The following is a 60166-nucleotide window of genomic DNA, read 5'->3' as shown; positions in this document are numbered from 1 at the left end:
ATGCAATACCTTGGCTCTGTCTACCACTTCAATTTTTCTGTAAGTATGAGATATAATGGTGTGTGTAGTTTTACCATAGGCTTGGGTCCGAGGACCATGCAAGACCTTGATTCTGACTACCACTTCAATTTTTCTGTAAGTATCTAGTTTCCCCATAGGTTTGGGTCCGAGGACCATGCAATACCTTGGTTCTGTCTAGTACCTAGGTATAATGGTGTGTGTAGTTTTACCATAGGTTTGGGTCCGAGGACCATGCAATACCTTGGCTCTGTCTACCACTTCAATTTTTCTGTAAGTATGAGACATAATGGTGTGTGTAGTTTTACCATAGGCTTGGGTCTGAGGACCATGCAAGACCTTGATTCTGACTACCACTTCAATTTTTCTGTAAGCAGAGATTTGTCTTCAGATTGCTTTATTGGAGATGATTCCTCTTTGCGTCAGATTATGATCTTTACACGTGGCATTGATCTCGCCTCCAACTCGAGGCCCCATCTTTTCATTTATGAAACGCCTTTTGTCTGTTCGTGTTCCGTGCTTGACGCTTCGGTGCGCGAAACGCACCTTCATTACTGTCCTCGTAAATTAACACGGGTCCAACCGTCCGTGGCCTCCTTGGAAATTGGTGACTTCATTACTAACCTTGCTGATAATACTCTTTTCGAACTCTGCATGAATTAATTCTCACCAACCCCCACCCCCTATATAAATTGAGGAGATGGTTTCTTCACAACCCATGGACCTCTCAACACAAACAGAACAAAACATATTCTTCCAACCTCCCATGCCCTTTCAATAACCCCGCCGGAATTGTTACCGGGATTGACATAAACCGGTATGGCCGTAGCCCCCACTGGGCTTTCGGTGCGGCAGAATCTAGGCGTAACCCTGATGGCACCCTTCGAGGTGTCCCAGAGGGGTGTTGTTAGAGAACCTAACGTCTTTCCCTGGAGCACACCCCCGACGAGGAAGACGTGCGAATTCACCTCATGGGCGGTGCTCGAGTGTTGCCGTCTCCAACGGCCAACACTCGTGAGGGCCGGAGAGAATCGAGGGAACATCAAGGGGGAGGGTATCCCGGAGCCACTGCATCTGCTCCTCTCTTTGTTCCAGCTCCGCCTAGTCGAGGAGGGAGTTGTTGGGGGCCTGGGAGCATGGTTGCCCTTCACTTCCTCCACCGTGTGTCAAGCTCTCCCATTCTCTTGGTGCCAAATAAAAGCACGAGTTGACACTTCCCTCCGGCTAGCTCTTCCTTAGGGCGGCTCCACCTGGACCTCCGATTGTAGAAATAGCTGGTGGTATTAGCTTGTAAATTTGCTTGTAAAACAGGCCTACCTGAGCCTTTGATTGTAATCTGTAACCTTTCTTTTCATGAAATAATAATAATATCGAGATCTTTCGCTTCTTTTTTTTTTTTTTTTTTTTTTGGTCGAACCTTCTATATATATATTTTTTTTAACCTACTGTAAAACGAACACTTAGAACTTAGAACACTTGCCTGGTGCGCCGGCCAGCACCCTAATCCTTCCCACAGACGGCGCCAATTGTAAGGACTCAATTTGGATTGACCCTGAGTGATGGGTTTTCAGCCTAATAAGCCCAAACAATAAATTTATAGAGAGTGGGTTGAGAGGTTTAGGTGCTGGCCGTCGATCACCATGCATGAACTTTTCTTATAAAAAATACTAAGAGTTTCTTTACAAATGGGGGAACGCTCCTCGGCCTGTGGCCGAGGAGGCCTGATTGTTCTCTCCCTTTTTCTTTCCCCCCCCCCCACCCCATTTCTTACTTTAGTAGCTTCTCTTTTATAGTTTTCATCTTCCTATCTCTTTCTTCCATCTGTTGATCACCTATTTGCCTTTTTTCTGGCCGTCCATCCCATCAGAGGCCTTATCGGTACTCAAGTGGTTCACTCTGATCAACGTTATCCTGCCAAGGGGTTACCTCCCCATTAATGCGGTCAGGGGGGGTTAGTTTAGTGCATTAAATGTGAGAGCGGCAGCTTACTTTGGGGTTAGTCTTTCCCCAAAATCACCTTTGTCAGGCCGAGGATAAGGTGGTCCTCGACGTGGATTGGGAAAAGAGGCTTTCCCCCACCTTAGCCACAAATAACCTATGCTCCTCGGCCTGGACCTCGGGCCTGCTTCATGATGGGCCGAGGCTATCAGGCCCATGGGCCCCACAGTTATTATTTCATTAATATATATATATATATATATAGAAAATTTATGATTAAAGTTGCAATGCATGAGACTTTCACTAGTATAATTAAATTTTGACAACTACAAGCTATCTACCAAAAGTTGAAGACTTTATTTAAATAAAGTTTTGTAGGGTCTGTTTTTGTAGCCCTAGCCCAAAGGATATGGGTTAAAGGCCCAACGAACCCAGAACAATGAATTTGTAAAGAGTGGATCGAAGGTTTAGGCGCTAGCCGGCGTTCACGAAGCATGAACTCCTTTCTCTTTTATTAAAAAAATACTTAGAACAGTTTACAACTGGGAGATGCTCCTCGGCCTATGGCCGAGGAGGCTTTTCTCCCTCTCTCACCCCCCAAAAAGAACCTCTCCTTACATTTTGCTCACATTTCTTATATATGCTCATCTTCTTCCTCCTGTTGATCATCTATTGGCCTTCCTCCTGACGGCCTATCTCATCAAAGGTCCTATCTGTGCTCAAGTGGTTTACCCTGATCGATGTCGCCCTGGTAAGGGGTTACATCCCCATTAATGCGACCAGAGGGGTTAGGTGAACATATTCAATGCCGAGGTGACGGTTCACCCAGAGCTTACCCTTCTCCGTACCGAGGTCTCAGACGACCGAGGATAGGGTCATCCTCGGACCCATCGTGCGTCCTCAGCGTGGGCCATTTGGGCCTGGGTTGAAGTGGGCCTTGGCTACTCGATTTTCTGGCCCCACAAGTTTAATTATTGAAGTTTGGATTAGAATTAACGCTCTCAAAAACCAATTTTATAAATTTTTTATAAAGTAATAAAAGTCTTTTTCACATACTTAATTATTATTGGTTTATCTAGCATAACACTTTTATGTTCTTTCTCATGTACCTTTCACATATAGTACCTATGTCACACCCCGAACCTAACTATAAAGATAGGCACCCGACAATGACCGCACACTTATAAAGTAAGCACTCTACAAGTGTGCAATGTCTTCTTAGCAACTAAAATTTATTCTCAAAAATTACAACAAATAAGATCAAAATCCTTCAACAATTTCTTTATGAATAGATTTCCAACAATTCAAAAAGAACAAAATCCAAACCTCGTATACATAATGCCAATTGGCCAATAGATATAAGATTATTACAAGACCATCTAATCCCAAAGTTACTAAGTTTCTTTCCCTGCTCACAACACAGTAACAAAACTCTCAAAACTTGCTATTCTTCACAATCTGAAACTGGAGGGGAAATGGGGGTGAGTTGACAACTCAATAAGTAATCAAAGTCCTAATAAGTTCTATTAAGCAAATAGATCTATAAAATAATAAGTTGTGCATAGATCGAATATTTTAATTTTACAATTATATCATAAATGGATTAGAAAATAATCAGCTTTCCATATATCAAAAGTTGTAATATTACAATAGGTTCCAAAAGCACATAAGTTATTTCAAGAACTCAAAACAGTTTAAATACTCAAACATAATTCATATTCTTAACAATCTTTTATGTTTATGACTATGGTCACACTATATCTCTGTGACTAAGCATCAGATTCAAAATAAACTAGTTCCGTGCTAATGTATATCCCCCATTAGTTAGGTCCAAAAACATGATAGGCTCGTGATGCCCTAAATAGAACTAATTTTGGTATCAATGAATAACCCCCATTAACTGGGTATCAGAGTCAAAACATAGTCATATTGTCCAAAATCATATATATCATATCAGAGTTCAAACAAAAATATATCTCATTCAAATACATATATATATATATATAATCATATATTCAATAATCAGATATATTTGTAATAAATTCTTTATTCTTTACTTTAAATCAGTAATAAAATTGAAATAAAAAAATGTAACTGTCATGCCCTGAACCCAACTATAAAGATAGGCACGTGACAATGGTCACACGCATATAAAGTAAGCACCTTACAAGTGCGTGCGCAAGGCCTTCTTAATAACTAAAATTTATCCTAAAAAATTACATCAAATAAATCCAAAATACCTCAACAATTTCTTTATAAATAGATCTCCAATAATTTGTAAGGAACAAAATCCAAACCTCACGTACATAATGCCAATTGGCCAATAGATATAAGACTATTTCAAGACCATATATCTAATCCCAAAATCACTAAGCTTCTTTCCCTGTTCACAACACAACAACAAAACTCTCAAAACTTGTTATTCTTCACAATCTGAAACTGGAAGGGAAAATAGGGTGAGTTGACAACTCAATAAATAACCAAAGTCCTAATAAATTCTATCAAGCAAATAGATTTGTAAAATAATAAGTTGTACATAGATCGAATATTTTAACCTTACAAATATATCATACATATAAAAACCCACAAAGTGTTCGGTTTGCTCGTGTCACTCGTGGGCTCATGGGTGTTACATGTGCTCTACGCACACTCGCAATATTTTTCTTAAGCCCATGGGTAGACTAGGAAAAGCTCTCATTTTTCCTTCTAAACAACTACAAAGGTTAGGCCCTTTTGTAGTTATACTCTACTTATATAATGTATTATAAACTCGGTTTAAAACACTAATATTATTATTTTCGTGTATGTTCTAATAAGTATTATGGTTTACTAAAAAAAAAGGGATGTTTATCCTACATTGATTGTATGTGTCTAGTGTCCGCTGTTTATAACCCCAGTTTACAACTACAAAAGTTAGACCCTTTTGTAGTTGTACTCTGATTATGTAATGTATTATAAATCCAGTTTAAAACACTAATAGTATTATTTTCGTGTGTGTTCTAATAAGTATTACTGTTTACTCAAAAAAAAAAAAAAAAAAAAGATACTTATCCCACATTGGTTGTGTATGTCTAATGTCCACTGGTTATAACCACAATCTATAACTATAAAGGTTAAGCCCTTTTGTAGTTTTACTTTGGTTATGTAATGTATTATAAACTCAATTTAAAACATTAATATTATTATTTTCGTGTGTGTTCTAATAAGTATTACTGTTTAATAATTTTTTTTTTTAAAATCACATTTTCTTAAATTCCCCAAGGTTGAGTTTAAATTTTGGAGATTTCAGATCTAAGGGATTTGAAGAACAATTACTAATATAAATTGATTGATATGAGTTTAATAACACATGATGATAAGAACTTTGGAGATTTTACTACTAAAAAAAAAAAAGCCTATTGTGATATGATGGATATGAAATAACATCGTAAGGATAGTCATTTGAAATCAACGTCATACTAAAACTCAATTACCTTAATAAATTTCAAAATTTTGTGGTTTTATACCCTATTGAAGTCATTTAAATTAAAGATTGAAATCCAAATTCCTCTCTTTAAATTCATTTATCCAAACCAATCACAATGGGCTTGCTACTCTTTTGATTGATTGCTTATGGAATCAAGCTTTTTATTTCGCATGGGCCGCTTGCTTGGACTTATCAAAAGTGGGCCATAACGAAGTGGATTCACGCAATGTTCATATATAATTCACATGCAATGTTCAATTTTTTTATAAAAAACTTTATGCTCATTTAGATGAAATAAGTAACATACGTGGACGGTGTGTAATAAAAACGTGTGAGAGAATCAATGCCCTTTATAGTGTATGCTATGATTGATAGTGCTGTGTTAAAATTATGAGAGAGAGAGAGAGAGAGAGAGAGAGGAACTTCAAATTTGAAGGGGAGTGCATCATAAAAAAAGAAAGAGAAAAAAAATAAAAAATAAAAAAAGGGGAAGCGGTGAGAATCACAATAAATTTTAATCCTAGAGTAACCACTTTTTTTTTTCATGAATGAGCTAAAAATTTATTATATCAAACATCATTTACTATTACAAACAGGGTGCAAGCTGCAGACCAATTATCAATATGCAGAACAACACCTAGCAGCAACTAATACTCCCATCAAGCATTCGTTGATCAAATAATAAAAATTATATAATTAAAGCCAGCCCTATAATATTATTTGAAACTTAAGGCTAACTTAGCCAGAACACCAACTAGTGGTGCGGAAGTAACAGTGGTTGGTTCAGCCTGTTCGTAGTTAGATCTTAAGTCGGAGTAGTTATCATTCTCATCGGGGCCACTAACCACGGCACCATCCAACACGTTTGGGTTGGGTGCATCCTTGTTGAAATACAAGTCATAGCCTCCTTGGCATGACACAGGTGCAGGATTTACGTTGGTGGACACTATGGAAGCTCCTCTATGATGAACTTGATTCGGATAAGTTGACCCAAATCCTACCATGTAGCTCGTGCTTCTTGGGTTTGAACCCAAGATATAATCCACCTAGTTGTGACATAATCAATACACCAAAAGCCACAAATCAGTAAGGAGTACTACTATACATTCCCTCCAAAAAAAAAATAAAAGGTTTTTAAATTGTTGATATACATCATTTATTTCATGTCTCTATCAATAAAAATTGTGGACATTTCATGTAAATTTTGAGTATTGTGTGTACGGATAATAACCAGTGTGAAATAACATTTTCTGCATTGATCATGAGAAAACTATAAAGGAGAGGATTCCCTCCAATTGAATTCTCCTCTTCCGTTACATTTTTAATTGAATGTGTGACACGTGACATTTATTTAATTTTTGAATACTACATGTCATACATCTAACTAAAACTTATAAGAAATAGGAGGGAATCTTATCCGAAACTGTAATACCTGTGATTTGGCAAATGCAAGGAAGTCATTGGGTTGTATAGTGCCATCATGACAGTCAAATGTAGTTGAGAACGTGGTCAGATACTCAGAATATGTGGTGGCAATGAATGTGGCAGTGGTTACATATTGAAGGTTGTATGATAGAAACCATAGCAAGCCCCCAGGTGTCTTGATAACATTATTCTTTCCCTTTTGAAGGCAGTTGCATATGAACTGCTCTCCATCGATCTTGAAATGGCCATATATGTCTTGATCTAAGGCCCCCTCGAAAATAAGCTATAACACACAAATTAAATACATTTTCCATATTAAAACTTTCACATCAGTTCATGCAAAAAAAAAAAAAAAAAATTGTATTTTTTTAATATAATTTTAAAAAGAACTTATTTTTTCTATTTTATATACTCATTTTTCAAAATACCTCAAATCAAATTATTTATTTTACAGAACATTTCATTAAAATATCAATTTTTCTTTTTCTTTTTTTTTAATTGTTTCTATTTCTTCGCACACAACAACAACCATCCACTCTCTTTCTTCATCTTTGAGATATGTACAAAAAGAATAAAATAAATAAATGCAAAATAAATAGTCAATATAAATTTACATGGTTACTATAGCAACAATGTATTTTTACACAATTTTGTATGGTTTGATATTAGTAAATTTTGAAATTAATTGGCTAAAATGTGGAACATTTTCTATTATACAAGTATTGATGCAAATGCTCTTAACTCTGATATTCAAGTAACATGAGAATTAATATATGAGATATATGGTGGTTGTGAACAATATATATCATTAATATTTATATATATATATATTGTAAGGGACATATTTTTATGTAATTGGTATATCCTTTGACAAAACGTATTTTACTTGTATTTAGGTAAATCTAAGTATATAGGTTCAAGATGATCATTACAAGTGGTTACATTGTAGACATGAAGATTACTCAAGAACTGCTCAAGAAAAGTGTAATCTGTAGGTCTCGACACCTCCTCGACAGAAGCTCAATCTGTCGAGATTCATTAAAGCTCGACACATGTCTCAATCTATCGAGCTTACGGGATTCAAACTATATCCAGCAACGTTTTTATTCTAAAATGCTATTTGTTTATGAGTTTGTATAATCCTTATTGGAGTAGGAAAGCCCAAGGTTTGTGTATATATATTTGGAATAGAAGAGCCCATTGAGCTCCTATTTAAACAAGGAGGTGGAAAAAGAAAAACCTAACCCTTGAGAGCTTCATAAGATTTTCTTTTTGAAACTCTAGCCTTCTCCTACAAAAGAAAGAATTCTTGCTATATTTCTTGTACGCATTTGGGTTCTATAACAAAGTAAAGTCTCTCACACCATCATTGAAGATCTTATTGGTGTTTCTATGTGAAGTTGTTGCAAATCAACTACATCAATCAAAGGGTTGCAGTGGAGTTAGTCACGTACTGAGATCCGTGTATCATTAGTTAGTAACATACTGGAATTCATGCATTGAATGGAAAGATTGCCGCTACAATACAAGTCTAATTGGGTATTAAGGTAAGAGTTCAACTATAAGTTAGTATTTCGGGATAAGCCAAAGGGTTTAGTAAGATTCCTTATACTTGTAACTGCTTGTGATTGATAATAGTGAATTTTTGGGAGTGATGACCTTAAAATCACCTGATGGGGTTTTGCCTCGGTGGTTTTCTCCATTCGTAAATGAAAGCTCGAACTTGTGTGAAAACACAAGAGCTGTTTAAACCGCCAACTTAAAAATTACGGCTAAATTACTTTTACTCTAACTTATCAAAGTGCGGAACAAAAGTAAATGAAGCACAATAAACCGATAACTACGTTAGTGATAAACATGAATAACAAACAATAAAAGTAAAGCACAAAAGTAAGGAAAGAGATATGCAGCCACAAGATAACATCAAGACGTATTATTGAAGAGGAAACCAAAGAACTTGGCAAAAAACCTCTCCGCCACCCTCCAAGCGGTAAATCGATCCACTAGAGAATAAATTGGAGTACACGAATAACAAAAGACCCTCTAAGCCTAGTCTACCTCATGTATTTGAGCCCTCCAAGCTCCTACTACCAACTGACTGGACAAAACCTTGACTTCTCTAACCCTCTAGATCACACAATTCAGCCCGATTGCATCCACCAAACAAATGGCTTCTTTCAATGCTTCCCAAGCTTCAAAACACTCTTGACAATTTGAAAATGTGTAAGTTGTGTTTGGGTACAAATCACCTCTCAAGATATGATAATGGGAGAGGGAATGAGAAGAGATTAGAATGATTTCTCACTAAAGATGAGTAGCTCTCTCTCTAAAAGATGGATGTGTATGTTGTTGAAAATCTATCTAGGGTTTTTCTCTCTGAATGGCCTCCTTACAATTTTTGTGGGTAATGAGGGTATATATAGTATAGATAAAGGGTAAAAATGTCACACTAAACAATTTTTCAGGCAGAGAATTTCGCGAGTATCTCGTGAGAAGGCCTTACTTGCAAGACACTCGCGAAATTGACAGTCTGGCACGACTCTTCAGCTTCCAGTCATGTGCTTCCCACATGGCTCTTTCAAATGTTAGCTTCTCGCAAAATCCACTTGATCTTCAATTAAGCTTTAGTCTTCACCAACTTAATACTAAACCCGATATAATAAAATCCCACAAAATACAAGGACAAAATTAAAGCAACTACAACATTTTTTGTCATGGAATAAAGTCAACATAAAACATAGTTGTAAATCACAACTTTAAAGTAAATAAATCACCCTTGTCAAATTTATTTTCCGCTGCATTTAATATAATTTGTGATTTATTTGTACTACCACGCTATTACATGTAATTGAACCTAATTAATTAACTTGGGTAATTAATTAATTTGCAAAAGGTCCATTCATTTTTGCCCAAACATATATTGTCCTTTATCCAATCAAACATTGCACTGTCTTGCTGAATTGATATCATTTTGTGTATGCAATATTACTAAAGTATGTAAGTGCTTTTTGTTTATCTTTAGTTTCCCTTTCCATTTGTGAATAAGAAAGGAAATTATCTTTGAAGCTAGGACCCGTGCACCAAGGTACTTGTCATCCCAGGAAAACTTGGATCTCGCGCCACCAGAGGACCCTTCAAGGGCATCTAGGTAAGATTCCTCACCCTTCAAGGCCCGTGGATGGACTATGATAAACTCTCATATTTCCTTCTAAATCACATTTTCCTAAATTCCCCAAGATTGAGTTTGGATTTTGAGGATTTCAAATCAAAGGGATTTGAAGAACAATTACTAATATAAATTGCTTGATATAAGTTTGATAACAAATGACGATAAGAACTATGGAGATTTTACTAAAAAAACTATTATGATATGATTAGGGGTGTCCACGGGTCGGGTTTGTGCTTGACCCGGACCCAACCCGAATTTATCGGGTGGGTAAAAATCCAAACCGAAACCGACTCATTTTACTGGTCGGGTTTTCCGGTTCGGGTCCATCGGTTTTCAGGTTTGTGCCGGTCGGTTTCGAGTTTTGCCGCCGGTGCCGAAATTTCGCAGGATCTAGCAAGATCTGGCCGATATTCCGCCGGATCCGTCGAGATCTAGCTGATATTTTGCCGGATCCGTCAAATCTAAACTAGATCTCGACGAAATATCGCCGGATCTCGCCAGATCTGGTGGATTTCAAGTAGATCTTGGTCGTAAAAACAAAAATATCGCCGGTATTTGTCATTTTTTGTCAGAAAACCTGGAAATGTAGTAGAATGTTGTTGATTTGATGGTCGGGTCGGGTGGCTTGGGTTTTTGGGGAGGAATACCACCAACCGACCCGAAGGGTTCGGGTTCTGTGGGTGACGACCCGCTACCAACCATCGAATTGGTCCGTTCGGGTGGTGGCCGGTCGGTTTCGGGCGGGTCCGGCAGGTTGGTCGGGTGATGAGGACCCATGGACACCCCTAGATATGATGGATATATATAAAATAATATCTTATAGATAGTCATTTGAAATCAACATCATAATAAAACTCAATTAATTTCAAAATTTTGTTGTTTTATACCCTATTTAAGTCATATAAATTAAAATTTGAAATTTGAATTCCTCTCTTTAAATTCATTTATCCAAATGAATTACAATTGATTTTCCATGTACACTTGGCCCTCATGGAGGTATGGAAAAAAATAATGGGCTCAGTATCCTTCTGGTTGATTGCTTGCAGTTTTAGGCTTTTTATGTCACCTTCGCTTGTTTGAACTTATCAAAAGTGGGCCATAACAAAGTATATTATAGTGCTTAAATTATTTTTACTATTACCTAAAAGATAGGCTACCATTGAAAATTAAACCAAATCAAACCAAACCTTATGAAAAGCTCAAACTCACTTATTCCCTTATATATTATGACTCAAGCATGATCCTTTCCCAAGTGTAGATGAAAGCCAAGACCCTAACTCACTTATAAACTCTCTTTCTCCTCCCCCACATGTAGATGAAACTTGAAAGTCAAGACCGTGACTTACTTTGAAGTTCTCTTCCTTCGTACAAGCTTCCCTTCAAACTACACATACTCTTCAACTTCTTTACAAATAATAGTTTGCAGTCTGGATTCAGTGATCGCATTTGACCAAACCAATGTTCCTACTCATTTTTCAAGTCTTAATTTAGCCCTTTTGTGTAAACCAATAGAGATGTACAATCAAAAAATATACAATCACTCTAAAAATTTATAAATAAAGAAAAAAGGAAATGTACAATTTAACCTCAACAGTCCCACTGCTCTCTCTCTCTCTCTCTCTCTCTCTCTCTCTCTCTCTCTCTCTCTCTCTCTCTCTCTCTCTCTCATTATAGCCCTGATCACTATGTAAATTGTTAATTAACTTTTATTCTTCGATCTTTATCTTTTTTCTTTTCTTTTCTTTTCTTTTCTTCATTATAATTATAAAACATATAGGACCATAGGTACAAGTTAACCTTGGCTGGTATATATATATATATAATCTGGTTTTCTTCATGCTGTTATGTGTTAGTGAAATACAAAGGAGTACCATGTTGAAAAAATGGTCGTAACGAATTAACAATAAAGCTAAGCTACACATAATTCAATTAGGAATTTTTTATTTTAAAAATAAATAAATTTATTTCTTTCAAGTTTCGGAATTTGTACCCGAACTCTTATGCGATTCCTATCTTCTCTTTGGTTCTCTCTCTTTGGCTCTATCTCTAACCTTAAAATGCAGACGATTTCTTTGTTCATCAGTGTGCTGCGTGCAGTGGTATAGTAAATTCTTCTCTCTGTGTGTTTATATTTGAAATGTAAAAATAACTGAGTTTACTGATCAGGACTTTTGACAGTTGAGAAAATATTTTGTAGTTTACGGCTCACATGTAGTATTATTTTATTATTTTGAGAATACATTTTATTTTATATTTGATTATACGTCACCTTTAATGTTTTACTATATTATATTATTTTTAGTTTTGATAACAATGTATTGTTATTTGTATTTGTTTATTATCATACTTATATGTTTGATTATGTTATATTATATTTAATAATAGTAATATGTGTAATTATTATAATGAAGCATTGAGATAAATACAAACTCACTTTAATTGTTTGGCCTTATTTATAAATAGAATAGTGATAGTTACATAATGTGTGTATGGTTATGTGTAATATTGTGTGTTCAATAATAATTTTCCTTATAAATAATTTTTGTATTATTAAATAATGTATGATAAAATTTTGCTCAATTACAATTAATTTACGAAATAAAGCTTTTTTTTTTTTTTTTTTTTTACTTAAGTTTTTTATTGTATTTAACTTGGCTCCCATGAAAAAATTTATAGCTTCGCCATTGACCAAGGAGTAGTCGATTTGGGGTTGAGTTAACGGTGAGGTGGGAGGTAGTTGGAGGGTCAATGGTTTGAGAATGCTGGGAGTGAGTGATCCTGTTTGAATTGGCGAGAGGAGTGTGGGGGTGAAAATTGTGAAATGTAGTCTGTTATTGAATATGTGTTGTATTACTGTGGTAGACCCACCAGGCAACTTAAACTAGGTGTCATACTTGGGCTTAAGACATGTCATACATTTGTATACTTTCGTTTCATCAATAAAATTATAAAATTATAAAACTTGGATGTTTCAGTTGGAAACAACACATAGACAGACTAATAGAACTATAAAACTTTTGGCAAGTTGAATTATTTTTTAAAACTATGATTATGATCTATAGAAGTTACTCATTAAACCATTCAAATTCAATGTTCAAGTACTCAAATATTAGGGAATTTATCTTACAACTTCTATCAATCTATGGAAGATGTAAAAGAAAAAAATATGAAGTTGTTGAGCATTTTTCCACATTAAATTATAATATATATATATATATATTTAATTTGATTAGAACTCATTATTTTATTAAAATAAACCAAAAAATTGATTCAATTACGATCTGTTTTTCTAAACAAAATTTAATTTAATTATGTTACTCTTTTCTACAAATTCTATAATATGAATTTATCTATATCATTTCCAAATATTTTTGATGATTTTCTCATGTATTGCACGAGTTAGCGACTAGCAGTAATTATAATCGAATTGAGTTTTTAACCATGAAGGGGTGATACGGTTAATATGTAAATGTACATATTAACCATATTTGTTATATAATTACATTAACTGAATATTCTATATATGTTTCAATTGAGTACATGAATGGTTCTATATATTTTTTCACACACAATAGGTTGATCTTGAGGGAGGATATTACGATGCTGGGATAACGTAAAGTTTGGTTTCCCATTTGCATTCACAATAACAATGCTTTCATGGAGCACATTAGAGTTCCAAGCTCAACTGAAGGACAATAATCAGCTTCCATATGCACTGGAAGCAATCAATTGGGGCACAGATTACTTGATCAAAGCCCATCCTGAGCCACACGTTCTGTATGGTCAAGTTGGTGATGGTGATTCTGATCATGCATGTTCGCAAAGACCAGAAGACATGACCACTCCACGCCCAGCTTATAAGATCGATGAGAAAAATCCAGGAGCTGATCTTGCTGCTGAAACTGCTGCTGCTTTTGCCGCAGCTTCTTTGGCTTTCCTGCCAACAAACGAAACATACGCATCCATACTATTAACCCATGCAAAACAGGTTTACTTAGGGTATTGCATTTGATGCAATTAACCCACTTTTCTCTCACAATTTTTATTTAATTTTTTACATTTTTAAATTTTTTTACTTCCTTTTAATATATTTAATTTAATGGTTGAGATTAAAAGTTGAAATTGATTAAGTGTTTGTTTAGCATAAGTTTTTAGCTTTTAACTTTTAATGTACAGCTTTTTAAAATTTTACTTTTTTTTTTCTATTTTTTCTCACTTTTTTGAGGTATAATAAGTATAATTTAGCAAATTTTTAGCAAAAAATTAGATAAGTTGTTCCCAAACAAATACAATTGCCTTACTTGATCTCATCCTTTCCTCTCTTCATCGCCATCACTATTTATTATCATTATCATTATGATGAAGTGATTATAAATTCCCCTCTTTTCTTTTTTTAACCACTTAAAATTTGGGGATAATTGATAATTTAAATGTCTTAGTAAAGGGGTTTCTAGGTTAAACACTGGATCCACATGTGAAAACTATTAGAATAATAACTTTCATTTTAAAAAAATCTAGAATCCCATATGTTGAATCTGATTTATTAAGGATTAGTTTAAACTCAAATATGAGTAAAGAGATTGTTCAATTAAATTATTTTGGTGATTAAATTCACAATTTTCTAACAATTATTTTACTAGAGCAAGATCCAACGCACATTGCCTTCAAAAAAAAAAAATTGTCACAAACATGCTAACACATATATTTATCAAAATATAGGTAAATGATTAAATTCATTATTTTCAACTTNTCTTCGTCTCCCTCTTTAGCTTCCTCTCTCTTTCTCTGATCTCTCATCCCTTTATTTCTCTCTCACCTCTTTTTTTTTTTTTTTTTTTTTTTTTTTTTTTTTTTTTTTTTTTTTTTTCTCTCTATCTTCCCTTGAATCAACCCTCCATGGTGGAGATGTGGCGTGGAACTCATGGATCGGTGGCTGGGTTTCATCATCCCTGATGTGGGTTTCATTTTTGGAGGTATCAGTTTCATGGATCAATGGATGGATTTCATTTTTGGTGGTGTGAGTGGCCAGATTTCTTTGTTCCTTGGTTTGGTGGTTGTGGTTTTTGTGGGTTGGTGGTGGGTAATTTGATGGTGGTGTGGGTAGTGGGTTGATGGTGGTGATTGGATGAGAGTTTTAATTTGGTTGGGTTGATGGTGGTGGTGGCGGCGGCGGCTTGGTGGTGGTGGCAGTGGGCTGTGTGAGTAATTTATTTAGTAGTATAAATTATATTATTTTATTGTATAGAAATATTATTTGAATAAATACAATAGGAAAATAAAAGTTGGGATGCTAAAAGTGTTGTAAAATGGTATGGTATAAATGATAAAGTAGGTTTTGAGATGGTAAAATAGAATAGTTTGAAAATTTCGGATGTGAATGCTTTAAAGCAGCTCATAAATGACATTTGCCTATTTTAATTTGGCCAAGCAAAAGTAAAAAGTTTGGCTGAATGTATTGAAAAATGTAAAGTAATTGGTTTGGGTTATGGATTTTTTTTTTTCTTTTTTCTTTTTAAGAGTTTTGTTTTATTTAGCTTCACCGTCTTTGGAATTGTTTTTTTGGCTCTGTCACTTAAGAGAGTAAATGGTGATTGTTGTGTGCAAAAAACAAAGAAACAATTAAAAAATCAACTAAAATTGATATTTAATGAAATGTAGTGAGAAATAGATAATATAATGTGAGGTGTTTTGAAAAGTGAGTAAATAAATAGAAAAAGTTAAGTTTTATATATGCTAAAAAAGACAAAATTTTTGCATAAGCTAATGTGAATGCTCTAATATATGGAACATGAATTTAATTTGTGTTATAGCTTGTTTTGGAGGGGAACATAGATGATGAAGCATATGGCCAGTACAAGAGCCAGGCAGAGGAGTTCATATGCAATTGCCTTCAAGAAGGCAAGAATAATGTGAAACAGACACCCGGGGGTTAGCTTGCTTGCCAAATCACAGGTATTATAGTTTCATATTAGATTCCCTAAAATTTTCAATAGTTTTTATTTAGATGTATGACGTGTAGTATTTAAAAATTAAATAAATGTCACATGTCGCATATTCAACTAAAAATAGAAGGGAATTGGAAAATTCAATCAGAGGGTATCCTCTTCCTTACAGTTTTCTCATAATCAATATGAAAATGTTAGATTACACTTGTTTTACTTGTACACACAATATTCACAATTTACACAAAATGTCCACAATTTTTATTGATAAAAAAATGAAATAAAAGATGTGTATTGACAATGTACACTACTTAAAAATGTTTTTTATTTTTTTTATTCTTTTCATGTACTTCTACTTACTGATTAGTGGCTTTTGGTGTAATGTTTGTGTCACTACTTGGTGGATTATATCTTGGGTTCAAGCCCAAGCACGAGCTACATGGTAGGATTTGGGCCAAATTATCCGACACAAGTTCATCATAGAGGAGCTTCCATTTGTGTCCATCAAGGTAAATCCTGCACCTGTATCATGCAAAGGAGGCTATGACTTGTGTTATGGCGATGATGCACCCAACCCAAACTTGTTGGAAGGTGCAGTGGTTAATGGCCCCGATGAGAATGATATCTACTCCGACTTAAGATCTAATTACGAACAGGCTGCACCAGCCGCTGTTACTCCCGCACCACTAGTTGGCATTCTGGCTAAGCTTGCCTTAACGTTCAAATAAATATATATTAGAGGGCTGGCTTTAATTAATTAGATGAATGGACATCTGAGGTTATATAATTTTTATTATTTGATCAACGAATGCTTGATGGGAGTACTAGTTTGCTGCCAGTTATTGTTCTGCATATTGGTAATTGGTCTGCAGCTTGCAGCTTGCTTGTAATAACAAATGATGTTTGTTATAACAAATAGTCAGAAATCTTTGCCTAAAAGCATGTTAGTCTCAAGTTTTGCATAAAAAGTATAATTAAATTATATTGGTCTCAAACTAAAACAACAAATACTACTAGAAGACTTAAAAAGAAAAATTTTGGTGTGCATCTAACTAAAATTCTTTTTAGTCTCTAGTTTCTACCATATGGGATACCAAAATTATTTTTCATTATAGATTATATGCCAAATATTTGTAACTAGAATCCTATAAATTGTTTAGATTTTTAGAAGGGACAAATGCTATCATAATCTAGAGAAGGGACAAATGCTATCATAATCTCAATTGTTTGTCAATAACTAAACTTATGATCATTTTTATGCTTATGATGGACCTACAACTCTCATGCATTTGTGTGAAAAAAAAAAAGCACCTGCAATTCGAAGGCATCACAAACAATTTGGTTCAACTTGCTATGAATTTCTTAATCAGCTGTAGGAGCATATCAAAAGTCATATTAACAAATTGGTCTTCATACCTAGTACCATAGCATCATAGATAACTCAAAATTTAATATGAATATAGTTGAATGCAATATAACTATTGGTGACTATGCCATATCGCATGCCAGTTGACATTTTTGTAACATAACAAGAAAAACACTTGTTATCTTAGAAGACAGTCTTTCCAATGTATAGCAATTGGCATGATTGAATATTTATCTTCAATTTGGGGAATCCTAATATACCACTCAAATTGAGAGAGAGAGAGAGAGAGAGAGAAGCATTAATATATATATATATATATATAGAGAGAGAGAGAGAGAGAGAGAGAGAGAGAGAGAGAGAAATGAAGTCTTTCTCAACAACAACAAAAAAAAAAAATGAAGTTAAGATTATCTTACTCCTGCTTCTTTACCATCTGAAAGCGCAGAATATATATGCACGCCATTCCACTCTTTGGTGAATTGGTAATTCCCCTGAACGCTGGGCCTCATAATATAACAAAGACTTGTTCAGAGCTTCCGCATAATCTATTGAAGTAACTCCATCACCATGAACCAATAAGAAGAAACACAAGCTAACCAAAACAAAGATAATGCTAGAAAGCATTGCTCTTTTTTGAAAAAGCATTTCTCTTGTGTGAAAATAATATGTATGAACAACGCCTAGAAGATAATAACATAGTTTTTTCATAATAATTAAATCATAATTAATTGGTATTTATAGAGTTATCATATGTATATTCTGGGGCAATGGGGCATTAAGATCTAATATTTTGGAAAAAAGTTAAGAAAGATTCCAACTTAGGCATTGTGGATTAAGATAAATTAAAGTAAAATGTATTTTTTTGAGGAGAGCATGTCATAACCAATCTGTGAATATTCAATTCAATAAAAGTGTAAGAGGTGGTTCAATTAAAATAAAGCATGCCAACTAAACAATTTTAAATCCAATTCAACAATCATATATAATATATTAAATGGGAATCTAATCAAGATTATAAATTAGATTGACAAAAAAAAAATTCACTGTAGATTATTTTTGCACTCCAATTTTGTGCTAAGTGTTCTTTCAATTATACTCTAATTTTGTATCAATTATATTAAAAAACAAATTACTGCATCTAAATTTAGAAGAAAAATTGAATTTATTATTTTTATGATATTATGAATATATAGTAAATACAAATTAATGCATCTAAATTTAGAAAATTAAAAAATATTTTGAATTTATTATTTTTGTAATATTATGAATGTATAGTCTATTACATATTAAGTAAAATAATTATTTGTGTGTGTATGTCTATTGTGATTATTCACTCTGTTTATTTTAACATTAACACATTTTGGAAAATTAATAAGATTTCAAAAAGACACATTTTATAGAAATCTATCTCACATTTTCCTATATTTAATAGAGATTAAAATAAGTTGGAAAATCTATCTCTTGATTTCTTTTATTTAGCTTGATATGAGATAGAGTTATTTTCTATCAAATATTTTTGAAAAACAACTCTATCACATTCCAAGTTAAATAAGAGAAGTTAATAAATTTTTTTCCCTTGACTCTTTTTTTTTTTTTTAGGATACTACCAAACATAGGAATATTTTCATATAAGGTTTTCCACATCCAATAAAACGAAGCGGACTCATGCATATGTGAGAGTTATAAGCTAGTTTCAAGTTATATTACAAACAGTATAACTAAACAATCCCAATTCTTCCATAGCTACTAGATTTGGTCGTCACGGCTCAAATGCCTCACACCCTACAGTCATCTTCAAATCAAAAGACTAAAACACCATCAAAACTTGTAGTAAATGCAACATTGGAAGCAATGGAGCTGGCGTGGAGGCAATGGTGGAACCAGAAAATTTTTTCAAGAGGGCCAAGTTTCAAAAAATATATAAGAATAACACACATATAGTGTGTGTGTATATATATGAATTATATTTATTTTTTTATAAGTATATTATATTTATTTATTACTTATGCATGAATAATGTTTGTAATTTTGATTTAACATATTATATTTTCTTACTTAAAAATAATAATAATATCATCAAGTCTTTCATTGGGGGAAAAAATAAGTTTTTTTTTTGCTGCTCTTAGATAGAATTCTATTCTAACTTAATATAAGTGTATGTATGTATAAAACACCTTCCTAAATACTAGAATCCCAACCTTTGCCTCTCCACACCAACAAAACTTGTACTTGTGAAATGACCATTATACTAAAAATGCACGGTAGTAAAAAAAAAAAAAGACTTGATATGTCTAAAAATACACGAATCAATTTAATAAAAATAGAACATAATTATATTATGTATGATATACATTAAATACACCTTAATTTAATGAGCTATATATGATATAAGAGTAATTAGTGATTTATGTTCCTCAAAATGTGCATGTGTAGAAAAATTAGGTAAATGATCATTACTTAATTTGACAAAAATCTATAAACCATGGATATCATTCGACCTATAATTTATTTAAAAATAAACATGAAGAAACATAATATGTTGTATAACCAAGAGGAATATTCATGTGTTTCTCTAATAGTGATGTCACAATATATAAATAAATAAAAATACCATTCCCCAAAGTAGAAAAAAATATTTTCTTTTTTTTTCAACATTAATGTTTTATGGAAAATGAATCATTTTTCAAAAATTACTTTCCAAAAAACTATATCATTTTTTTTTATGTTTGGTAGTAACCTTAAAATGAATTGGAAAACTATCACTTTTTTATTTTAGAAAAGTTGGAAAACTATCTCTTAACTTCCCTTATTTAGCTTCACATGAAAATGAGATAGAGTTGTTTTTCAAAAAAAAAATTAGTGGAAAACAATTTTATCTCACACCAAGCTTCCTCTTCTTTTCTTTTTTTTTTCTTTTTTTTTTTTAAAGAGTTCCAACCTATGGCGTCCACTTCTGATAATAGCTCTTTTATTATCAGACCAAAATACTCGTTTTTGGTATAGGCGAGAATTGAACCTTAGATATTTTATTCAACCATCAGAGATTTTACCAATTAAGCTAACTAGAACTCACTTATTTCACACCAAACTAAATATAGGAAGTTAAGAGATAATTTTCTTTTAACCTATTTTTTTATAATACTACTAAACACAGAAAAATGCAAAAACCGATCTTTATATAAATGTCAAAAGAGTTCTATTTCCAAAAGAAATTTCATGGAGTTCATGAGCTGTACATTTTGTTCTCTCACAGCTTCTTCAAATTACATTAAAAATAAATTAATAGATAAACAAATCATAACCACATTTTCTTGCCAAAGCTAGCTTGGACTATCATCTTAATGGGTGTGGAAACAACCCACATTTTCCCCTTAAAATACAATAAAAAGTATATCATACAAACTATTCTTTTTTCCTTTTTTTATTTTTTGGCCAAATTACAAAACTCATCCTCTAAATTTCACTTTTTTTTTTTAATTTCAGTCCTTTAAATTTTGGTTTTGTCATTCCAATCCTCTAAATTTCATTCATTTTCAATTACATCCTCCATCAGTGTTCTATTAGTTATTGTCATCCATTTACCAAAACGACGTCCTTTTGATTATTATTATTATTATTATTATTATTATTATTATATTTCTTAATTTCAGAAAAATTGAATAACGTTAATTAAAAAAATTTAAAAAAAAAAAACCAGAAACTAAACTCAGGGGAACGATGTCATTCCCGAGCCCACTGAATAACAAAAATAATCCCCACCCCCACTAATACCTTCATCTCTCGCTTCTGATCAACGGGCTGGTCAGGCTAGCCCAGTCCATTTTTACTTGGCCCATGGACATAATGGGCTGGACATAGTGAGCTATTAACTAAATAACGGGTCGGGTCGGGTTGGGCTGAAAGAGAAAACTCCAGCCCATGATCCTACCCATGGGCAATGCCTATTTTGTCTTTAGCAAACTGGGCTATCGGGTTGGGCCTAATGGGCTACCCATGCACTTGTATTAGCATTTTATTTTATTATTTTTATAATGAAAGAATCAATTTTTTATAAGGGAATAATCAATCTATTTTTTTAATGGAAAAAATCAAATAATTTAATACTTAATTAAAAAAAAAAACTTTTATGGTCAAATCTATTTAATTTTTTGTTTTGTTAATGGAAAGCTATTTAATTTTGTCTATTAAGGCTTTAAATGGTTTTTAATTTTTATCTTTAATAAATAAATAAGTAAAAGTCATATGGTTAATTCAAATTAAAGTTGCTAAACTACTAGGAAAATATATATTTAGTAAACTAAATTAACATAATCACTTAAGTGTCTTAGTGGTATATAGAGTTCTCTTAAAAAATTCCTCTTTAACATCTCAATATCAATCCTTCATACTCATTTTATATATTTTTGTTATGAATTTTGAGTTATTGAGCTAGGCAACTAGTTGGGCCAACGGGCTAAGCTATTGGGCTAGCTCACCGGGTGTCCATAGGCATAAAAACTAACTCACGACTTGACTCACTGGGCTAGTGCACTACTCATGGGCCTAAAATATGGGCCAGGCTACCCATTACCCCAGTGGGCCATCGGGCTTTTAGGTCTGACCTTTGACCATGGGCTATTTGGTGACCCTTTTGCACAGTTCTAGTAATTTGAACCAACTTATCCGCCAAAGTTGATTTTCCATGGTCAATATGCGCAATGGTGCAGAAATTCCTTATACTAGACACTGGAACCTGCAACTTCAAAACCAAAACAAAAAAGCAAGTAGCAAAGCAAATACACAAATCCTATTGAAACAAAAATTTTGACCTTACCTTGAAGACGATCATGTCCAGCTTGGACGGAGATATCAAGGTCAATGGAAGATGACTGGCCGATTGGCAAAGAACTGGCTAAGAAAAAGGAGAGACTATGGTGGTTCCCTGGGTTTTTTTTTTTTTTTTTTTTATAATTAAAGTTTTCAGTTTTTTTTAGATTAAGAAATAATAATAATAATAATAATAATAACATCCACAACGGCGTCACTTTGGAAAGTGGATGGCAACAACTAATAGAACACTAACGAGATGACTCAATTGAGAATAAATGAAACTTAGAGGACTAAAATGATAAAACCCAAACTTAGATGACTGAAATGAAAAAAGTATGAAACTTAAAAGATGAGTTTTGCATCAGGGCCTTACTTTTTTTATAAACAAAAACCTCATGTGAAAGATAGTTTTTTGTGTTTTCTTTTATTTGGTAATATCAAAAAAATAAAAAGCGATCAAAGGAAAACTATCTCTTGACTTTTCTTATCTAAAAAGATCAAGTCATAACATAGTTCTTGAACTCCTACACCCGCACATATTTTTTCTTGCTTACTTTGCAAGTAAGGTCTTCCCATCAAAGGCCTTAACGTATCCTCCCTCAAGAAAAGATATTAGGATTTGAATTCTTAGTAGTACTTCTTGTTTGTTATCGATATCAATTTTATATATGTTGTAGCTTTAGCATGAAATAGAATTGTTTTTCACTAAAGTTTTCTTCAAAACAATTCTATCTCATGCCAAGCTAAATAAGAGAACTCAAAAGATAATTTTCCAACTCTATCACATTTAAAAACTATATATCTTCAACAAGAACAAACAGTAAATAAAACAATCACATATAAGACATGAATAATTCCTGACAAGTAGGCAGTAAATAAAACATACACTCATAGTGAATCAGATCTATATTTTTATCAAACCATAAATTAATAACAATCCCTACGTACATTAAGCAGTGAACACAAAACTGAGGCTTAAAATACAAAATTACAACATATGAGAGAAACTTTGAGCTCCATGTACCTGTAGCTAAATTGGGAGTCTTAAACCAAATTGATATTGTAAGGTTGAATTTAATTAACCATCTTGTTAGCTTTATTTCGTGCCAAATTTGCTTGTATTTTAGCAATTAGTAACCCTGTATTTAGACGGGAATCATGTAAGGGTAGTGAGTGAGAGAGTGTGAAGAATTGCTCAAGATTGTGCTAGGATGCAGAGACTCGCGACTGAACACGTGTGTGACTTGCGACTGGCAAGCCGTCAAAGTTGGCACACGTGTGGAGCATGCAAGGGAGCTAAAGAGTCACGCCAGTTGTTGCACTACAGGACAAAAGTCCCAGGCTAGATAGGCCGTTAGCTCGCGGCTTAAACTCGCGACTCAGCCAAGTCGCGAAGCCAAGCCGCCAACCAGCCCTGTTTTGAAAAACCTGACTCTTCACATTCTTATCTCATCCTAGTATAAATACCCCTTAAACCCATGAAATGTAAAGAGTTTCCTGAGAGAATTTTGAGAGAGAAACTCTAGAGAAAAAAAAGATTGATTCATCCACAATCTTCACCTAAGAGACTCTTCAAATTTCTCTACTCTCTTCCTCTCCATTGATACATCCTTGAGAGGTTCTTGACCAAATCCTTTTCTCACTATACCCACGTTTGTGAGAAAATCTTTTGGTGCTAAGGGAAGTAGTTTGGAAAGGACCAATAGTTATTGGTTAATGTTATAATTTATAGCGAAATTTGGCAAGCTAGAAAAGAAAAAGTTTTGGCATAACCTCGTTAGAACAAGAAGCTTGGAGGGTCTATTACTGTTCATGTATCCCAACTACATTTTCTAGTAGATTATTGACCGCTTAGAGGGCGGCGGAGAGGTTTTACGCCGAGGGCTTCGGTTTCCTCTTCGATAACACATCGCCGTGTTGTCTTTGTGTTTGCATCTCTTCTCTTAATCTTTACCATTTAATTTCTGTTGTGGATGTGATTTTAATTGGTTTAGATTGTTTATCAATTCTGTTATAAGTTTGTTATCATTTTTCGCACATACATTGTTTGATATAAAGCTTGAATTGGTAATTTGTTATTTGGGAATCTAAACGTTCATAGTGTTTTCAACGCTATTTAAACTTTCAGATATTGCAGAAGAAGGCCTGAAACCAAATTTCTAAAAGGCATTGATCAGCGAGGCCACTAGTAGCCTGAGAAGATTATTCCCTTAGTTCATGTTTGCTACATCTATTAATTGTACTGGAAAGAATCATGATGGGCAAAAGAAAAGTAACTACGTATGTTTTCCATGAAATTCCTAATTCTCTCTTGACTCTGTCTTCTCCGTGCATTGTTTGTTGTGATGTTGTTTCGAGAAGGCATCAACTTTTTAAAGCGCATGCATTGTTTTGTTTTTGAATGTATTTGCTTTTAAATTGTTAGTATGCCATGGCATGATAGGTTTCATTATGTGTTCTTAAACGTTTTGTGGACAATGGGAAAAAGATTTTAAAGTTTTTGTGTGATACTTAAGCTTAGTTTAATTCATTTTGCAGTGGGGTTATATCTATTATTGCAGCTTGATGGGAAGTATTTCATTTACTCTTACATTGGGTGGAGTGATGAAGATTTTACCATTGAATGATGAAGTACATTGTTGTCTGTAGACCACCTATTAATGGTGTTTTGAGGAAAGAGTTCCCAGTCATTTGAGTCATTCTTCTTACCAATATAACTGCATTAAAATACTTAAAAAGGACCAGAGACAATTGTACTTGGGGGTTAAGTGCAAAACCTGCCCCATTTGCTAGCCACAACTATAAGTTCTTAAAAAAATAAATGTCATATTCTCCTTGGAAAAACATTTTGCCAGCTGATGAGGAACAGTCGTGCTAGGTGAGACTCGCGTGTGTCCTGATCAAGGTGAAAATTGAAATCCATACTTTGGCGAAAATTGAAATGTGTACATCCACTTGAAAGTGAAGCCTATAACTAGGTGCTCCTAATTCTAAAGAGACCTGTAACTGCGCTTGTTCAGTCCATAAGTATGCTCACTTACTGCAGCTTGAGAAAATCAAGTCTCATACATGGTGGGGAAAAAAATCTTAATTTTAATTTTACGTTTTACCCATATTCAAATTTAAGGTGGGGAAAAAAAATTAGGTCTCATACATGGTGTTTTCACTTTTCAGCCCCAACCAAAAAGGAACATAGTAGAGGGGGAGAGGGAGAGAGGAAGTGCTTATTGGGTAAAAACTGTTGTTCGGAACTGAAACATCGGGTATATATTTTATCTTTCCGGGATAAAATGGGAAGAACAATTTTTGAGAGAGCCAGTTTAAAGTTCAAAGATTAAGAGGATAATAAATTTTATCAGTTAAGTGAACTGCCAAAAAATACAAAGAATTTAACACTTTCAGGTGGATTCAAATCCAAATTTTTTCTTCGAATAAAACCCAAAAAAAAAAAAAAAAATGCAAAGAATTTAACAAACTTGAAGGTTAAAAAGATAAATTAACCTAAAAAATAATAATTAAGTGCAAATTTGTAAGAGTCTTAAAAAAAAGCAACCATAAAATAGTTGATAGTTTAAAAGCCACATGAGCCGCTAGTGTCAGCTCCTCCTCCAGATCCAGCACCACCACCACCACCTCCAAGTCCACCGCTGGGGTCACCTCCAGGACTTGGAAGGGCAAGGTCGCCTCCACTTTGATTTGAGGGACTCGGCGGCCTTCCCTGTCGCCGCTGCAATATCTACACAGCAAAACGTAGACGCAGAACACGGCCATTGCCAGAGCTGGTGCTTCCAAGCCGACAAGTGACAACCAAGGCGATCACAAAGTTCTTCATTTTCAAACGCTACACGAACTGGGGTTTTTGGGGTCTTCTGTGCCAAAGCCGATGAGGTTAAGTATCAGTTGAAACTTGAAAGCAATATTGTGGGTGTTGTCTGAAACCTTTTGAACGCGACTTCTACTAGATATAACAAACAGACCAAAAAAATAGACCAACCAATCATTTTCTCTTTTAAAAACTAGAGTTTGGATAAGGTAAATAATATTTTGAAGATGATCACTAACAAAAACGTCTGGGTGGTGTAGTCGGTTATCACGCTAGTCTCACACACTAGAGGTCCCCGGTTCGAACCCGGGCTCAGACATTTTATTAATTTGTTTTTTTTGGAATAATTTCATACATAAACGTTGTCGTCTAGATCAATTTCCTTTTATTATTGATAGAGGACTTCACTTTCTCTTTTCTTTTCTTTTCTTTTCTTTTTTTATTTATTTATTTTTTATTATCAGGAGCACTTCACTATCACTCTCTCCAATCATAATATACATAAACATTGTCTTCTAGTTCAATTTCCTTGTATTATTGATAGAGGACTTCACTCTTTTTTTTTCTTTTCTTTTTTTTTATCAAAAGCACTTCACTTTACTCCCACTCTCACTCTCACTCCAACCCCAACATACATAAACGCTGTCATCTAGCTCAATTTTCTTTTATTATTGATAGTGCACCTCACTCTCTTTTTGTTCTTCTTGTTTTTTTTTTTTTTTTTTTTTTAAGGTAGTAAATATAAGACAGTCCTTTTGGAATTCTAATATACCAGTAATACTACTAAGAAAGCAAATAGGATGACTATATCAATTAAGTTCTTGGCAACGATAAGGTGAACCAAACACTGGATAAGTATATGAGGAGACCAATAGATACGAGCTATATATCAAACATACCAAGCCAATAGCTAAGAGGGGTTAATATCCAACAATAATTCAGATTATACTGTTATAGTGAAACATATGAGAGCAGCATAAAGATTGTTTTGCAGATACAGCCTCTCCCATCCAAAAGGGGTTATGTTATATAAACTAGAATGATGCTGGAGATGGATTTCTAATCACATCAAGCAATCCAGGTTAACCTTACAAATCACAAGGTTAAAATGGGCATTAATGCAAGCCAAACTATTGTCAAGTGTTATAGTATTAATGATGATGATTATGAGTATTGAAGGCCATGAAATCATGCTTGTACATCCAGAGATTTCAGTTGTATGCAGTTCATTTTCCAGAACAATTAACAAGTTGAGATGATCTTTAAGTTCAAAGGAAAATTTTACAATTTTTTTTTGGGGGGGGGGGGGGTGTGGGGTCGGGGGTGTTCTAACACTGGAAGAAGAAATAAAATTCTTCCACAAAAGAGGCATTCAAATTACTCACCACTCTTCCCACAAATACACAGCCCGCTCTTCTCCGCTACACTCGTTCAGTAAGCGAAGAACCTGAAAAGCAATTGTTCAAGTTTACTACAGTTCTAGCTCCATTGGAAAAATGAATTGGTTTGTGTATAAGGCTTACTGAAAACCTTATATGGGCATTGAGCACCAGAGGAGTCAGCAGGCCTGCACTTCTCAGACACCTGTAGCACAGATGCATTGCATAAAATCAATCCTTACGAACTCATTCTTCCCTTTATCAAAGAACCATTGAAATAAAGCACATCACCAACACAAGGACATAATATTGAATCAAAGAAGTAAAGCATACCTCCAATACAAGAAAATTATGATTGGACAAATCCCCAATGGCATCTTCTGGTAAATCCACTGCCACTCTTTCTACCGTAGTATCAACTTCAACGGTCATCCCATCACCATTTCTATTATGAATTTTCGATGAATATGCCTCTGTATCATTAGATATGGAGTCTTCAACAGAAATGACATCTTCTACTTGATCCAAAAGTTCAAGCAATGCCTGTGAGAATAGGCAAACAAGTAGATATCATTGGTAATTACGACTACATTATGAGAAGACATATTAGACTTATGTGCAACAAAGCATATCAGGCTATCAGCTTCCAACTCAGAAATCGAAAACTTGTGCTCTATGTTCATGCGATAATCAATACTTAAATTGGAAAAGTGGTATGATAACTGAAGAGCATAAGTAAAACTGCATAGTACAACCAAACCTTTTTGTGTTGTCTTAAACCTAGCTGATCAGTTGCTCCATTGCATGCTACACCATTAGCAATCTGTGTTTCAGTTACAGCATAAATCAGACTAAGTACACACTTAAAGTTGGCAATGAAAAATATCAGAGCAAGAAATCAAAAACTTGAGTCCTAAATATATAACTTAGTTAAGAGGGTACTGTTATTGGTCTTTTCTTGAATCCTAAACAATAAACCATTTAAAGAAATAGTTTTTCTCAGTTTTCCACAAATTGTCGGCCTATGAAAACAAAATTACCTTATCATGGCAATATGATAGAGATGGTGGAGTTCGAAAGGGGCTCTGTCCACTAGCAACTCCAGTACTAGTCAATTCACTTCCATTTCCACACAAATCCATATCCTGATCCAGGTCAACCCTTTTCACCCCAACCCTATTCATGGATACCAAAGATCTTTCAGCAGCCTTTCGTGTTGGCGATGAGAGCCACATCTCAACCTTCCCAGCTTTACCGGGAGAAATTGGTACCTGCACTAATCACCATCACTTAACCATCTGAATCAATCAAAACATAACAAATTGACAACAGATGCATAAAGCAATAAATAAATAAATAAATAAAAATAAACATGCCTTTTTTTGTGAGCATTGCTTCATGCGTAAAGAGTTGAGCCTCGATGAATCAGCCAACACTCTCATCATCTTCTCTGGCACACGCTTTGAAAACGCTTGGAGTCTTTCGTTCACCGGAGATATCTTCCACGTCACCTCATCACCCACATCATCTTGGCTCTGCTTTATCAACTATATCACCATAATTCAAGAGTTAAAAAGTAATTTACACAGTTTACGACTTTAAGCATTTTCACCTAAAAATATTAATTAATAGAGGAATATATGTATCAAAATCATGAGAATTAAAGAGAGAAAAATCAAAATGTGGACTAAATGGGTGCTATAAGAGAATTGAAAACTGTGATATTTATCAACTATCACCACGTTGTTGTTTACAACAAATTTAACCCCAAATTAATAAACTTTACTCTAATTAGTATTCATTAAGCATAATTAAAAGATCAAAATAAATAATTTACACAATTACTACACCCTAAAAGCATTTGCACCAAAAAATTGTTAATGCTAAAAGAACATATTAATCAATATCTAGCAAACACAGGCACTTCATTTAAGGTGCTATACCCATGTCATATCTGTGTTGTACCCGTATCATATGGTGTCATACCAGCCATTTCAAGTTAAAATTATTCAAAAATTGCCCAAGTCATTGTGTCGTACCCATATCTGTGTCCATGCCCGTGCTTCTTAGAATTCAATATCAAACAGAGAAAAAAACAGAATGTGGAATATAATGCTAAAAGAACATATCAATCAATATCTACAAACAGACACTTAATTTAGTGTGTTGTACCTGTGTCGTATTTGCGTCGTATCCGTGTCATACAGTGTCTTACTTGCTATTTCAAGTTATAATTTTTCAAAACTTGCCCATGTTGAGCCCATTCGAGATGTGATGCAAGCTTCAGCTTATTGAGTTTTTAACTTCTTTTTGGTACTACTCATAGCCCCATTGCACTTTTTGATACTATTCAATGAGTCTATTGTATTTAGCTAACTTTTAAACATTTTTTTTACACTTTCGGCAAAAAGATTTCAGTTTTAGCTAAATAAGTTGTTCCCAAATACACCCACGTGATCTTAGATCAATCTTAAACCGAGAAAAACACATTGTGGACTATAAAGGATGTTATAAGAGAATTGAAAATCTGTGATATTTATCAACTATATCACAATGTTGATGTCTACAACAACAAATTTAACCCCTAAATTAATAAACTTCACTCTAACTAATCAAAAATAATAATTAATCAAAATTATCAAAACTCAGCAGAGAAATATCAGAACGCGAACTATAACATTTACCATTCCAGGCGAGAACTTGAAGCGCTTGAGAGAGACGGACTTGGAAACCTCCGGCGACACCTCGGAGAGGTTCTCGTCGGCGGCGTTAACTCCGACTAACACCACGTTCTCCTCCGGCGTGTTCTGCGAAACGGCCTCTTTCTGATCGGGTTTCTTCGAAACCGGTCCGTTTTCATTGCTCCGATCAGTCAACACCGGAGACGAAACGGCGGCGGCGGCGGCTTTGGAAGTGAGAGGAGGCTTGGGGTTTTGAGAGGCGTTCTGAGTCTGAGTGTGGCGATCGAAGAAATGCTGGATGCCGAACTTCGAGGGCTGCTGCGGTTGATTGCTGTTATGGTTCGATTTCTTGATGGATGAGGCTGATGATAATGATGAAGAATTGGGTTTTTTTCTTGGAGGCATTGGAGCTGAAGAGTGAGGATTTTAGGGTTTTTTTTTTTTTTTGTTTTAGTTGTTGATTAAGCTTCCAATAATGCTCAGAGAGTGTTTTTGTTTTTGTTTTTGTTTTTGTTTTTGTTTTAGTGGAGTATTTTTGTTTTGTGAATTTCAGATTTGTGATTTTCCCGCCTAAACTTATGGCGCTTCGTTTTTATTTTTTTGATAAACTCATATAATATTGCCTGGTTGGAGTTTTTTTTAAGGCCTACATTTAAGTGGAGCAAAACTTGAGAATAATACTGTAAAAATATATCTTTAATTCTCTTATAAAACATTTCTTATAAAATAAGATTACTTTCTGGCTAATTCATTTCTTCAAAGCAATTATATGTTTATTGTTTTTTTTTTAAATAGAAAAAAAATTAAACAAAAAATAAAAAATCATCCTCACATTTATCTTCCTATCACAAAAATATTAGAATAGTCTCAAAGCACGCACATGAGCATGTACTCGGAGGCTAGTTTATACACACACACACAAAAGTTTGGGCACAACTCCCACTAAAAAACTTAACATGATTATATATTTTGAAAATCTAGACATTAGATTGTAAGTTCTTTATGCTTGTAACGCTCATGTTAAATTTCATGTAAATCAAATGTTATTTATTATTCAATCCATCATTTTTTTTAATAAATATTTTTATATTACAAAAATTTGAAATTTAAAATTTTGACTGATTCTATTGATTTTTGATCTTTTGGAAATTTTGCAAGCACAGAAGGCATAAGAAGAAAATGTAATTTAATGGTTAATTTGTCAAAATTCACATTTAATATAAAATAATTAAATATATTGACTGGAATTGTAGCAATTGGTTACAACCAAGTTTGCAACCAAACTTTTTCCCAAACAAAAAAGTTTGTAGCCAAACTTTGTCTATATACATATGATTGAATTTTAATCTAGGGTGCCCACTTCATAATAATTACACTTTATTATCAAATCAAGATATCTATTGGTTTTTTGTGTAAGTAGAGTTTAAATTCCAAATTTCTTATTCAAAAATATGAAACTTTACCAGTTAAGCTTAAGTTTTAGACAACCAAACAACAACAAAAAGTTGAGCTACATTTTATAGTGGGGTTTTTATTGGTACACTCACTATAATTAAAATCCTTTATTTCAAGAATTTAGTATTAATATTTATTTATAGTGGTGGCAAGAGTTCTTGTTCCATTTTACATAACAATCGGAAAGTGTGGAAGTCGAAAACACTTGTTTGGGCCGAGGCCTCTGCTAATGCCCTGACTGTCATAACTAATTTATTAAAACAGGGAGGGGGGGAGGGGGGGAGGAAGAGGAGGGGGAATCCACAATGGGAGATCTAAACAAGTAAAATCTAAGTTCAAATGGATATTTTACTAATTAACAATATGATTATTCCCTTATTGAGGTCACAAGCAACCATAGACAAATACAATCACTCTCTAGTTGTTCTTACACACTCACCCAATCCACCTTTTCAGTAGTGGGTTGTCATGATGGAAGTCAAAAGATACTTTTCATATTAGGTGTTTCCTCCCCTCTTTTGATGATGAAAATAGATTTTTGAGGTGTAAAGCATTGTTCAAGCCGGTCACTCAGCATTAAATGCAACTTATGTTAGGTGGAAACACCTAATTAATGCGAAGGTGTCTATTGCTTGGTTACGAGCCATCTCACATGGCTCCTCAGCCGGATTTATGGGCTGCGTCTTCTCCTCAGCTGCTTCATTGGCCATTCATCTCCAGTCAAGACTGCCCATGGTGCAGTGAACTTCGTCAACTCTCCTTTGGTGAATGAGGGGGACCCTTCTCCATTAGGCCTTCAACGGATGTGTTATGCCCACAATTCACCTAGAAGTACACATGATATTACCTATTGCCATCACGTGGTGTGGGTCAATGAATCTACACCGGAAACCCCCTTTTTTATTTAGCAATATATATATATATATATATCAAAAGCTTTTCTATTGTGATTTTGTGATAGTCGGATACTTAATTTAAAGTTTAGAATATACAATGTAACTAATTTGGCGTAGGAAAATTATTTTAAAAAAATTGGCGCAGGAAAATACAATTTTTATTTATTAAAATCATGAGGCAAACAGGCAAAGGCTATTACCAGTTCACAATCATCAACAGTAGCAAGTAGCCAATGAGAACTCATAATTATAGAATTGGAAAAGAATAGAGAATCCTCATCTTTTAGGTCCCTTTGAGTACATATAAGTTTTAACAAAGAGCAAGCTCATCAATTTATTTCTATTTTAATTGTTTGATTGCTGGTTTCAGGTTTTAGGTTTGTTTCACTAGGTAGCTGTTTGAATGTTGTCGTACTTTACCGTGTTATGATGATGGTAAGTCCTTTGATGAATCAAGGAAATCCAGGTTAAGCAACAAGCCACATGAAGACAGTTGACCAGATTGTTAAAGAGAATGATGCCACAACATAAGTCCATAGCATAATGACAGAGCATTCACTCTCTCCAGTCTTAAGCAACTGAGAAATAGTACCTGCCAAGTTCACGACACAATGTTACTAATTCAAATTTTTACATATAAAAAAAAATGATAGGTAATAAGACTTTTATTGAAAAAATTGAACATTATGTTCACAATGGTGAACACTCTAAACAAGAAACAGATACAATATAATCAAGAACTAAAGGAAAAAAAAAAGAATGTTCAAAGTAATATAAAATTTTTACATATATAGTGGTTTGTTGAGAATATCACAACCAAGGAATGGACAACCAAAAATATTTCACCAAATTGTTTGTTTACTTTGTTATTAGGCTCGAGTTCAAATCTAGTAATGAATTGTTTAAACTTGGTTTATTTACTTTAATATCAGGCTTGAGCTGAAGTGAAGCTTAAAACTGAGCTCAAATTTTCTGTTTTTACTTGGTTGGATAATTTCATGAATGGGCTCAAACTTGATTAAATCATCCCTTGCTGAAAAAACCTATATCTCAAGAGTCTAGATTTGTTAATGCATACTACGCATCAAATTAAATTCTGAAAATATACTAATTAACTCTCTTGCACTTCAATAGGAAGAATGTTTGCAAAACATGAAACAAAAATGCAAGTTTTGAGAAAATTTTCTTTGTAGTTGAAACATATTAGCAATGGAAAGAATTTATTATCTTCAGTGTTTAGGAAAACTTTGGGCTAAACTTGGTTTTGTTCAAGCTTTGTTCATTAAGTAATTGAACTTCAAACTCCTGATCTTCGTTTGTTTAATTAATGAACAAGCTGAAACGAGCATTTTCTGAAGCTGAACTCAAGCTATTCACTCAGACATGTCTTATCACATAAGACACGGTGGCAAAAAGGAAATCTTTCATATTAGTGGACAAAGATCCACTTCTGCAGGGTCTAGGAGAGGAAGTAGGGAGGCAACCTATATCATTTATAGAAAATATTGGCAAAACATTAGTACATTAAGGATTAATCTAGTTGATTTTTAGAATATTCAATCAATAAGCCTACTCAGTCTGATCTTGCCTAAATATTTCTAACAAGCACAAGGTATATAAGGCTTTCAAACATAAGGCTTTAACAACAATTGCCAACAAACAAACCAATCTGTTAAGCAATGTGAACTTAAGCACGCACAAATATGGATACCACCTTAGGTAGCATCTTTAGAAGCATTATTCATGTCTTTGATACTTAATGGGATCAAAACAGGTGGTTTTAGGCTTGAATAACTGCATATAATAATCACCAATGAAAATTCTGTGATCAGACATACCTACAGTCATAGCGGGTGGAAGTGCATACTGAAGCATAAGTGTAAACTGATATAATGAATCTGATCCCACCATGCCAAAATGGTTTGCAGCCTTAACAATAACAATACCCAGTAAAGGCGATATAATGTACCGAATTGCAATAATCCCTAGGACAATTGATGGACCTACTTCAGATCTCTTTAGACCTGTAACAACAAATATATTAAAATAAATATCAGAAACCTTTCACAGACAATTAATGAGGGGATTGAGCCAACCCAAGGAATACATAATAAAGATTACAACCAATGTTAAAAGCAACCTCTAAGAAGGTTCGCTCCAATTAACAATGTCATACATGGTATTGCTGCCTCCCTGTAGAAGAGAAAGGAAACTAAAAGGATTCAGTGCAGATTGGTAGATATAGAACACTCGAGCTGCAAATCAGAATGTCCAAATTGAAAAGTGATATTTTCATGTTGTTCCATTGCTTCTAAGTTGTAGGAGTTAATGGTTCATTAGGGAAGATTTAATTGCTCAAAGGAGAAATTCTGGTATATTTGAAAGGCCCTTTCAGGCTGTGTATATTTGACTATAACAACTTTATGTACTAATACTATTGCTGCTAATATATTATTATGGAGTATTTACGAGTAATGATACTATTGCTGTTAACAGTGCTTCTTCTCTTAATTGAATATGTTTGCAACGAGAGTTTGTTGCTAAACATATATGTAATTGATTTTTCTGTCTGATGCATTGGACTTCTCATGGGAGTAATTCACACACGTTCATTCCTTAAATAGAATTATAAATTTAACTTTGATATGTGCATATTAACACTACTTCAAGTTGCAAATATAGGAATTTTAGAGTTTAGAATTGTGAGCAGAAACTTGAACACCAAAATCAAACCAAGACTCAAGCAGTGCCTGCTTAGTGAGCCTGTGGCAGGATTCATACCCTATCAAATGCACAGAATTGTAGATTGCATGAAGGGGAGCATCATCACCAATCAGTATCTTTCGAATTGGAGAGACTATTCCAACTGCAAACGCAATAATCTATAGAAGTAAAAATTAGCATATTATTTAGAGATCCCTGTGTGGCAGCATATACACAACTTTAAAAAAATTTTAAAATAAATATATTCTGATTAATTATTTTGAGCATTTGAAATGAGTCAGGCATTGCATTATGTCATTCCCCATTTAAAGTGTATAATTATATTCAAGTTTCAAGAAACAGAACATGTTTATTTTTGGAATGAATATGCTTCCAATATAATTTCTCTAACTCAAGGTCAAGATGGAGTGAATTCCTCAGATTATCTACTTTTTAAAAAAAAATTAGGAACTGCAGATTTTACTGGAATTAGAGAAGTAAACACAAACCATATTGATTGCTAACAGCATAAATATAAAGCTTATGCCGAATAGAACAAGAGCTATGAGAATACCGCTGAAATGGTAGATGGTGCAAACAATTTTTTGAGGTCAATGTACCCATAGAGCTTCTTAAGGTGCAGCTTAGCCTTCTCCAGCAATGATACCTATCAAATGAATCTTTAAAAGGTTATTTTATTCAAGAAGAGAACAGGGGGGAAAAGGGGGAAGAAAAGTTACCTTTGCTAGCAATGAAAATCTTCAGTATAAAACCAATTAAACAATAATATATCTAATTAATATTATATAAAGTTAGATTGTAAGAGATATAAAAATTATAATGTGATATTGGTCAAGAAGACATGTGGTAACCCATGTATTGGAATTAGTGGTCTATACTTAAATGCATCTTATTTCACAAGGAATCATTTTAGGATAGGATAGTAAGATATTCCATTCAACTTTACAAAATTTAATAAAAGTACAACTATTTTATGCCCTCAATCTCCTACATTGAAGCTATGTCCTACATGACCTGCACATGCTAAATTGCTTCTTAATGTCCTCTGATCTTCGTACAAGCATTTATCTTCTAACTGAAAGTCTTATGTTCGAGGTTAGGATTATTTCTTCTTTATTTCTCATTGATTGAATTGATCATGAGTGGAAATCAAATTTTGAAAAAAGCAGGCTTTTGAACATTATAAATGGGAAGCCACAACAGCAGAATATCAGAAGAAACCTTTGCTTTTCCTTCACATCCAGTAGAAGGGACTTCAACTTGATCTGTATATTCCTCAGAGGTGGGGCAGCCCCTTGAAGGAAGAAGAGCTTCTGTGCAAANAAAAAAAAAAAAAAATGCAAAGAATTTAACAAACTTGAAGGTTAAAAAGATAAATTAACCTAAAAAATAATAATTAAGTGCAAATTTGTAAGAGTCTTAAAAAAAAGCAACCATAAAATAGTTGATAGTTTAAAAGCCACATGAGCCGCTAGTGTCAGCTCCTCCTCCAGATCCAGCACCACCACCACCACCTCCAAGTCCACCGCTGGGGTCACCTCCAGGACTTGGAAGGGCAAGGTCGCCTCCACTTTGATTTGAGGGACTCGGCGGCCTTCCCTGTCGCCGCTGCAATATCTACACAGCAAAACGTAGACGCAGAACACGGCCATTGCCAGAGCTGGTGCTTCCAAGCCGACAAGTGACAACCAAGGCGATCACAAAGTTCTTCATTTTCAAACGCTACACGAACTGGGGTTTTTGGGGTCTTCTGTGCCAAAGCCGATGAGGTTAAGTATCAGTTGAAACTTGAAAGCAATATTGTGGGTGTTGTCTGAAACCTTTTGAACGCGACTTCTACTAGATATAACAAACAGACCAAAAAAATAGACCAACCAATCATTTTCTCTTTTAAAAACTAGAGTTTGGATAAGGTAAATAATATTTTGAAGATGATCACTAACAAAAACGTCTGGGTGGTGTAGTCGGTTATCACGCTAGTCTCACACACTAGAGGTCCCCGGTTCGAACCCGGGCTCAGACATTTTATTAATTTGTTTTTTTTGGAATAATTTCATACATAAACGTTGTCGTCTAGATCAATTTCCTTTTATTATTGATAGAGGACTTCACTTTCTCTTTTCTTTTCTTTTCTTTTCTTTTTTTATTTATTTATTTTTTATTATCAGGAGCACTTCACTATCACTCTCTCCAATCATAATATACATAAACATTGTCTTCTAGTTCAATTTCCTTGTATTATTGATAGAGGACTTCACTCTTTTTTTTTCTTTTCTTTTTTTTTATCAAAAGCACTTCACTTTACTCCCACTCTCACTCTCACTCCAACCCCAACATACATAAACGCTGTCATCTAGCTCAATTTTCTTTTATTATTGATAGTGCACCTCACTCTCTTTTTGTTCTTCTTGTTTTTTTTTTTTTTTTTTTTTTGTTTTTTAATATCATGAGCACTTCACTCTCATTGTCACTCCAATCACATTTATTATCACTTTAATTTGTAAGTTTTATATACTAAAATTTTTAGTACATTGTAAAATCTACCAATTATATTCAATAAAAAAAAATCCGATTATAATAATTACATTGTAAATTTTGTAATACTTTGATATTTTCCTTGTTATTTTAGATTAACCATAGGGTCTCTATGGGGTGTAGCTATGAACTTGGAAATTCATGGAACCTAAAGTTTTGTAATATTGAGTTATTCGTTTGCTCATGATATGGTAACAAGTAGAGTCCCAACGTTTGCGACAGAATAGAACTCCGATGCTAAATACAATACAAATTGTGTTGTATTTAGCATTTTCTGGTTATTTTAGGTTAATCCTATGGTTTCTGTGGGTATAGCTGTGAACTTGGACATTGGAGGTTATTCGTAGCTAAAGGTAAGAGTCCTAACATTTGAGACACAACACAATACCCTTCTCGGGACATAACAAAGCCGAAGTCATGCCAAGGGATAACGAACATGTTATTGAAATGAAAGTCGTCTTCAGTGCCGGAGTCAAAAACTTTGCTATGACTATGAGGGTCATGATTTCTGACCATTTTGATGTTATCGGAATAAAAGTTGGCTTTAGCGCCCGAGTCAAAAACTTTTCCTTGAGGTCATGATTGCTGAGCATTTGATTATTTCTTTCCCAATTTCAATTACATTCAAAGTTCCAAGATTTTTATCGTGGTTAAATTATTAGAACAATTTGTGTTGTATTGTATGCCTCAAGTATAAGGAACGCATTTTTTCAATGAAATAAGTTTGCAGAACTAGTTACCTTTTAATACTGGCAAATAATAGTCACCGAGATCAAGATACAATGGCTGACCATTTGAGCTTAACAAATTTATTACTTTTCAATATGATAAACCTGATTGAACTTGTATTTGTAGCAATCTCATGCATCTTCATCAGTGCTATAAATAACAAATTACTTATCCTTTGCTGTATCTGAATAATAGATAAATGAGTAAAGGCATGCTTTCAATAGATAATTGGTCAGGAAAGTTCAACAAGTAAATGCTCAAAAGTTGGACATTACCATGCTGTAAAGAATAGAATGAAACACTTTGTTTGGGAGGGCCACAGCATACTGGTCTTTTTCAAAATAAGAATACAGTGCCATAAGGAAGCAAGTTTCGGGCCTTTCGGCTATATGTTCGATTGTTTTCAGATCACAAGGGAAGGCCAGACTCAACAGTCACAATAGTCAGACAACATATAGACTAAGGCAAATGTTAACAAACACTGCATAAGTGTTTGTTAAGGTTGTATAAAAGTGGGTCACATTTAATAAAAAAATTAAATAAATAAATGAAAATGACATAAAACTAGTCCTTTTAGTTATCTTAATATTTTTTTTTCTCTCTACAAATTTGGCCCACACTGAAAATATGACATAAAACTGCAAAAAAAAAAAGACAAAATTGTACCCAAAAAAGTCAAAAGTTGCTGTACCCTATCACTGCTGCTCAGCGCACAGGGAAAAACTTGTATTTCAGAGTACATTTGTGTATAAACAAAGGCCAACGGGGGTTGGCTGAGTTGGTCAGGACTTCGCTTCCCTGCTTGTCAGGCTTGGGTTCGAGTCCTGCCAACGGCCTTCTGTTGGTGGGCATCCTTGGTGAGGGGTGTACCCAGAAATGAGGTGACTTTCACACGCGCAAAAATAAGTGAGTATCTCACGGCGCGGCACCCTGTCCGGGGTTTAATACAACCATAAATGCCCCTTTTTTTTCTTCACCAAAAAAAAAAAGTATAGACCAAGAGAGATGAGCTATTTCTTATTTACATTTCCAAAAATATTACAAAAAATAATGTCCTCCTATACATAATCTTTATATCGGGTTTTAAGAAGGTAAAACAAAAAAACAAATTTTTTTTATATACATTAACAATGGAAAAGGGGGCAAAATCTTATCTGAACTGAGAGCATCTCTTCAGCCCTCCATTGTAATTGATATCGTTCTTGGAGACACTCAGTATTCCTGATTGCTCATCTACTTTCTTGATGAGAAGCTTCAGTAATGGAACTTTGGATAGGGTTTTGCATGATCCTACCATGATCAACTTTTTCTGTACAAACAAAAAAACGAACCAAGATAATGGTCTATTTGAAATGCTTACATCTAGGATGTTTCAATTTTCTTTTCCCTCCACTTCCCCACATAAGGAACTCATCAAGCATAAACGGGAAGTAAAATGTTCACGAAAACTATAAATTTATAGTGGAAAAGTAATTTTTGATATGGGGAAAGCACTTCTTTTGCCTACCTTTGCACGTGTTAGAGCCACATTAATCCTATGCCAGTCACCAAGCAGTGAGGAAGTGCAGTTCCTCGGATTTTCGCTAGACCTAACAAATGACACCAGTATGCAGTCCTTGTCTCTTCCCTAGAGCAAAGGTAAAGGGAAGTTATAAGTTACACTAATATAGGATGTGATCTTCAAACTTAATTAAGAGTACCAACATAACAAAATTTCTATAAAATAAAAATAATAATCATAATAAAATAAACAAATAAAAACGGAGAGGATGAGTGTTCCTCATCACCATTCAGCTAGGGGGACAGAGAGAGGTGGTATTTTACTATTATTAGTTCAAAGGTTGGAGTGTAACTGTTGGATCCAAATAAAGCAGAATGAACCCCTAAAATTGATTACATCTTTATCACAAGCTACAGACAGTGGAAAAGAAAGACTGGTGCATTTGGATGTAGCTTTTTGATAAAAGCTTATTTGCAGAAGTTTGTTAAATTATAGTTGTACACAAAAAATGAGGCTTTAAAAAGTTGTAATAAAAGCTAAAAGAAAGGCCATGGCCAAACAAGTCCTTCAGTCCAAGTAAAATTTCCAGTATATAAACAATGAAACAACAATCAAACACTTAGCCTAACCTGATATTTATCAATGGTATGTATCTCCACAGAGGTTGTATACACAGCATGGCGGATAAGATTTGCCTGTGAATTATAAGGGGTAATGATGCCAATATCTTCCCCTTCAATTCCATTGTTAACCAATCGCTCTGTGACCTTTATAATGAACATAATAAGGAACAAGTATAATTCATTAGAGCTCTGAACAACTCACAATGACTGGTCTTAGGTAACAAGAACTATTTATTATTATATTTAAATAACAATAATACCTCTGCAATTATATAAGCTTCAATCGGGTTATTCACAGTCTTTTGATTTTTTGCCTCAAAAGCAGGCAACATATCTGATTTGTAAAAAAGAAAGAAAAAAAATTATATGCAAGAAATGATGCCATATAATGAAACCACATTAATAAAAATGATAGGCAAAGCAAAAGATTATGCATTTATAACCTGTATCAATAAATATGACTGGTTTGGTTGGATTCAAAACCTGCAATTATGAATCACTTAGTGAGGCCATTTAATATTTTGGAAGTTTAAAAACAAAATATGAATGTCAACAGCAGAAGTTGATTAACCATTAATTTTAAATATAACGCAGGATCAGCACAGAAAATTACAACAAAGCCTTAGAACTTCCAACTGCTAATAAACATCAGCTTCAACCAAGAAGACACTAAATCACAATGGAACTACATGGAAAAGAATGTGTTTAATAATGATGAAGAATTGGGTTTTTTTCTTGGAGGCATTGGAGCTGAAGAGTGAGGATTTTAGGGTTTTTTTTTTTTTTTGTTTTAGTTGTTGATTAAGCTTCCAATAATGCTCAGAGAGTGTTTTTGTTTTTGTTTTTGTTTTTGTTTTTGTTTTAGTGGAGTATTTTTGTTTTGTGAATTTCAGATTTGTGATTTTCCCGCCTAAACTTATGGCGCTTCGTTTTTATTTTTTTGATAAACTCATATAATATTGCCTGGTTGGAGTTTTTTTTAAGGCCTACATTTAAGTGGAGCAAAACTTGAGAATAATACTGTAAAAATATATCTTTAATTCTCTTATAAAACATTTCTTATAAAATAAGATTACTTTCTGGCTAATTCATTTCTTCAAAGCAATTATATGTTTATTGTTTTTTTTTTAAATAGAAAAAAAATTAAACAAAAAATAAAAAATCATCCTCACATTTATCTTCCTATCACAAAAATATTAGAATAGTCTCAAAGCACGCACATGAGCATGTACTCGGAGGCTAGTTTATACACACACACACAAAAGTTTGGGCACAACTCCCACTAAAAAACTTAACATGATTATATATTTTGAAAATCTAGACATTAGATTGTAAGTTCTTTATGCTTGTAACGCTCATGTTAAATTTCATGTAAATCAAATGTTATTTATTATTCAATCCATCATTTTTTTTAATAAATATTTTTATATTACAAAAATTTGAAATTTAAAATTTTGACTGATTCTATTGATTTTTGATCTTTTGGAAATTTTGCAAGCACAGAAGGCATAAGAAGAAAATGTAATTTAATGGTTAATTTGTCAAAATTCACATTTAATATAAAATAATTAAATATATTGACTGGAATTGTAGCAATTGGTTACAACCAAGTTTGCAACCAAACTTTTTCCCAAACAAAAAAGTTTGTAGCCAAACTTTGTCTATATACATATGATTGAATTTTAATCTAGGGTGCCCACTTCATAATAATTACACTTTATTATCAAATCAAGATATCTATTGGTTTTTTGTGTAAGTAGAGTTTAAATTCCAAATTTCTTATTCAAAAATATGAAACTTTACCAGTTAAGCTTAAGTTTTAGACAACCAAACAACAACAAAAAGTTGAGCTACATTTTATAGTGGGGTTTTTATTGGTACACTCACTATAATTAAAATCCTTTATTTCAAGAATTTAGTATTAATATTTATTTATAGTGGTGGCAAGAGTTCTTGTTCCATTTTACATAACAATCGGAAAGTGTGGAAGTCGAAAACACTTGTTTGGGCCGAGGCCTCTGCTAATGCCCTGACTGTCATAACTAATTTATTAAAACAGGGAGGGGGGGAGGGGGGGAGGAAGAGGAGGGGGAATCCACAATGGGAGATCTAAACAAGTAAAATCTAAGTTCAAATGGATATTTTACTAATTAACAATATGATTATTCCCTTATTGAGGTCACAAGCAACCATAGACAAATACAATCACTCTCTAGTTGTTCTTACACACTCACCCAATCCACCTTTTCAGTAGTGGGTTGTCATGATGGAAGTCAAAAGATACTTTTCATATTAGGTGTTTCCTCCCCTCTTTTGATGATGAAAATAGATTTTTGAGGTGTAAAGCATTGTTCAAGCCGGTCACTCAGCATTAAATGCAACTTATGTTAGGTGGAAACACCTAATTAATGCGAAGGTGTCTATTGCTTGGTTACGAGCCATCTCACATGGCTCCTCAGCCGGATTTATGGGCTGCGTCTTCTCCTCAGCTGCTTCATTGGCCATTCATCTCCAGTCAAGACTGCCCATGGTGCAGTGAACTTCGTCAACTCTCCTTTGGTGAATGAGGGGGACCCTTCTCCATTAGGCCTTCAACGGATGTGTTATGCCCACAATTCACCTAGAAGTACACATGATATTACCTATTGCCATCACGTGGTGTGGGTCAATGAATCTACACCGGAAACCCCCTTTTTTATTTAGCAATATATATATATATATATATCAAAAGCTTTTCTATTGTGATTTTGTGATAGTCGGATACTTAATTTAAAGTTTAGAATATACAATGTAACTAATTTGGCGTAGGAAAATTATTTTAAAAAAATTGGCGCAGGAAAATACAATTTTTATTTATTAAAATCATGAGGCAAACAGGCAAAGGCTATTACCAGTTCACAATCATCAACAGTAGCAAGTAGCCAATGAGAACTCATAATTATAGAATTGGAAAAGAATAGAGAATCCTCATCTTTTAGGTCCCTTTGAGTACATATAAGTTTTAACAAAGAGCAAGCTCATCAATTTATTTCTATTTTAATTGTTTGATTGCTGGTTTCAGGTTTTAGGTTTGTTTCACTAGGTAGCTGTTTGAATGTTGTCGTACTTTACCGTGTTATGATGATGGTAAGTCCTTTGATGAATCAAGGAAATCCAGGTTAAGCAACAAGCCACATGAAGACAGTTGACCAGATTGTTAAAGAGAATGATGCCACAACATAAGTCCATAGCATAATGACAGAGCATTCACTCTCTCCAGTCTTAAGCAACTGAGAAATAGTACCTGCCAAGTTCACGACACAATGTTACTAATTCAAATTTTTACATATAAAAAAAAATGATAGGTAATAAGACTTTTATTGAAAAAATTGAACATTATGTTCACAATGGTGAACACTCTAAACAAGAAACAGATACAATATAATCAAGAACTAAAGGAAAAAAAAAAGAATGTTCAAAGTAATATAAAATTTTTACATATATAGTGGTTTGTTGAGAATATCACAACCAAGGAATGGACAACCAAAAATATTTCACCAAATTGTTTGTTTACTTTGTTATTAGGCTCGAGTTCAAATCTAGTAATGAATTGTTTAAACTTGGTTTATTTACTTTAATATCAGGCTTGAGCTGAAGTGAAGCTTAAAACTGAGCTCAAATTTTCTGTTTTTACTTGGTTGGATAATTTCATGAATGGGCTCAAACTTGATTAAATCATCCCTTGCTGAAAAAACCTATATCTCAAGAGTCTAGATTTGTTAATGCATACTACGCATCAAATTAAATTCTGAAAATATACTAATTAACTCTCTTGCACTTCAATAGGAAGAATGTTTGCAAAACATGAAACAAAAATGCAAGTTTTGAGAAAATTTTCTTTGTAGTTGAAACATATTAGCAATGGAAAGAATTTATTATCTTCAGTGTTTAGGAAAACTTTGGGCTAAACTTGGTTTTGTTCAAGCTTTGTTCATTAAGTAATTGAACTTCAAACTCCTGATCTTCGTTTGTTTAATTAATGAACAAGCTGAAACGAGCATTTTCTGAAGCTGAACTCAAGCTATTCACTCAGACATGTCTTATCACATAAGACACGGTGGCAAAAAGGAAATCTTTCATATTAGTGGACAAAGATCCACTTCTGCAGGGTCTAGGAGAGGAAGTAGGGAGGCAACCTATATCATTTATAGAAAATATTGGCAAAACATTAGTACATTAAGGATTAATCTAGTTGATTTTTAGAATATTCAATCAATAAGCCTACTCAGTCTGATCTTGCCTAAATATTTCTAACAAGCACAAGGTATATAAGGCTTTCAAACATAAGGCTTTAACAACAATTGCCAACAAACAAACCAATCTGTTAAGCAATGTGAACTTAAGCACGCACAAATATGGATACCACCTTAGGTAGCATCTTTAGAAGCATTATTCATGTCTTTGATACTTAATGGGATCAAAACAGGTGGTTTTAGGCTTGAATAACTGCATATAATAATCACCAATGAAAATTCTGTGATCAGACATACCTACAGTCATAGCGGGTGGAAGTGCATACTGAAGCATAAGTGTAAACTGATATAATGAATCTGATCCCACCATGCCAAAATGGTTTGCAGCCTTAACAATAACAATACCCAGTAAAGGCGATATAATGTACCGAATTGCAATAATCCCTAGGACAATTGATGGACCTACTTCAGATCTCTTTAGACCTGTAACAACAAATATATTAAAATAAATATCAGAAACCTTTCACAGACAATTAATGAGGGGATTGAGCCAACCCAAGGAATACATAATAAAGATTACAACCAATGTTAAAAGCAACCTCTAAGAAGGTTCGCTCCAATTAACAATGTCATACATGGTATTGCTGCCTCCCTGTAGAAGAGAAAGGAAACTAAAAGGATTCAGTGCAGATTGGTAGATATAGAACACTCGAGCTGCAAATCAGAATGTCCAAATTGAAAAGTGATATTTTCATGTTGTTCCATTGCTTCTAAGTTGTAGGAGTTAATGGTTCATTAGGGAAGATTTAATTGCTCAAAGGAGAAATTCTGGTATATTTGAAAGGCCCTTTCAGGCTGTGTATATTTGACTATAACAACTTTATGTACTAATACTATTGCTGCTAATATATTATTATGGAGTATTTACGAGTAATGATACTATTGCTGTTAACAGTGCTTCTTCTCTTAATTGAATATGTTTGCAACGAGAGTTTGTTGCTAAACATATATGTAATTGATTTTTCTGTCTGATGCATTGGACTTCTCATGGGAGTAATTCACACACGTTCATTCCTTAAATAGAATTATAAATTTAACTTTGATATGTGCATATTAACACTACTTCAAGTTGCAAATATAGGAATTTTAGAGTTTAGAATTGTGAGCAGAAACTTGAACACCAAAATCAAACCAAGACTCAAGCAGTGCCTGCTTAGTGAGCCTGTGGCAGGATTCATACCCTATCAAATGCACAGAATTGTAGATTGCATGAAGGGGAGCATCATCACCAATCAGTATCTTTCGAATTGGAGAGACTATTCCAACTGCAAACGCAATAATCTATAGAAGTAAAAATTAGCATATTATTTAGAGATCCCTGTGTGGCAGCATATACACAACTTTAAAAAAATTTTAAAATAAATATATTCTGATTAATTATTTTGAGCATTTGAAATGAGTCAGGCATTGCATTATGTCATTCCCCATTTAAAGTGTATAATTATATTCAAGTTTCAAGAAACAGAACATGTTTATTTTTGGAATGAATATGCTTCCAATATAATTTCTCTAACTCAAGGTCAAGATGGAGTGAATTCCTCAGATTATCTACTTTTTAAAAAAAAATTAGGAACTGCAGATTTTACTGGAATTAGAGAAGTAAACACAAACCATATTGATTGCTAACAGCATAAATATAAAGCTTATGCCGAATAGAACAAGAGCTATGAGAATACCGCTGAAATGGTAGATGGTGCAAACAATTTTTTGAGGTCAATGTACCCATAGAGCTTCTTAAGGTGCAGCTTAGCCTTCTCCAGCAATGATACCTATCAAATGAATCTTTAAAAGGTTATTTTATTCAAGAAGAGAACAGGGGGGAAAAGGGGGAAGAAAAGTTACCTTTGCTAGCAATGAAAATCTTCAGTATAAAACCAATTAAACAATAATATATCTAATTAATATTATATAAAGTTAGATTGTAAGAGATATAAAAATTATAATGTGATATTGGTCAAGAAGACATGTGGTAACCCATGTATTGGAATTAGTGGTCTATACTTAAATGCATCTTATTTCACAAGGAATCATTTTAGGATAGGATAGTAAGATATTCCATTCAACTTTACAAAATTTAATAAAAGTACAACTATTTTATGCCCTCAATCTCCTACATTGAAGCTATGTCCTACATGACCTGCACATGCTAAATTGCTTCTTAATGTCCTCTGATCTTCGTACAAGCATTTATCTTCTAACTGAAAGTCTTATGTTCGAGGTTAGGATTATTTCTTCTTTATTTCTCATTGATTGAATTGATCATGAGTGGAAATCAAATTTTGAAAAAAGCAGGCTTTTGAACATTATAAATGGGAAGCCACAACAGCAGAATATCAGAAGAAACCTTTGCTTTTCCTTCACATCCAGTAGAAGGGACTTCAACTTGATCTGTATATTCCTCAGAGGTGGGGCAGCCCCTTGAAGGAAGAAGAGCTTCTGTGCAAATCTCTGAATATGGGGTTTCCTCAGAAGTTTTATCCCGGATTGTAGAGTCATTTGTGTCAATTTCTTTAGTTGCCTTGTTTGCAGATAACCGCATGATAGCATACACATAAGTCCATAAAAATACTACTCCTAGCTGGACCATCAAAACAAGAAACAACAAAATGATTGAAATTAATCTGACATATTTTAGGAGCTGTAAGACATACAAAAGTAGATTAGTTCAAGAAGAGCTTGGGGTTATTGATATAATTTGCGACTGAAAAATCATCCAATTCAGTTATACAGATTAACTGAAAAATGGGACATACTATTAGAGGCACTGAGAAACATGTTATCATTCAGATCAACTGGTCAACTGGTCTTACTGTGACATCCATTGATTTTGGTAATCTTAAAACAAGAACAATAGACTATTACCGCCATAGAAAGCGCAGCATAAGCCTCTCCATCTGTAGAGCAAACAGAAGACTCTCCAAATGGACTATTATCCTCGTCACAGACTGCTGGGAGTATAATCAGAAGTAAGTTTCCTAAATTTCCTGCACATAGCAATTTCCCTCTAAATATATTATGGACAATACCTTTCGATCATAAATAAAATGGTGCATGAGATGGTGAAAAGTTGCAATTGTGAAACTTAGTGGCATAACTAATTCTTAGAGTAATGTACTTCAACAAGGGTTGATCATTGTGATGCAATGATTCACATTCACTCCTTCTTGCAGTTAATTTCGTACAGCCATATCCAATAATGCATCTGTAGTTTGTAATTTTATGTGAGGAAACATATTCACTGCACTCTATAATTATTAGAGGTGTAGAGGGGTAAAGACAATGCTTGATAAAATTGTCAAACAATGAGTCGCATCTCTATGTATCTTGTTTCATATATATCCTATATAAATTGAAAAACATTGTAAAATTTCTGCAAAAAAAAAAAAAAAAACTTGTGGTATTTGGTAATCAAATCTAACATGACAAATAAAGTATTAAGTACTTTTTGTATTTACTAAAAATTAGGACATAAATATTTGTATATTATACCATTTTCAAATTTCAAGTTTCAAAATAAAAGCAATTCTATTACATCACATCAATTAGTTAGTGAATTTTTTTGAAAAGGATGAAATCAATACAACTAACACAAAGGCAAATTGTTTCTAATCTTTTACTTCAAAGATCAAATTGAAAATCAAATGAAATTTGTATCTTCCCAGTTTAACTCATGCTGATGATGAGTTCATTAATCATATTTTACACAACACCTATTGTATCATGTATCATTAGTCACTATACTATATATGCCATAAATCAGGCAATTTTGTATGACTAGAAAATGTACACCTATAAACAGTTTATTTGGATTTTTGTCTACCTGCAGCACAAGAACCAATGATAAGGCTTTGCAGATGTTGAGGAGCTCTTGTGATTTTTATCAGTATCCAAGCAAGGGCAGAGCCTATGATGAATGTGAGAAGCACATTCAGTGGCATGAACCACCTACACATTAACCAAAAATTACCAATGAATAAAAATGGGGTGGGGGGGGGGGGTGGGGTAGGGAAATTCAGAAGTTTGACAGAGCTGAACTCACAAGGTTACCAAACTTTCTAAACTAATTGTATCAGCCAGTTTGCTGAAAAGGTTTGATGGATTGAACACATAAAACACCAACTATACACAAATACAAGTAGTGTTGTTAGTCATTTGCAGGTCTTGGGAGCATAGCCAAAGTGCATAACTTCAAAAGAGAGAGGAAGAAATAAAAGAACATTATACAAGTCATTAAAGAATTGATTATGATTTTTGATTAATATAAGCAACAATTAAAATTAAAAATCAGCATACATACACTCTTAAAGTGTATTCTTTTTTCCTTAATGAAAGTAACTAAAAAACAATGGGAAAAGCAAACTCCTTTGATCAGTATAAGGAAGAAGAGATCTAGACAAAGACAGAGTTCTAGACTTCAAAAATACTAGTAAGCTGGTCAGCATTTTTCAAGCATTAAAATTTGAAAAAGAACAGAAAAGTTATATCTTTTCATGAAGTTTCAATAACATTGGATGATGCAGCAGTGCTATCATGAATGGATGAAAGTGGTTAATGTTTGGCATTCCTTCTTAATTTACTTGTTAACTGTCATCATCCTTATATGTGCAGGAACTTCTGGGGACTAGATTGGAACAAAGTGCAACACACTTGACAGAAACAAAAGGAGTTTGATTTTGGAACTTAACAAGAAGCATCTGCAACATGTCGGTAAGACGACCAATATTGAACAGTAAGAAATTTTGACTTACATTATTCAAATATGGCCTTGCATTTGCCCCCAAGAGATTTATACGCTCTGTTGCGAGAAATAAACCAATAGCAGTAATTAAGAGTATTTCCAGCGTTGGTACTAATGCCACAATAAATAGATCCAGGAATCCCATTGTAAATACTCAAATGAAGTTTCTCCTAGACAAGAAACATGTCCAGTAAGTACTCCCAGATATAGTATAATTAAGAAAAACATGTTCAAGTTCCATACTAGTACCTTCAACTGAAATTCTTGGAAATCAGAACATTAACAAGTACTGAGGTGGCAAAAACAAGAAAAAGACACTGAATAAGTACCCTTGCGGAAAATGAAACAAGCAAACAAAATATACATATAAGAGTCAAACCCTCGAAAAATAATGCTCCTCTTATGAAAGTTTTGTTCACATAATTAATTCAGCAATAATTGCTCAACATATTGACATACTTTTTTTCATCAGATTTCAGTAGTTTGTTTAGACGACAATACCCAATTGGAGGTGACATAAGTTTATATCTCAATTTCCAGTTTTGCTATTGATTAAGCCCAAGAGCTTGGGAGCTTTTGGTTGTTAAGTGTTTGGCCTCCTCCTGCAAAAGCATACCTACAAATACATTAAGAGTTTGGATGAATATCAGTTAGTTAAAACATTAAAATGCATGGTAACCTTAACGCAAATTCTGAACAACAAAAGCACAAGTAGAATATGTCTGCCTGTCTCTCTCTCTCTCTCTCTTGACGCTTTTCAGAGGAATGAGTCTATGTAAATTATTTATTCACATAAAGAACATTGATTTTGTAAATCAAATAGTATTAAACATAAAAAAGAAGGGACTTACTGGACTCTGCCACATAGAAAGTTTATACTTTGTACCTAGCAATCGTACATATTCCCATAGGAACTGGAGCTTTCTTGGATGTCAAGTACAAAGAGTTGCAGTAAACTTCTTCTCTCATTTATACTCTTTTGGTAACACAAAAACTTCCTATTTTAGTAAGTACTATGGGTATTTAGTCATGCACGAAGCTAGCCTAGTCATAGACATATCTGTGGTACAAATAGCATGAAACATGTTCTTCACCTGCCATTCTTCTCCAACTACTTTCTCCCATGTCATTGAATATATGTCAACTGAATGCATCCAATCTTGATCAACAGTTCAACCTTCGTTTTTTTCTTTCTTGACTAAACATGTTTTGTCCTAGGATAAATTTGTGAAAGCTCTAGCTCTAAACTTCAAACTGATTATAATTTTATCTATCCATTCTACTCACTACTATATAACATTACTGTAGTTTTAAATTATTGAGGTACTAAAGAATAAGCACTAGCATACAACGCAGTAGGTAGACAATTAAGTAGACTAGATTATACTTTATACATATATATTGTAACACCCCAAAATTGTAACACTTATTTAATTATTATATGTAAATTATAAAAGAGGCCTTTTCCTCAGCACAACCTGGGGAAGAACAAAACCGTGAGGGGTATGGGTCCCAAAGCGGACAATATCTACACAGTTGGGGCGGGGTCGTTACATATATATATATATATATAATTAAATTACAATTTTTTTACTAAGAGCTTTTAAAAATTTAAAACTTGCCAAAAAAATTTATAGTATTTTATAATATCTTTTTTAGTCTATCACGTACTGAGAGATAAAGAGGTGTTTGTGTTTGTATAGGACTCTATTGCTAAAAAAACCGGTCTAATAAAATAACAACTTTTTTAAGAAACTACCCAAAAATTTAGGATTTGAAATAGAGTAAATGGTTGGTTTAGTGTTTGCTACTTTTTAGGAAAAAAAGAAGTATCAAACGTGAGTGAGATATATATATATATATATATATATTTTCTGCCAATTAAAAAATAAAGAAAGAAAAAAGTTTAAATGTGAAGTTTGTTTAAATAAATGGGTTAGTGGAAGAGTAATTTTATTTTGTAGGTAATATTTTAGTGTGGGTTAAAGATGTATTTTTACTTTGTTGTCCTTTAGTTTTGTCTCTACTTAAACTTAGGGAAATAGGGGTATTTTGGACAAAAAAAATTTAGTCCAAATAGGGACAACCCGTTAAATAGTAGTATAGATGATTAGATAGTCTACATATTCAAGTTAGTCCAAATCAGGCTAAAGCCAGCATATTCACTTTTATTTCAATAGATTAATGATGACAGCTTGGCCCCCCTCCCAGTGTTTTCTCAAGTATGATTGAGCTATCTTTTTCCCCTTTATTAATTTTTTAAGGGGGAAAAATTCTCTTTCTTTTAAAGCGAGAACAAGAATTGTGCGTGGGAGACTTTACACTCAGTTGGGATAGGTTGAGTGTAGCCGGCAGGACTTCAAGCACATGCTAATACTGTTTTATGCAAGAATGATTTGCTTGTTACAATGAAAATGATGCAATTTTATATCCTTTAAATTTGGAGTTCTTCTAAATTGTTCCCTCAAATTCTAGAACCTGTAATTAACATCATGAATATTGTAAAGATGTCAATGTGCCTATTCCAAACAAAAAGCTGTCACATTATTTTCTGTTAACCCGCCTAAAAGTGGCATTGTTTTTTCTATGTTCTGTTCCTTGTTTTTGGATGGGTTAACAACAAGATTCTAAATGATATTGACAGGAGGCTGATTTACATCAATACTATATATAAAAACCGAGGCCACGAATGATACTACTATTAGTTTTTTTTTTTTTTTTTTTTTATAGAAATTCTATGGACATAATTTTTTTTTTGCCACAATCCTGCGTGATCGTGAATAGCAAAAAAAAAAAGCTGTGGGCCTGTATGAAAGCGATGCTTCACCAATCATAGTAACACATGTCATCAAGTTATTGAAAAAGTTGTGTCGAAGTGTGGTTGTAGAAGAGTTTTTTTTTTTAGTAGTATTTAATGCCTCCACAGTTTTCAGCTTCCTTAAGCTCTTTAACACCTCTGACTCTCTCCTCCTTTCTCAGTTCTTCCTCTACTCTTAATACTTAGTGAACCCAACTAGCTCTTCATGCCAGTTCAGTCGCCACTACCCCTAAAAAATCAAAGAGAGGATATTTAACCCTTTTAGAAATGCTCTCTCTCTTAACCAAGGGGAATGGTTTTGGCCCTTTTGGGTTTAGGTGCTGACAAAAAGGGTCCCTATTAGAGTAGCAAACCATTCTGCAATTCTTATTATTAAAAGTCACAAATCTCTATCTCTTTTGTCATTTTTTTTTATTGATTTCAATTATGTTTAAAACATTGGAGTATTAAGTGGGATTTTTGAAAAAAAATTTAATTATGTCTCTTTTATTATAAATTGCCTCCAAGCAGAATGATTTGGTCTTTATTATGAAGTTGAAGACAATCCCAAACTTCATGACTCTATTTTTTTTTTCATGATGTATGGAACCTTTCTAAAGAAGAGTCGTTTGGACTCCTTGAGCCAGTAAAACCTATGGGCAATTGACTCTATCCACTTGAACCAGTTGCCTAGTAATCTAGGAGAATTCATCCCTGATAAGTAATTAAGTAGTTAGTTTATGGTTACTATGTTTTCAAGTGTTTGATGAAATGCCTATGAGATGGAAAAGAAAAAGGATAGTCATGTTCGTAGAGAAAATAATAGAAAGAATGTATGTTGAAGAATCTGTACTATCATTAAAAAATATTGTTTAAGATCCTAGGTGATTAACAATGCATAAATAAATAAATTAACAGTTAATCACAGAAAATAAAATATACCAGCAGATTATATATATATATATATATTAAACACCTCAAATATGCAATAGGACAAACACAAGATATACAATAGGACATAAAAAATTGCAGGATAAATATTCTAATTCATTTTTTATATCTCAACAAGTAAAATTTTATTTATTTAAAATCATGAGGTCAACTGAAAAATGCTATTACCACTTCACAATCATAAAAAATAGCAAAGAAGCCAATGAGAACTCATAATTTCAGAATTGGAACAAAATTGGGCATCTTTCATCTTTTATGTCCCTTAGTGTATATCTAATACAGATTAAGCTCATCAATATAATTCAATTTTGATGTTTTATATAGTTCCTCTCAATTCTAGGGAATTGTTACAAAAATTGGTAAGCTGCTCAAAGTAATTTGATCTTTATGCAAATAATCTACTTAGAAGGATATTTGGTTTCTGGTTTGTTTCATGCGGTAGTAGATGTTGAAAGCTGATGACAACATTATAAAGAACTAGGTAGCTATTAGGGATGCTGTTGTTCTTTGCAGTGTTATGATAATGGTAAGTCCTCAAATGAATTAAGTAAATCCAGATTAAGCAACAATCCACATGAAGATAGTTGACCACAGTGTTAGAAAGAGTGATGCCACAGCATAAGTCCATAGCATAATGACAGAGCATTCACTCTCTCCAGTCTTAAGCAACTGAGAAATAGTACCTGCCAAGTTCATGACAAAGTGTTAGTCATTCAAATTTTGTATATATAGTGGATTGTTATGAAGATCACAACCAAGGAATGGACAAATTAATCCAAACTTGTTTAATTAATCAATGAGCTGAAATGAGCATTTTAAGAAGCTGAACTGAGCAGCTTAGTTCCTATTATCACTCAGACAAGTCTGATTGAGTGAAAGTAAGGTTAGGCTACATCTCTTGTCTAATATACTCAAACAAAACCTATGTTGTAACCAATGCACAAGACATCCACTTCTACAAGGTCTAGGAGAGATAGTAGGCAACCTATGCCATCTATATAAAATCTTGGCATGGTACATCAAGGATTAACAACTGCTAGTAGGCAAATCCAGAAATGTTCAAATGGTGCTTCGGATTTTTTTGGATTGTTTTGGGGCATGGTAAACAGATTAAATCAGCAGGAACTCAAGACCTGGGCTGTTGTCGTGTGGGCTCTTTGGAATGCAAGAAACAAATTCTATTTCGAAAAGACTCATCTACAGCCTAGGATCATTTCCATTGGAGCTACTGGTCTCTTGACAGAATACCAGCGCCTCACAGCAGCGCAGACAACCTCTTGAGGCAAATCTGTGTATTTTTTTTTTTTCCTACTTGCTGTTTCTTATGTAAGTGGGCATTGTGTTTTGCCAGCGTCTATCTGTTGAGGGCTCAAGTTGTTGTGCCCTGTTTCCCAGCTTGTAAAACGATGTTACTATCTTAATATAATTTTTATCTTTGTTCTCAAAAAAAAAAAAAAAAAAAAAAAAACTGCTAGTAGGCTGTTAAAACAAAAGGTCTAATCAGTGTGATCTTGCCTGCATATTGCTAACAAGCACAAGGTATATGGCTTTAAAACATGGAGATATAACAACAATCGCCAACAAACAAACCAATATGTTAAGCAATGTGAACTTGAACAAACACAAATATGGATACCACTTAAGGTAGCATCTCTAGAAGCATTATCAATGTCTTCAATATATAATGGGATCAAAATGGGTGGTTTGAGGCTTGAGTAACAGCACATAATGAGACACAAATGAAAAAATAGTGATCACACATACCTACATTCATAGCGGGTGGAAGTGAATATTGCAGCATAAGTGTAAACTGATATAATGAGTCTGATCCCACCATACCAAAATGGTTTGCAGCCTTAACAATAACAATACCCAATGAAGGCAATATAATAAAACGAATTGCAATAATTCCTAGGATGATTAATGGACCTACTCCAGATGTCTTCAGACCTATAGAAAACAATTACACTAAAGTAAATATCAAAAACATTTCATGGAAATGAGGGAACTGAGCCAACCCAAGGAAGACATAGTAAAGATTAGAACCAATGTTAAAAGCCACCTTTAAGAAGGTTCGCTCCAATTATCAATGTCATACATGGTATTGTTGCGTCCCTGTAGAAGAGAAAGGAAACAAAAAGGAATTAATGTAGATTGGTAGATAAAGAACACTCAAGCTGCAAATCCAAAAGTTCAAATGGAAAAGTGAGTCTTTCATATTTTTCCATTGCTTGTAGGTTCTAAGAGTTAGTGGTCCACGAGGGAAGACGTAATTGCTCAAAGGAGAAATTCCACTGCTGTTAGAAGGCCCTTTCGGGCAGTGTATAATTGACTATAATACTACTAATATTACTGCTGATAAAACGTTACTGTGATGTATTTATGAGTAAGGATGGGCTATTACTGCCAATGGTGCCTCTCTCTCTCTCTCTCTCTCTTGAGATTGTTAGAAATATATAGTACATTAAAATGTTGCTGACACTGCAGCTCAAAGCCTTCTCCTCTAAACCCCCAAGCAATTCAAGCATAGGGATGTACCATCCCATCTACAAGGGCAGGTGGTCAATTTTGCTTGTTAATATAAATGGAATTCAGCTGAGAGGGATTGTTGCTAAAAATATATGTAATTAATTTTTTTTATTTATGATGAATTGGTCTTCTCTTGAGAGTGATTCACACATGTTCATTCCTTAAACAGAAGTATGAATTTAACTTTGATATGTGCATATCAACACTACTTCAAGTTGCAAATAGGAAATTTTAGTGTTGTGAATTGTGAGCAGAAACTTGAACACCAAGACTCAAGCTGTGGGAGATTATTGAGTTAGTGGTAGGATTCATACGATATCAAACTCACAGAATTGTAGATGGCACGAAGAGGAGCATCATCACCAACCAGGACCTTTCGAATTGGAGAGATTATTCCAACTATAAAGCCAATAATCTATAGAAGTAAAAATAAGCATATTAATGTAGTGTACCCTATGTAAAATACACACAATAAATAATTACTAAAAACAAATACACTAAATGTAATTATTCAGGATATTTGAATCAGTATGGCAGTTGATAGTGTTCATTAGTGTTGAATTATCCCATTCCACATTTAAAGTGTATGAGTATATTCAAGTTTCAAGAAACAGAACAAGTTTATTTTTGGAATGAATGTGCTTCCAATATAATTTCTCTATCTCAAGGTCAAGATGGAGTGAAATGCCCAGATTATATACCTTTTCTTATCATGTTTGGAACTACCACTTTTAACAGAATTAGAGAAGTAAAAACTGACCATACTGAATGCTAAATGCTTAAAGACAAATCTTATTCTGTATATAACAAGAACTATGAGAATACCGCTGCAATTGTCGACGGTGCAAATATTTTTTTGAAGTCAATGTACCCAAAAATATTCTTAAGGTGCTGGTTAGCTTTCTCCAGCAATGATACCTATCAAAGGCATCTTTAAAAGGTTATTTTATTCAACGATATAGTAGAAAGAAGATAAGTTTCCTTAAATAGCAATGAAGAAATTTAGTACAAAACAATTAAAAAAGAATATATCTAACAATACATGGTATCCTCATTATACCAATCATAAATTTACTATTTTAGAACTTCATTTTTTTTAAAAATGGTTTCATATGATGAGACATCATTTTTTTACAGAAAAATCATTGAATCGTTTTAGGATAGGACAGTATGATCTTCTATTCAACTTTACAAAATTTAATAAAATGACAACTATTTTATTCCCTCCAATCTCCTACACTGAAGTTATGTTCTATGTGACCAATAAATGTGCTGGCCTGCTCCTTAATAAGCATTTTCTGTTAACTAGTATAATGCTCTATGTCGGATTAATTCTTCTTTACTCCTCATTGATGGCATTGATCATGATTAGTAATCAAACTTTGAAAAAAGAAAGCTTTTGAACATCATAAATGGAAATCCATAACAGAATAAGATGAGCAGAAACCTTTGCTTTTCCTTCAGATTTGGTAGAAGGGACTTCAGCTTGATCTGTATCTTCCTGAGAGATGGGGCTACCCCTTGAAGGAAGAAGTGCTTCTGGGCAAATCTCTGAATATGCAATTTCCCCAGAAGCGCTATCTTGTATTGTAGAGCCACTTGCGTCAATTTCTTTAGTTGCCTTGTTTGCAGATAACCGCATGATGGCATATACATAAGACCATATATATACTGCTCCTATCTGTACCATCAAAACAAGAATATAAAAATTAAAAAAATTAGAAAATAAAATAAGTGATTAATTGATCTAACTTGTGATTGACATATAGTGTTATCCCATATTGTAGTCATTTAAGAGGTTGCCTGTCAATTTATCATACAGATTAACTGAAAAATGGGACATATTATTGAAGGCACTGAACAACATTTTATCGTTCAGAAGAATTGGTCTCACTGAGGGATTTTTATTTTGGTGACATTAGAATGATAACAATAGACTATTACCGCCATAGAAAGTGCAACATAAGACTCTCCATCTGTCGAGCAAACAGAAGAATCTCCAAATGGACTATTATCATCGTCACAAAGTGCTGGGATTATAATCAGAAGAAAGTTTCCTAAATTGCCTGCACATATCAATCTCCCTCTAAATATATTATGGACAATTTCCTTTTGATCATAAATAAAATAAAGCATGAGATGGTGAAAAGAAGCAATTGTGAAACTTGGTGGCATAACTAATTTCTAGAGTTGTGTACTTCCATGAGGGCTGATCAGTGCTATGCAATAGTTCACTCCTTGTAGTTAATTTGGTACAGCCATATTGCAGTAATGCATTTTTAATTTTAAAATTTATACAAGAAAACAAATGTGTTGTACTATATGATGATTTATGGTGTAGATGGTAAAGACAATACCTGACAAAATTGTCAAAAAATGAACCACTTCAGTATGTATCATGTTTCATATGTATGTTATATAAACTGAAAGACACTGTAAAATTTGTAAAAAAAAGCTTGTGGTATTGAAAAAGAGGAACTAAATACCATTACTGTTAAGGTAATTTTTTTATCTTACTTCAAAGTGAAATTAAAGAAATTGTAGTTTCCCAATTTAAGTCATGCTGAGTAGTTCCAAAAGCATTTTTAAATTTTAATGCAATACCTATCGTAGTGTGTATCATAAGTCATTGTACTATATATGCTCTCAATCAGGCTATGGTGTATGACTAGAAAATGTACACCTATAAACAATTCATTTGGGTTTTTGTCTACCTGCAGCACAAGAACCAATGATTAGGCTTCGAAGATGCCGAGGAGCTCTTGTGATTTTTACCAGTATCCATGCAAGGGCAGACCCAATAATGAATGTGAGAAGGATGTTCACTGGCATGAACCACCTATGCATTAACCATAAGTTACAATAGGAAAAAAGAAAGGGGTGGAGGGGAAGAATTTCAGAAGAACTAAAGAACTGAACTCACAAGTTTGTCAAACTGTCTAGAGTAATTGTTTCAGCCAGGTTGCTAAAAATGATTGATGGACTGAACAGATAAAACACCAACTGTACACAGATACAAGTAGTGTTAGTCCTTTTCAGGTGTTGGGAAACTAGCCAGGGTGCACAACTTTGAAAATTCAAATAATAAAAGAACAGTGTACAAATCATTAAAGAATTGAATCTGATTTTTAGTTAATAGAATCTAACCATTAGAATTAAAAATCAACATGCATAAACTTTCGAAAAGTAAATTTCTTCTTAATGAAAGTAACTAAAAAACAACAGTGAAAGCAAACTCCTTTGGTCAGTAAAAGAGAGGAGAAATCAAGACACAGACAGAGTTCAAGACTTCAAAAATACTTGAAGCCAAGTTACTAATATCTTCTTTCTAGTAAGCTGGCCAGCAAATTCAAGCATTACAATTTTCAAAAAGAATAGAAAATTTAAATCTTTTCATGAAGTTTCAATAACATTGGATGATGCAACAGTGCGCTGAAAGTGCAATCAATAATGGATTACCATATGATCAATTGAAAGTGGTTGACATTTTTTTCATTATTTCTTAATTTACATGTTAAGTTTCATCATCCTTAAATGTGCAGCCACTTTTGGAGACTAGATTACAAAAATGTAACTCTACAGCTTAGTATCCAATGCACTTAACATAAGCAAAAGAAACTTGATTTTGGAACTTGACAACAAGCATATACAACATGGATAAGAAGACTAATAAAAGAAGAAAAGGAATTGAACAGTCGGGAAATTTTGACCTACATTATTCAAATATGGCCTTGCATCTGCCCCCAAGAGATTGATACGCTCCGTTGCAAGAAATAAACCAACAGCGGTAACCAAAAGTATTTTCAGAACTGGCATTAATGCCACAATAAATAGATCGAGGAATTCCATTGCAAACTTCTTCACTAAACTCAAATGAAGTTTCTCCTAGCCAAGAAAAATGTCCAATAAGTACTCTCATATATATTGTATAATTAAGGAAAACATATTCAAGTTCTATACAAGTAACTTCATTGCAAATCAGAATATTAACAAGTACTGAGGTGGAAAAAGCAAGAATATGACCCCGGGTGTGTATGGAACAGTGAAATCCAAGAAAAAAAGTGCCATTCAGAAAATCCAAAAATAGAGATAAAAGGCAATGTGAAAAGAATACTCCAATTTATATTAAACATCTAGAGAATAGTTATCAAATTGACTTTCATATAGTTCAATACTTTGGTACTTACATCACTGGCTTAGGCAAATTTTGACAGCATAATTAGAATGCAGCAATAATTGCTCCACATATTGACAAGCCTTTCTTCATCATCGAATTCTTCCTCTTCTTCTTTTTTTTGTTTTTGTTTTTTTCCTTTCTAAAATAGAAACTCTGTTATCAGATGGAGTGTCATGTCGCATTTGAGTGTTTATTAGCAGAAT

General features: G+C 33.6%; 6 protein-coding genes and 2 non-coding genes across 16 annotated transcripts; 2 read left to right on the top strand and 6 right to left on the bottom strand.

Annotated features, from left to right (window-relative positions):
• Positions 1-6138: 6138 nt before the first annotated feature.
• Positions 6139-22152, bottom strand: LOC111998288 (endoglucanase 13-like). Its single transcript, XM_065777166.1, has 8 exons — positions 22138-22152; positions 21926-22056; positions 17783-17916; positions 13844-13953; positions 9891-10010; positions 8518-8536; positions 6855-7108; positions 6139-6468 (listed from the first exon to the last, which is right to left on the bottom strand). Exons 1-8 carry the CDS (start codon positions 22150-22152, stop codon positions 6139-6141), a joined length of 1113 nt encoding a protein of 370 aa, XP_065633238.1.
• Positions 22153-25704: 3552 nt separating this feature from the next.
• Positions 25705-30648, bottom strand: LOC111998300 (DNA replication ATP-dependent helicase/nuclease JHS1). The gene is made up of 9 exons (XM_065777165.1): positions 30020-30648; positions 28712-28882; positions 28376-28606; positions 28096-28158; positions 27669-27878; positions 27487-27540; positions 27342-27403; positions 25974-26091; positions 25705-25869 (listed from the first exon to the last, which is right to left on the bottom strand). The coding sequence occupies exons 1-9, from the start codon at positions 30419-30421 to the stop codon at positions 25705-25707; spliced, it is 1476 nt and encodes a 491-aa protein (XP_065633237.1). The 5' UTR covers positions 30422-30648.
• Positions 26202-26275, top strand: TRNAV-CAC (transfer RNA valine (anticodon CAC)). The gene has a single exon. It is a non-coding gene; the product is annotated as a tRNA-Val (tRNA).
• Positions 30649-32583: 1935 nt separating the features above from the next.
• Positions 32584-36743, bottom strand: LOC136061351 (protein PIN-LIKES 3-like). The gene is made up of 7 exons (XM_065777164.1): positions 36555-36743; positions 36313-36447; positions 35645-35737; positions 35149-35249; positions 34508-34560; positions 34206-34391; positions 32584-32959 (listed from the first exon to the last, which is right to left on the bottom strand). Exons 1-7 carry the CDS (start codon positions 36741-36743, stop codon positions 32835-32837), a joined length of 882 nt encoding a protein of 293 aa, XP_065633236.1. The 3' UTR covers positions 32584-32834.
• A 297-nt stretch (positions 36744-37040) lies between these two features.
• TRNAV-CAC (transfer RNA valine (anticodon CAC)) lies at positions 37041-37114 on the top strand. The gene has a single exon. It is a non-coding gene; the product is annotated as a tRNA-Val (tRNA).
• A 2233-nt stretch (positions 37115-39347) lies between these two features.
• Positions 39348-40958, bottom strand: LOC136069079 (DNA replication ATP-dependent helicase/nuclease JHS1-like). Its single transcript, XM_065777177.1, has 5 exons — positions 40923-40958; positions 40740-40813; positions 40486-40623; positions 39863-39982; positions 39348-39664 (listed from the first exon to the last, which is right to left on the bottom strand). Exons 2-5 carry the CDS (start codon positions 40809-40811, stop codon positions 39506-39508), a joined length of 489 nt encoding a protein of 162 aa, XP_065633249.1. The 5' UTR covers positions 40812-40813; positions 40923-40958; the 3' UTR covers positions 39348-39505.
• A 1646-nt stretch (positions 40959-42604) lies between these two features.
• Positions 42605-51158, bottom strand: LOC111998310 (protein PIN-LIKES 3). Of its 6 annotated transcripts, none has more exons than XM_065777184.1 (14): positions 50361-51158; positions 50011-50125; positions 49759-49798; positions 49520-49679; positions 48811-48890; positions 48592-48716; positions 47634-47755; positions 47116-47349; positions 46448-46540; positions 45952-46052; positions 45311-45363; positions 45009-45194; positions 43591-43762; positions 42605-43153 (listed from the first exon to the last, which is right to left on the bottom strand). In XM_065777184.1, the coding sequence occupies exons 4-13, from the start codon at positions 49652-49654 to the stop codon at positions 43638-43640; spliced, it is 1254 nt and encodes a 417-aa protein (XP_065633256.1). In that variant the 5' UTR covers positions 49655-49679; positions 49759-49798; positions 50011-50125; positions 50361-51158; the 3' UTR covers positions 42605-43153; positions 43591-43637. The 6 variants fall into 6 exon arrangements, with proteins under 6 accessions (XP_065633256.1, XP_065633257.1, XP_065633255.1 ...); XM_065777185.1 differs by having other exon boundaries at positions 42605-43099; XM_065777183.1 differs by having other exon boundaries at positions 42605-43121; positions 50361-51157.
• A 2315-nt stretch (positions 51159-53473) lies between these two features.
• Positions 53474-60154, bottom strand: LOC111998313 (protein PIN-LIKES 3). 4 transcript variants are annotated; one of them, XM_065777180.1, is made up of 11 exons: positions 59974-60154; positions 59501-59671; positions 58710-58789; positions 58501-58625; positions 57731-57852; positions 57234-57467; positions 56612-56704; positions 56101-56201; positions 55320-55372; positions 55022-55207; positions 53474-53940 (listed from the first exon to the last, which is right to left on the bottom strand). In XM_065777180.1, the coding sequence occupies exons 2-11, from the start codon at positions 59633-59635 to the stop codon at positions 53816-53818; spliced, it is 1254 nt and encodes a 417-aa protein (XP_065633252.1). In that variant the 5' UTR covers positions 59636-59671; positions 59974-60154; the 3' UTR covers positions 53474-53815. The 4 variants fall into 4 exon arrangements, with proteins under 4 accessions (XP_065633252.1, XP_065633253.1, XP_023886183.1 ...); XM_065777181.1 differs by having other exon boundaries at positions 59501-59668; XM_024030415.2 differs by lacking the exon at positions 59974-60154 and adding an exon at positions 59810-59955.
• Between the last annotated feature and the right edge of the window lie 12 nt (positions 60155-60166).

Source organism: Quercus suber, unplaced genomic scaffold (genome assembly GCF_002906115.3).
Source record: "Quercus suber isolate HL8 unplaced genomic scaffold, Cork oak 2.0 scaffold_150, whole genome shotgun sequence".
NCBI classification, from domain to species: Eukaryota; Viridiplantae; Streptophyta; class Magnoliopsida; order Fagales; family Fagaceae; genus Quercus; species Quercus suber.
This window is presented reverse-complemented; position numbering and strand designations above follow the sequence as displayed.

What these genes read in the sequence shown, in the direction of transcription:
- LOC111998288 (XM_065777166.1), bottom strand. An exon ending in CAAATAGCCCATGGTCAAAG is followed by an intron (nt 17,917 to 21,925) that starts GTCAGACCTAAA and finishes TGTTTTGGTTAG; the next exon opens with CTTGTGTTTCTTCTTATTGG. An exon ending in TGGAGTGGTCATGTCTTCTG is followed by an intron (nt 10,011 to 13,843) that starts GTCTTTGCGAAC and finishes CGGGCCTTGAAG; the next exon opens with GGTGAGGAATCTTACCTAGA.
- LOC111998300 (XM_065777165.1), bottom strand. Translation starts at nt 30,421, where the DNA reads ATGCCTCCAAGAAAAAAACCCAATTCTTCATCATTATCATCAGCCTCA. An exon ending in GTTTAAGACAACACAAAAAG is followed by an intron (nt 27,879 to 28,095) that starts GTTTGGTTGTAC and finishes CTATTCTCACAG; the next exon opens with GCATTGCTTGAACTTTTGGA. An exon ending in GTGTATTTGTGGGAAGAGTG is followed by an intron (nt 26,092 to 27,341) that starts GTGAGTAATTTG and finishes TGTTATATCTAG; the next exon opens with TAGAAGTCGCGTTCAAAAGG.
- LOC136069079 (XM_065777177.1), bottom strand. Translation starts at nt 40,811, where the DNA reads ATGTTGCCTGCTTTTGAGGCAAAAAATCAAAAGACTGTGAATAACCCG. An exon ending in AAGCTTATATAATTGCAGAG is followed by an intron (nt 40,624 to 40,739) that starts GTATTATTGTTA and finishes TTCATTATAAAG; the next exon opens with GTCACAGAGCGATTGGTTAA. An exon ending in TGGCTCTAACACGTGCAAAG is followed by an intron (nt 39,665 to 39,862) that starts GTAGGCAAAAGA and finishes TTGTTTGTACAG; the next exon opens with AAAAAGTTGATCATGGTAGG.
- LOC111998310 (XM_065777184.1), bottom strand. Translation starts at nt 49,654, where the DNA reads ATGGGATTCCTGGATCTATTTATTGTGGCATTAGTACCAACGCTGGAA. An exon ending in CAAGGCCATATTTGAATAAT is followed by an intron (nt 48,891 to 49,519) that starts GTAAGTCAAAAT and finishes ATTTGTGTATAG; the next exon opens with TTGGTGTTTTATGTGTTCAA. An exon ending in TGGAGCGAACCTTCTTAGAG is followed by an intron (nt 45,195 to 45,310) that starts GTTGCTTTTAAC and finishes TTGTTGTTACAG; the next exon opens with GTCTAAAGAGATCTGAAGTA.
- LOC111998313 (XM_024030415.2), bottom strand. Translation starts at nt 59,854, where the DNA reads ATGGCACTTTTTTTCTTGGATTTCACTGTTCCATACACACCCGGG. An exon ending in AATTCTGTGAGTTTGATATC is followed by an intron (nt 55,373 to 56,100) that starts GTATGAATCCTA and finishes TCTCTTCTACAG; the next exon opens with GGACGCAACAATACCATGTA. An exon ending in TGGAGCGAACCTTCTTAAAG is followed by an intron (nt 55,208 to 55,319) that starts GTGGCTTTTAAC and finishes TGTTTTCTATAG; the next exon opens with GTCTGAAGACATCTGGAGTA.